The sequence below is a fragment of the Ranitomeya imitator genome, chromosome 8 (assembly GCF_032444005.1).
Source record: "Ranitomeya imitator isolate aRanImi1 chromosome 8, aRanImi1.pri, whole genome shotgun sequence".
NCBI classification, from domain to species: domain Eukaryota; kingdom Metazoa; phylum Chordata; class Amphibia; order Anura; family Dendrobatidae; genus Ranitomeya; species Ranitomeya imitator.
The window spans coordinates 34,724,464-34,796,552 of NC_091289.1; the positions used below are offsets into that span (position 1 = coordinate 34,724,464).

Below are 72,089 nucleotides of genomic sequence, written 5' to 3' on the forward strand. Positions count from 1 at the left end.
AAATGTATAAGTAAACTGATATCATGCTTAAAAAAAAAACCAGTAGATTCAGACAAGAAATTACAATGCTCTCCAGCGATATTAGTATGTTTCTATGCACATCCTGGGGGACATGTGATGACCCTTGTATGTGATCCCTGTAACTGACACAAAATATGGAAATTGATAACTTGCTTGCTGACATGCAGTTACATGCAGAAATGTATAAGTAAACTGATATCCTGCTTAAAAAAACAGTAGATTCAGACAAGAATAGCAGAAATATGTAGGCAAAATGTCATCTTGTTTGTATCAGTTACACACGGAAAGACAGATACACTGACGAGCAAAAGGGTAACAATGTTTTGAACTTTTGACTTTCTGGCTCCATATCTCACCATCCACTACTGCTTCGAGTGTGAGACTAGCATCATTTTATAGACAATCGTCTTGGATATCTCATACATAAATTTGACTTGCAATCATTTAGCATATGATCAGTTATGCAGATTCTTGTCGTGTAATTGCATTGTTACTGTTTTGCTCCTAAAAATCTAAATTTTAATTTTTATTATTTTGTGAATCTACTTTTGGCTTTCAACACTGCCTGAATCCTTCTGGGCATGCTCTCGATCAGATTCAAATATGTCTCCATATAGATTTAGTAGACTCTCTATGACAAAACTAACACAATATAATCTAATTTTATAAAAAATGTGGTGTCCTATACTACATTTTCATATTTAGGTTTGCTACATTGATAGAATATCCTTCTTACCTTTTCAGCCGTATATCCCTGTGCACTTTGATCCTACGTATAGCTGAATATTTAACGGAATACCATTGGGTTATAACATGTTCTTTGGGTCATTTTCTATGTTACGAATCATTTTGCAATTGCCCTTTTTTGATTTGGGTACACATTTGGGTACACTCCTGTCTTTTCTGAGCCAATTTAAGGTTGAGACGTATATGTATGTCAGCAAGGTTCTCCCCAACAAATTATTGTCATAAAGTTATTTTATGCAGGTACTTTGCGGGAGAACCATGAAATAGAATGACCGAGGGATCTTTGATGAACCATAAGTAGAACAACATCAAACAACCTCCGTCTCTCTCAGCAAACACATGAAAGTACAAAGCCAGCTGACATGGGGAAATTGCAGAGATGATATTAATGAAGGGCTCCAGGATCCCTCGCCGATGTGCTCGTCTGTTGCTGTAGGTCACGAAATTATGAAGGTCACAAGATAAAGTGTTCATCTTCATTTAGACTGGAGAAGATAAATACTCGCTCACAATGTGAAGCATGAATTTCACGCACAGGAATGAGCCGCTGGAAATTTTCTTACTCCAAACATTAACACGCTATAGTCTTTTTTTGTGTGTTTGGCTGACAAATGGGTGGTGCTAGAATAAAAACAGAGCAAAGCAGTACATTTTGCAAAGACCTAGTCACAGACGTACTCGAAGCTCCAAGGCTTCAATGCAAAATCTGTCCTACCGGGTGCCATGTGGCAGAGGGGCCATTGGGCACCATCAGGAACCAGGTTAATTGCAACTGTTACCTCTGCACCCCATACAGCTACACCTCTGTACCTCGTAACATATAATGGATGAAAATGTTTAATTTCCATCATTTAAAATAAATCCTCTATGCCGAAACTCAGGTAATTACAGAAAAAACTATAGCGTTTGTATATTTCATTTAATTAATAATGCTCCATTCATATTTGCATTTTGCAATTTCTCTCAAAAGTTTAAGAGTTTTTTTTATTGCAAGAATAAGGTTAAAACTGCTATTTTGTCATTAAAAGATACCATAACTTTGTCATTATTGCTCATCGATATATTGTTCAGAGTCCTATTTATTATCCTGCCTTGTTGTCCCCAAACTGTAGCTGCTGGTTGGTAGCCTTGCCTCTCCTCCATGAAAACTCAGACCTTACAAATCTGCTTTTAACTGCTGCTCAGTAAGATGTCATACTATTTAACATCAGAGTACGGGACTCTCCCTGTCTGAGTCTCTCTGCTACTTCCCATTGTAGACAGAAAAAGAGAAAATCCATAACACAGATGATTCACATTGTTTGTAAAATACAGATTCTTGCTGAGCAGCAGTTGAAAGCAAATCCTAAGGAAGCTTGAATTGAGCTTTTGTTTTTTTTTTGAGAATTAAATAGACATTAAAAAAAGTTTAGTTACTTCAATTTGGGGTTTTTACTGTACTATATATGCCTTTGATCTTATTCACACATAGAAACATGCAATCAGTATCCATTCAAACATAATTGTTTTCAGAAAGAGCCATGGGGAATCAAACAGAAAAAAAATCATAGCATAGTCTATCGAAAGAATGCCTTATAAACAGTGCTGGGCATAAGTGGCATAACAGCATGGCTCTAGTGGAATCAATCAGTCTCTTTATAGTCTCCTTATTTCAAAGTTTTTGGCAAGGCGGGGTCTCATCCCTGAGTGATAGTTCATGTGAGTAACTGAACTGTGGTATTAGTAGAACTAAAAAGAAAGCTCAGCACAATTCCTGCTATAACACATTCAGCTATGAGAGTCCAGAGCATTAAGGCCTCTTTCCCACTTGCGTCGATACGCGGCCGTCGCTAAGCGTCGGCGCGACGTACCGACGTACGTTGTGAAAATTCGGCACAACGTGGGCAGCGGATGCAGTTTTTCAACACATCCACTACCCATTCTAAGTGCCAGGCAGGAGGGGGCGGAGTTCCAGCCGCGCATGCGCGGTAGGAAATGGCGGTATGAGAGAGGCCTAAGAGACCTGCTCTGAAAATTGTGGGGCTGGTGATTTTGCAAGATTTATACCAGCAGCTTGTCAGGAGCTGAGAGGGTGGGAGAAGGAGAGAGGAGGGAGCAGTTAACTTCTGAATAGAATTCTACTGTTTAGAGAGACGTGGCATGGATATTAGGAGTTAACCTCTCCTCTGAAAGTAATTACTTTTGCCAGGGTCTGTGCAAGCACTAATAACCGAGCTCCATAGAAACGAGCTGTACCCTATGAAAGACAAAAGCTCTCACTGCAGTAGAATGACAACTGATAAAAAAAGAAAGTTAATTGTAAACTTGCTTATTTTCATGGTGCCTAGTTAAATAAAGCAATTTAATACCTTGAGAATACCCTTCTAAAACAAAAAAAAAACAGATTGTCTGGGTCCAGGATTGACTTCACGCTGCTGCTCAGATTTCAGTGTTTTGACTACAACAGGGATGTCACGTTGACACCATGCATCACTGCTGCAGCCAATCACTAAGCTCAATGGCTATGCCGATCTGCTGAGATCAGTGATTGGCTACAGAGGTGATGTGCAGTGTCGAGGTGACATCTCCGCAGCATCGAAAGGAGATGAGAAACCCACTTTGTTGTTTTAGGTATCGTAGAGTTTTGGGGTGCACTTTCATGAAAGTGGAAAACCACGTAAATCTACTACCAACTTAGGGCCACATGGTGCCTGAGGAATGTTGTGCTTAGCTCCTAATAATAACAGAAGTTGTGCCTCAAATTTTGGCAGTCGCACCTCACAACGTGCTCCATGCCTCTCTCCACATCTCAGTGTATACGGTACCGGTGCCAATTTCAGCCAACCTCATGCCCATAGCCAGTCTTGGGGGAACATGAAGTACAAGTGTTCCCCTCTACTGAGGCAGTAAAATACTCTATACGTCACCCCAGCTTAGCCATGTAAAAAAAGACAAATGATCTAATAAAGCATATTGATTATGTGCCAGAAAATTCTTCATAAGGGGGGACAGCAGAGGGTTATTACCTATCATCGTCCGGCAGGGCTGAGGGCTCGGTTGGCCATGATCCAGGTCTGCTGTAGACTAGAAATAGGGAATTTATTGTTATCTGCATGTCATTAAAATCTATATTAATTATTTTTACTGTTTTGTGGAACAATTAAATGATCTCTGGCGGCTTCAATTACGCTATAATAATCAGCACATTGTTCAAATTAATTAGCCATTAAAAACAGACTGGAAAAGTGAAATGGTTCAATGAACAGCAGGAAAATCTTACAGTGAAGCAGCGGGCGTCACTGACTTTCTGGCCTTTTTTACACAGCGCAGTTTTTATGCAATTTTTTGGATAAACGTTGCATACCTAAAATTCGAGATAAAACAGCAATTTGTATTTGAAAGATAAGCAGTTTCTAGGCTCCCTCCAGTGATCGTATGTAATTTATGACAAATCCTGATGTTAAAATAAAACGTTGGCCACAATGATCAAAGGTATGTGTAGGGGAAAAGGGCACAGAATTTCAGGAAAAGAACATCTCGCCAACCATTAAGCATGGGGTGGATCAATCATGCTTTGGGGTTGTGTTGCAGCCAATGGCAAGCGGAATATTTCACAGGTAGAGGGAAGAACGGATTCATAAGTCCGTCCGGTCATTAAAGTGTGCGCACCCCAACGCGCGTTTCGGAAAGGAGTTTCCTTCGTCAGGGGGTAGTGACGAAGGAAACCCCCTGACAAAGGAAACTCCTTTCCGAAACGCGCGTCGGGGTGTGCACACTTTAATGACCGGACAGACTTAAAGGTATATTACTTCTTTTTTTGATCACTCACTTAATTTACCCCAGTATTATTAGTGGTTTACTTACCCTTATTATACACAGTTTTATACGGCCCTTTCTCCTTCACTTTCCTCATTTTTTTTGGTGCATTAGTTTTGGCTATGTAGCACACTGCACTTTATTCCTATGTGGATGCAATTGATTATTGTTGTACATTTTTTGAAAAATATTTGCATATTTGCGCAAACTTTTGTCACTTTAGTTGTCTTCCCCTTTTTTCACATATTGGAGTTTTAAGGGAGATAATATACCATCTACAATAATAATAATAATCTTTATTTATATAGCGCCAACATATTCCGCAGCGCTTTACAGTTTAACAGTTTCAAACACAAAAGTCATAAGTAACAACATTAACAATACAATAATTAAAGCAAAATAAGATGACCCTGCTCGTGAGAGCTTACAATCTACAATGAGGTGGGGGAGATACAAAGTACAGGTGTGTATTTACAATGATGTATTTACAATGATTGTCCAGCCATCTTCAGGGAGTGGGGGATAGATGGAGATAGTGAATGGGCTACATACACACACAAACATAACATAACTTTGATTAGTGAACGTGATAGGCCGCTCTGAACAAATGTGTTTTGAGCGAGCGCCTAAAACTATGCAAATTATGGATGGTCCTAATATCTTGAGGTAGAGCATTCCAGAGGATTGGCGCAGCATGGGAGAAGTCTTGGAGTCGGGAGTGGGAGGTACGGATTAGTGCAGAGGTTAGTCGAAAGTCATTTGCAGAGCGCAGCGGTCGGTTAGGCCGATAGACAGAAATGAGGGAGGAGATTTAAGGGGGTGCTGCACTGTGGAGAGCTTTGGGGGTGAGAACAAGTACTTTGAATTGTATCCTGTAATGAATGGGCAGCCAGTGTAACGACTGGCGAAGAGCGGACGCGTCCGAGTAACGATTAGCCAGATAGACGACCCTGGCTGCTGCATTAAGGATGGACTGGAGAGGCGAAAGTCGAGTGAGGGGGAGGCCAATTAATAGAGCGTTACAGTAGTCCAGGCGGGAGTGGATCAGGGCGACAGTGAGGGTTTTAGCTGTCTCCATGGTGAGAAAAGGGCGGATTCTAGAGATGTTCTTTAGGTGTAAGCGGCACGAGCGGGCAAGAGATTGTATATGGGAGGTGAAGGAGAGATCGGAGTCAAACATAACACCCAGACAGCGCGCCTGCTGCCGGGGTGTTATTATGGTGCCACCCACAGAGAGGGAAATGTCAGATTTAGGGAGGTTAGTAGATGGTGGGAGCAGAAGAAGTTCAGTTTTGGAGAGGTTGAGTTTCAGATAGAGAGCGGACATGATGTTGGAGACTGCGGACAGACAGTCAGTGGCGTTCTGTAGTACAGCGGGGGTAAGGTCAGGGGATGACGTATATAGTTGTGTGTCGTCGGCATAAAGATGGTATTGAAAGCCAAATCTGCTGATGGTCTGTCCAATTGGGGCCGTGTAGAGAGAGAACAGAAGGGGGCCAAGGACTGAGCCCTGAGGTACCCCAACAGTGAGAGGAAGAGGAGATGAAGTGGAGCCAGAGAACAGAACACTGAAGGAACGGTCAGAAAGGTAGGAGGAGAACCAGGAGAGAGCAGTGTCCTTAATGCCTAGTGACTGGAGCCTAGAGAGTAGGAGAGGGTGGTCAACAGTGTCAAAAGCTGCAGAAAGGTCGAGAAGAATGAGCAGAGAGTGGTCACCATTACGTTTTGCTGTCAGAAGGTCATTGGTCACTTTGATGAGTGCAGTTTCTGTAGAATGTAGGGGGCGGAAACCGGACTGTGAAGGGTCTAGGAGGGAGTGAGTGGAGAGGTAACGGGTAAGGCGGGAGTATATCAGGCGCTCCAAGAGTTTAGAGATGAAGGGGAGATTGGAGACCGGTCTGTAGTTGTTTGTGCAGGATGGGTCGAGGGTGGGTTTCTTTAGTAATGGAGTAATGATAGAGTGTTTGAAGGAGGAGGGGAAAATGCCAGAGGAGAGGGAGAGATTAAAGATTGTAGTTAGGTGACTTGTGACAACTGGAGAGAGAGACTGGAGGAGATGTGAGGGAATGGGGTCGGTAGTGCATGTAGTCGGACGAGAAGAGGAGAGGAGCTTGGAGACTTCTTCTTCTGTGATGGGATCGAATGTGGAGAGTGAGCCAGGGGCAATGAGGGGAGGGATGGGAGTCACTGAACTTAGTTGTTGGGAGCGGATTTCCTGACGGATATTGTCTATTTTCTCTATAAAGTGGGAGGCCAGGTCATCAGCACAAATATCTGTGATAGGGGCTTGTGCTTTTGGCCTGAGGAGGGAGTGAAAGGTGTCAAAAAGTTTCTTGGGGTTGTTGGATAGTGAGGAGATCAGAGTGGTAAAGTAGGTCTGTTTAGCGAAGTGAAGGGCAAAGTTATAGGTCCTTAACATAAATTTGAAGTGTATGAAGTCATCTGGTGTGCGTGTTTTCCTCCATAAGCGTTCAGTACACCTAGAGCATCGCTGGAGAAATCGGGTTTGCGATGTAAGCCAGGGCTGTTTTATTCTGTGTTTGGAGGTTCTGAGGGTGAGGGGAGCTACTTGGTCAAGGGTGCTTCTAAGAGTGTCATTGAAGTGATGTACAGCCAGATCAGGACAGGAAAAGGAAGAGATTGGGGACAATGATGAGCGTAGGGAGTCTGAAAGTGTAAGAGGGTTAATGGCTTGCAGATTTCTGACTGAATGGTGTGTAGGAGGGTGCTGGGGTGAGCGAGGATGTGTGAGTGTGAAGGAGAGAATGTTGTGGTCAGAGAGGGGAAGCGGTGAGTTATCTAGGTAGGAGATTGAGCAGAGCCAGGCAAAAACCAGGTCCAGGGTGTTACCGTCTTTGTGTGTTTCAGAGGTTGAGAGCTGTGAGAGGCCGAGAGAAGTGGTTAGTGATAGAAGCTGGGATGCAGATGTGGAAGTGGGGCTGTTAATGGGGATGTTGAAGTCTCCCAGGATAAGGGTTGGTAGTTCTGAGGACATGAAGTGCGGCAGCCAGGCAGAGAAATGGTCCAGGAAGCGGGTGGGTGAGCCTGGGGGCCGGTATATGACCACTACTCTGAGGGAGAGGGGACGAAAGAGCCTGATTGTGTGGACCTCAAAAGAAGGGAATGAGAGTGATGGAACTGAGGGGATGACCTGGAAAGTGCATTGTGGGGACAGGAGTATGCCAACTCCACCACCAGGTCTGTTTTTTGGTCTCGGGGAATGGGAGAATTGTAAGCCACCATGGGAAATGGCAGCAGGAGAGACAGTGTCAGAATCCTGAATCCAGGTTTCCGTGAGGGCCAGCAGATTCAGAGAGTTTTTCAGAAAGTAATTGTGCAGGAAAGGAAGCTTGTTACATACAGACCGTGGATTCCAAAGGGCACAATTAAAAGAAGGAGGAGATGAAGGAGTGCAAATAATATTAGTAAGATTATTAAGGTTTCGATGTGAGGTAGGGTAGGGGTTGAGGTTGGTGGATGGTGGACCGGGGTTTGGGGAGATACATCTAATCTGGGCCTGATTAATTATGTGTGATCTGAAACATAGAAAATATTGGATATATTTTTTTTTTACATTTTTCCTTTATATATTTTTTTATTTAAATTCTTTTTTTAGTCTGGCATGATATATTATTGTCTGTTGTGTGCACATTTTTTATTAATTTTCATGTATCACGTCTATTAAATAAAGATATATTTTTTACCATTATCATTCCTGTCTTGAATCTCTTCTATGGTCTTCCATTGTGTTGTGGTTCTCCCCCACAATAAGTGTAGAATAGTAGTACTGATAGCAGCTTGAGCTCACTGAAGGTTCCTCTAGTCTAATGATCAGAGAGGTCGTCTAGGAAAGGATACTACATTATGTGAATTCTGGAATTAGTCCAGATAGGCCCTAGATAGTCCCTGTGATGAACCGCACCTCGCAGCCCTGACTGATGTCACTAATACGTTGGGGGGTCACGCGGTACGGTCTCCCCACTAGAAACCAGCACCAGTAGCATGTGATGTTAAACCCCAAACACCCGTGTGGATTCGTGGATTGAGCTAAAAGAGCTGCCAAAGGTTAAGTTGGATATTAAGTTGGTGCTAGAATAGGTTGAGACCCATGTGGGCTTTCGGACCATTCCCAAGATCTCAAAAATGCAATCAGTATATGGCTGAGATGTATGAAAAATCTGTAACTCCTTATGAAATTAAGACTCCCGTACGTCTAGAGGGGGAACCGTTTGAAGGAGTTAAGCAGCTTGGACGTCCATCACGGATTCATCCTGCCAGGAAGGCCTTGGTAAAAAGCTAAGCTGCTGAGACGTGTGAGTTTTTCTATTTTGGAGCTTTTGGAGCTGGACCGCCTGCTGAGCTAGGTGTCCTGTCTCGGCTTCACACTTTTGAATGAGGCATATAATCTCCTACCGGATATGATACAGTCGATTGGCATGAAATTATATCCCCCATATACTTCACAGTCCCTTATAAAATAAAAAAAATTGACGCATTACTCCTCCATGGCCAACGTAAAAATATGAACTCAAGAAGTGGAAGGGATCTGAATAATTTACCTACTTAGTAATAGTGCGGAAAGCCTAAAGAGAACAAAAGAATGATGTATTGTACATTGCAATATGTGACCGTAACGCAACAAGGTCACGTCTCGGCCATCGTAATTAATGATAGTGGCTGGGACAGTCTAAGAGGATGTATTTGCTATATGCAATTATTATAATGTCCATATAACACCTTAAACCCAAATTATTTGCATAATCGCCTTATAGGTGAATACTTCATTAGGTGTCAAAAAGCGTCATCTCTGAGTAAAGCCGCATAGCTAGATTACCCACCGGAGTATCACAATGCTGTGTTAACAATCACATTTGGGCAGAACCGCACTAGGGCTCCTGTATTAGTGGACCTCAGCATGCCAAATGTAAGTACCTGTGTATGAATCCGGCAGATGAGACATTGTGGCAATCTGCATGTGTGGATGTGTTCTCCTCTAGAAGGATTGCTTGAAAGGAAAAATCTGTCCATATGCGTGGCACCCGATGGAGCACAGAAAGTCCATTCACAAGGCTCTGCCATGTACATACTGCCTACACCACCATGGAAGGGTTGATGACCATAAGTCCTATAACAGACCTGATATCTCAGTCTCGTAAAGGTAAACAGGTGGAATCCAGAGAGACTGTGTTGGCCTTGGGACTGTAATGAAAGACAGTCAACCCAAGGAACTAGGAAGATAAGATGGCGGGTATTTCTATTCCAGACACTTATCCAAACCTGACACTCCTCTCATCGCCTTTATAAGACCATGTATTGTCGAATTCGGATGCCAACTGCCCACAAATAACATGTACGCTGGGAGCCCACTGTTTAGCTACATGTAAATTTTGCATTACCCTGATTCACAAATTTACCTCCACTTCAATGTAATAATACACTGGGTAGTTTGTTAAATGAATGATGAGATTTTTCCTTTGTATTGTACCAAATATTTCTCATTTAAGAAGGTACATGTTAGGGCTAGCGGAACGCACCGAGTAAATATAGATGCTTTTATTGTTATTGGTGCATTCGCAGCCCGGGGTCCACTGTGCAGGAGAACCTGCTGCTAGCAAACGGCGGCACTATATGGCGGTATGGACTAACTCAGTTAATTTTCCGAGTAGCCGTGAAAGCAAAGCACTGCGCCCTGTTAGACTTCACAGAGGCACAGGCTAACTGCCCAAACAGAGAGCAGTCAGTGGTCACGCATGCACACAAAACTCCTCGCTGGAGGTGCCAGCATTCTAGGGGCTTAATTCAGCCAGGTCCCTGAATACACACAAACACACAATCTCCTCGCCGGAGGTGCCAGCATTCTAGGGGCTTAATTCAGCCGGGTCCCTGAACACACTCTTACGTGACCACACTGGCGCAAATCACATAACATAGAACAATAGTAGCGCATGGCCGTGCAGCCATGCGAGCCTTAAATAGTTGCAGAACGTATAGGACCTTCATAGAAGGACCAATGAGAGGCTGTCACAGAGCGTGAGCACCTACAGGACCTTCTTGAAGGACCAATGGCCTTAGCTGCAGTATCTGATCATGTGACCCTCGATCTCCACTGAGAGATCTTACTCTGGGGGCATACTCAGAACGAGAAAAGCAGGACTTAGTCCCAGAAGCATCTGCTCGCCGCTGCCCAGCACTGACTCCAATGGCAGAAGCAGGAAAAGCAGCAGTAACTCTTTGCACAGAGTCAGACTGAGCGAGATGCTGGGACCGACGTCTCCGCTGAGCAGGCTCCACTGCGGCAGGAGAAGAATGGGAGACCGCAGCGGAGATGACCTGAGATTCCCCCTGTGCAGAGGCAGGAACTCGACCCCTAACAGTACACTCCTGCAGAGAGGCCCACCGGGGAATTCACCGGTTTCCCTGTGTGCCCGTCCGAGCCTGAGACCATGAGTCTACTCAATGGTAACAGACTGTCTAGGTTAAGTGTCCATAGCATTCCCTCTCTTCTAGACTTCTTGTCCCAGTAATTTTATCAGGGCTAAGCTGCTACGCACAAGCTGTAACTTCTCTATGCACCGTTCACATGAGTTTTGCTTTTATATATCAAGACTCTTTTCTTGGCCCCTCACTATTTATAGTCTCCTTTCTATTCAGTGCAAGGACAATGATGACCCTATGTCTATTGCATTAAAATGCTGCAATCATGGGGAACAGAAAAAGTCTATTCTCCCATCATCATGCCTGACACATATAGTCTTCAGTACCATCTGTTGCACTTATACATCTATACCATTACGTTAACATGTCCTTATAGGCCTTCTGGGCTGATGGAGAAAAGACCAACTATTGACAGAGCATCCCTCCATTGTGCTTGGTAATATAAGACCGCATGCAGCTGTTCATGTTATGGGGTTTCCACTTAGTTTCTGAGTTGTTCAGGTTCCTTCCACTTCTCCGTAACATCACTCACAGGTGATGGGTGACGATTTGGGAGGGAAGAAATGTCATGAACGGACTTGTAACACCGAAGGCTCCTATTACAGGACCGCGCTGGTGTCAGTGAGCTCTGCACCACCGGCCGTTCTGTCATAAATGCTAGTAAAGGCAGACGGCAGATGAGGGGCACATTTTACACCTGATCGAGTGGCCGGATGTTATACACCAGGTCTGGGGTGGTGGATGTAAGTCTATTATATAATGGGGAAAATACTGTAAGTATTTGGTACGCTGACGATTTTGCAAGCTTTCCCACCTAAAGATTGAAGAGGTCTGTAATATTTATCGTAAGTACACTTCACCTGTAAGAGACAGAATCTGAAACAAAATCCAGAAAATCACAATGTTTGATATTTACATAATTAATTTGCATTTTATTGCATGAAATAAAGTAATTGATAAACCAGAAAAACAGAACTTAATATTTGGTACAGAAACATTTGTTTTCAATTACAGAGGTCAGACGTTTCCTGTAGTTCTTGACCAAGTTTGCACACACTGCAGCAGGGATTTTGGCCCCCTCCTCCATACAGATCTTCTCCAGATCTTTCAAGTTTTGGGGCTGTCGTTGAGCAGCATTGAGTTTCAGCTCCCTCCAAGGATTTTCTATTGGGTTCAGGTCTGGAGTCTGGCTGTGCCACTCCAGGACATTGAACTGCGTCTTACTGAGCCACTCCTTAGTTACCCTGGCTGTGTGTTTCGGGACATTGTCATGCTGGAAGACCCAGCCACGACCCATCTTGAATGCTCTGAGGGAATGAGATTCTTGGCCAAAATCTCGCGATACATGACCCTATCCATCCATCCTCTCCTCAATATGGCACAGTCGTCTTGTCCCCTTTGCAGAAAAGCAACCCCAAAGAATGATGTTTCCCCCACCATGCTTCATGGTTGGGATGGTGTTCTTGGGGTTGCAATCATCCTTCTTCTTCCTCCAAACACAGTGAGTGGAGTTGCTACCAAAAAGTTCCATTTTGGTATAATCGGACCACATGATTTTCTCCCATGCCTCCTCTGGATCATCCAGATGGTCATTGGTAATCTTCAAATGGGCCTGGACATGTGCTGGAGTGAGCAGGAGGACCTTGCGTGCTCTGCAGGATTTAAATCCATGACGGCGCAGTGTGTTACTAAACGGTAATGATTGATCCTGTGGTCCCAGCTCTCTTCAGGTCATTGACTAGGTCCTACCGTGTAGTTCTGGGTTGATTCCTGATCTTTTTCAGAATCATCCTCACCCCACGAGGCGAGATCCTGCATGGAGCCTCAGACTTAGGAAGATTGAAAGTCATCTTGTGTTTCTTCCATTTTCTGATTACTGCGCCAACAGTTGTTGCCTTCTCACCAAACTGCTTGCCTATTGTCCTGTAGCCCATCCCTTAGACAACTCTTTGATCTTGGCCATGGTGGAGAGGTTGGAGTGTGATTGATTGTGTGGACAGGTGTCTTTTATACAGGTAACGAGATCAAACAGGTACAATTAATACAGGTAATGAGTGCAGAGTAGGAGGGCTTCTGACAGAAAAACTAACAGGTCTGTGAGAGCCAGAATTCTTGCTGATTGTTCGGTGATCAAATTCTTAGTTCATGAAATAAAATGCAATTTAATTATGTAAAAATCATACAATGTGATTTTCTGTTTTTTATTTTTAGATTCCGTCTCTCACAGTTGAAGTGTACCTACGATAAAAATTACAGACCTCTCCATTCTTTATAGGAGAGAAAACTTCCAAAATCGGCAGAGTATTAAATACTTATTTTCCCCACTGTATATATACCACTAGAAACTAGTGGAGAGTGGAAAAGATGATTCCTAGAAGCTTCATTACATCCACATTCAATAAATTGGATGGATGAGTACGTTACTTATTGACTCAATTCTCACGTTCATTTCTTTTCCAAACATTCCCTGTTTATGTTAACGCACGTAATCAATCCTCTAGGAACGATGGGACAAATCTTGAAAATGCTTTCGAGTAATTAAAAATGTAATGAGAAAGGGGAATTATGTCAAATAAATCCGGATCTTGGGATTTAAGTGTATGATAATCTGTGTCATATCATTTGTTGATAATATCACCGGAGACTTTACATCTAAAATAATTAAGCCATGATAAGTCATAGCTGGTAAATCACACAGTGGGATAGGGACGTGGCTGTGAATCCTACCAAACTAGCTCATTCTCAAAGACGGAGATAGCTGAAGAAGATACCCAACAACCGATGATGAACTTCAGCAATGGGGTGAACGAGGCTGAAAAGGTCCTCATGCCCAGGATTGGTTACACCATCTTAGCTGTGATAATGGCCATATTTTGTACTGCATCTATAATCCTCAATGTTACAGTCATTATAGTGACAATGAAATATCGGCATCTGCGGCACCCCATCAACTACTCCTTAGTCAACCTTGCAGTAGCCGACCTAGGCGTGACCATCCTGGGAGGTCTACTGACCGTAGAAACCAACGCGGTTGGCTACTTCAATCTCGGAAGAATTGGCTGTGTTATAGAAGGGTTTGCCGTGGCATTTTTTGGTGAGTAATTTCCCCTTAGAATATTATATATATGTATAACGTGTGTTACCCTATGAATCTTCCAAAACAGAAGTGTAAAGTAAAACAACATCTAGATAATAAAATTGCAACGCAAAGCTACAGGAACAAGAAATGCACTAAAAATGTCGGAAACATGTTTTTCACTTAGCGGTTTTTATCTCTTTTTGGTATGTCATGTTTTTCATAAATCTGCTTTGTTTTTTATACTTTCTGGTATATGGCTTTAGCAAAACTACATTGATACAGTCCTATAAAAAAAACTAAAGAAATGAACTGGGATACAAACTGGTGTGCATGTAGCACGTTCACACTGGCCACTGTACAGAAAAAAAGACAAAGACAGAAACATAATGATTGCATACCCTGCAGTAAATAAATAAATAGCATAGTGCATGAAAATAATATAGGGTACTTAGTTAACATGTTTTTTCATAAAAAAAAATGTGAAAGCCATCCCACCTCTTCACGGTGACCGTAATTGGGACAGTCCTAACTCTAATATTAAAAACTTTCCCGTTTGTCAAGTGACATGCATGTACAGTACAGACCAAAAGTTTGGACACACCTTCTCATCTAAAGATTTTTCTGTATTTTCATGACTATGAAAATTGTACATTCACACTGAAGGCATCAAAACTATGAATTAACACATGTGGAATTATATACTTAACAAAAAAGTGTGAAACAACTGAAATTATGTCTTATATTCTAGGTTCTTCAAAGTAGCCACCTTTTGCTTTGATGACTGCTTTGCACACTCTTGGCATTCTCTTGATGAGCTTCAAGAGGTAGTCACCAGGAATGGTTTTCACTTCACAGGTGTGCCCTGTCAGGTTTAATAAGTGGGATTTCTTGCCTTATAAATGGGGTTGGGACCATCAGTTGTGCTGAGCAGAAGTCTGGTGGATACACAGCTGATAGTCCTACTGAATAGACTGTTAGAATTTGTATTATGGCAAGAAAAAAAACAGCTAAGTAAAGAAAAATGAGTGGAAATCATTACTTTAAGAAATGAAGGTCAGTCAGTCCGAAAAATTGGGAAAACTTTGAAAGTGTCCCAAAGTGCAGTTGCAAAAACCATCAAGCACTACAAAGAAACTGGCTCAGATGAGGACCGTCCCAGGAAAGGAAGACCAAGAGTCACCTCTGCTTCTGAGGATAAGTTTATCCGAGTCACCAGCCTCAGAAATCGCAGGTTAACAGCAGCTCAGATTAGAGACCAGGTCAATACCACACGGAGTTCTAGCAGCAGACACATCTCTACAACAACTGTTAAGAGGAGACTTTGTGCAGCAGGCCTTCATGGTAAAATAGCTGCTAGGAAACCACTGCTAAGGACAGGCAACAAGCAGAAGAGACTTGTTTGGGCTAAAGAAGACAAGGAATGGACATTAGACCAGTGGAAATCTGTGCTTTGGTCTGATGAGTCCAAATTTGAGATCTTTGGTTCCAACCACCGTGTCTTTGTGCGACGCAGAAAAGGTGAACGGATGGACTCTACATGCCTGGTTCCCACCGTGAAGCATGGAGGAGGAGGTGTGATGGTGTGGGGGGCTTTACTGGTGACATTGTTGGGGTTTATTGAAAACTGAAGGCATACTGAACCAGCATGGCTACCACAGCATCTTGCAGCAGCATGCTATTCCATCCGGTTTGCGTTTAGTTGGACCATCATTTATTTTTCAACAGGACAATGACCCCAAACACACCTCCAGGCTGTGTAAGGGCTATTTGACCACGAAGAAGAGTGATGGGGTGCTACGCCAGATGACCTGGCCTCCACAGTCACCAGACCTGAACCCAATCGAGATGGTTTGGGGGTGAGCTGGACCGCAGAGTGAAGGCAAAAGGGCCAACAAGTGCTAAGCATCTCTGGCAAGACTGTTGGAAGACCATTCCTGGTGACTACCTCTTGAAGCTCATCAAGAGAATGCCAAGAGTGTGCAAAGCAGTCATCGAAGCAAAAGGTGGCTACTTTGAAGAACCTAGAATATAAGACATAATTTCAGTTGTTTCACACTTTTTTGTTAAGCATATAATTCCACATGTGTTAATTCATAGTTTTGATGCCTTCAGTGTGAATGTACAATTTTCATAGTCATGAAAATACAGAAAAATCTTTAAATGAGAAGGTGTGTCCAAACTTTTGGTCTGTACTGTAGGTAAGGGCTGAAAAGGACTGGGTCCAATTAGTGGACACACAGCCATGGGAGACCACATCAATATAATGTCCAGTTCAAGAAAGTTGATAGAGTCTGTGGAGACACAGCATTGTGTCTTAATTATCCAGACGACTATATTTTTAACAAGTCAAAAAGAATAGACTGTTATCTATATGTTGACTTTTCAATTGAAACATTTATAATCCTATGTGGATTACATGTATTTCCTCAGCGGAAACACGCTAAAATAACCTATGCATTTTTTACCTGCAAATTTTCTGCTTCTAATATAATTTTATGGGTAAAATCTGAACATAAAACCCAACGCAACGTATCCGCAAGGGAAATTGAAATGTTGCGGTTTTCTAACACGCACCATTAAAAAGTAAAAAAAAAAGCACAGCGGCTATAAGATTGCTATAAATCCCATCCACATCATTGGAAATGTAAAACGCTGCGTTTTTTGCTCAGCAAAAATACGCAGCGTTAAAAACTCACCAAAAACTCATCATAGGAGCTGAATAAAAATAACTCACACGACTGAATAAAAAAAAAAAAATCGTCAAGAGTTTCATTCATATAAGTGGGACGATTTTTTTTCGCACTTGTCATCCGTTTTTTACAGCAGTTATTAATCATGTACAGGACTATTTTGTTTCCAATGTTACAGAATTGCAATGTATCTGTAAAAACCAGGAGCTATATTGTGGCATTTTTTTCCTTGCACCCATAGACTTGAATGGATGAGACTCATCCGACTTACGGTACAAACCGCGATTTATTTCAAAGATTCGGTCAGTGAAAAATATCATCTGCATCGCCCCATTGAATAACATTGATCCATTTTTTTTCATGGCGATCATTCGGACCGAAAATACGGTCACATGAACGAGCCCTAAAGGGAAGTATCTGCAATTGATTTCCTAACATCTGTTCTTCTAAAATCACCAAATCACCCCTGTCCATAAGAGAAACACCACAGCGATGAAGACTTTGGACGGAAATAAAAAGTGTCTCCACCTTGCAGAATGAGATAACTGAGAATCTGTCAGTGAGCTTGTTCCGACTGGGAGTTTGTAACTCTTTTATCTGTCTTTTATACGAGATCCTCTCAGCCAATTTATGACCAGAAAGTTGAGCTCAGCATTGATGTGCTCATAAATCTAAAAAAAAAAAAGTTCAGTTAAAGTTCACTGATGGATACTCAGTTGCCTCATTCCGCAGCCATCACAGCAAAGCAAACAAGCCTTTAAAAGCCAAACTATGCAACATTTTAAATGATGCCCAATTGGAAAATTGATTTTTAGCCCAAAAACAAAGGCATTAAAGTAAAAAAACTATGACCAACAGCGTCTTTACCATTAAAAAATATCACTCAATCTGCCTTTCCATTGTTTTCTGACTGCCATATAACATTAAAATAAGTATAAAATGGGTTGATTATGTTGATAGATCAGACATGGCCTTTGCCATAAAATGGTCTCGAGAGCAAGGGTAGGCAATTGATTTTCATGAGGGGCCACATGAGAGACTGTGACTGCTGTGGAGGGCCAAACCAATAAGCTGAAATTAATTCCTATTAATATCAATATTAACATATTACGGTAATTATAATCATTTTTTATATTAATTGTATCATTTAATATTAAGTAGAAGTAAATATGCTGACATCCACTATATACCATGAATCCACACACATCCCCCTCTATACACAGTATGAGCCCCCCACACGTCAGTAAGTTTTTTGCTATTTAATCTGAGCGTAAGCATGATGTAGAGGCAGAGAGCGTTATTCCAGGAATGTGTCACTTGCTCAGCAACTTGCTGTAGTTTCAATACAATCAGTGTTTCATCAGCTGGAGATTATCATTAGAGGACTAGGTGTCGCCAACTAATCTGTGTAACCCCACCCCCAACACTGATTGGCAGCTTGGTGACAGTGTACACAGGAAGCGGCCAATCAGGGGTGTGGGCGGGGTTACACAGAGCTGAGCAGTCTACCTCTACAGCAGAGAAAACAGGGATTCTATCAAACCTACAGCAAGAAGCCCAGTAAGTGACATATCGCTGAAATCAGGCTCTCGGCCCCTACATAATGCTGCTCTCAGATTACATGCTGATGGATTCCCTATAGTAGAATATACTATCCAATCTAATGACAGCCCTGGGTATTGATTTTAATTGAGAATCCTGAGAACTGATGGGTGCTTACTATATAAATGACCATCTAGGGTGGAACGCAGGCTTCATTTGTGATTCTAAGAGTAACTTTTCTTCTTGTGGAGAGTGACATTCCTGGCTTGCCAGTGTAAGGAGACTTATAAGCCATGTATGGCTTACAAGCCTCCTTATACTACCATGCTAGACATGTCCTTAAGGAAAAATGTTACCCCTTATATCCCAGTTAGAAGCCCCTGATACAGGCAAATCAGATCTCACGCTTTGCACTTAGGAGGAGTAACACCCCGAAACACGTGTCTGCCAATTGAGATTCTGGTTTGGCTTTTATCCTAAGTGATGTGGCAAGGCTCATTCATATCCAGATGGCTTCTTCACAGCAGAGAAAGGGTGATGGAGCCGCCATTCCTCCCCTCCGTTACGGCTTGTCCCCCTCCCATAGAAAGTAATGTAAGACATTGGCATATAATGTCACTTTCTACCAATCTCGTCCCTTGGGCTAATCACGTTGGGGTATATTTCATCTTATTTGAAGGCATCTTACAAATATTTAGAATTTTATATTCCGTGACTTTGAATATTCTCCATTTCTCTCATTTAATAACCCTATTAATTCACATTAGAACATCGTTCCGAGGCTTCCTTTATGGTAAACACAGATAGTGTTATTAAATCCGGCGCAATGTTCGCCATCAGTCCAGAGATAATATGAAGTAACCTTTCCAGACATTTGTTCTTTAATACTGCCGGCAAGGAAAGTTAATTTGATTTTTTTGCAGCTTAGCGTGACACATATCTTTCATTTTACAAGCCATAAATTCATTTTATAAAGCCATTTACCTTTTCTTCTGGAAAGCCTACCGGAATTTTGAGCAGTCCGACTCGTGGGTTTAGACGCAGGAGCTAGGACTGATCTTCCAGGCTACACGCTATAAATATGCTCCGGAGACTGTTAGACATAAACTGAAGGTATAAAACTGGAATGGTTACAAGAAGACCAGCTACTTCAGCTTCTTGGCCGTCTCCATAAATCACACATTCTACTGAACTTCCTGAACTTGCTGATGTGCAGAGCGATAAATCCAGGCACCCGCTGGATTAAATACCATCTAGATAGACATTAAAGAACAGCCATCTACAACATACATCCGTTGCAACTTAATAGATGGATAGCTCTTATAAAAATAAGCACTTTTGCAATTTACTGCCTATTAAAATTTGCAGCCGTTCTTGAGATATTAACACTTTTGTTTGTAGCTTGTTGCCAAGGAGACCGACCACCGCTGCTGTCATCCGGCTTGTAAGCGCCGCCATTGAAGCTGACTAGAATAAGGATCTTCAGCAATCCCAGTTAGTTTCAAAACAATGCTTACAAGCTCAACAGAAAAGAGTTTGTAAGCACTGCACGCATTCTACTGTCTAGCAGCAGTGGTCGGTTTCCAAGGCAACGAGCTATAAATAAAAGTGTTAATATCTCAAGAATGGCTGAAAATTTTGATAAGTAGTAAATTGCAAAATGGCTTGTCTTTCTAAGCACTATCCGATAACACCCGTATATGAATCCTTTAGATCAGGGATCTTAAACTGTTTGCAATGTTCAATGAAAAGTTTCAAAAGTTTTGCAATATCGCTAAAAACAAAACTTTTCCTTAGGCCTCTTTCACACGTCCAGATAATTCCGGTACCGGAGAAATCGGTACCGGAGTTATCCGTGTCCGTGTGCTCACGTGGCACATCAGTGTGGCACACGTGCGGCAGCCGTGTGCCGCCTGTGTGCCGACTGAGGACCACACGGACTGTGCAGGAGACAGTGCTACAGTTAAGCGCTGTCCCCTGCGTGTGGTGCTGAAGCCGGCATTCATTCCTTCTCCCCAGCACCATTCGCTGGAGAGAAGGAATGAAAAATCAAGTTGTTTTTTTTTTGTGTGTTAAAAATAAAGTTTGTGGGTCCCCTCCCGCCTCCCATCCCCTGTGCGCACACCCGCTTGCCGAGAAATACTCAACCAGCTCCTGCGATGTATGCTCAGCGCCGGCAGCAGGTCCTGTGTGAGCGGTCACGTGGTACCGCTCATTACAGTGATGAATATGCGCATATTCATGCAGTCTGATTTTTTTCATGGCCCTATAGACTTGATATTTTCAATGGACTATTTGGTCTGAGGAAAAAATTGGAGCACATAAAATATCATAGGTTCCTGGGCAGGGAAGGAAGGAAAAAGAGTATACAGACAGGACATATTCTGATTTCTGTGAGGCAAAACATATTTTAAAAAAAGGTAGGGAAATGTTTTACCTCACAGAAAGCAGATGTATATGGCTCCGTGTTCTGAGTATGATCTGATGTTTTATCGGATCACATTCAGACAGAAAATATAGTTGTATCCACAAGCCCTTATCGGCATGTATCACCCGTGACCAGTCCATTCTTCTCGGACCGTGAATTCAGCTCTGGCCACTTTTACATGTGAAGAATGTACCGGCTGTCATTCCTTATCATTACCTGTTGTTGTTTTTTTTTTTTGCAGGAATCACTGCCCTTTGCACAATTGCTGTCATAGCTGTGGATCGTGTCTTTGTAGTATGTAAACCTATGGGGACCCTGACCTTCACCCCGAGACAGGCCGTGGCGGGCATAGCTGTGGCCTGGACTTGGTCCTTCGTATGGAATACTCCACCTCTCTTTGGCTGGGGCAGCTATCAGCTGGAAGGAGTCGAAACGTCCTGCGCCCCTGACTGGTACAGCACCGACCCGGTCAATATGTCCTACATCGTCAGCTTTTTCTGCTTTTGCTTTGCAATCCCGTTCCTTATAATCATGGCCTCTTACGGATACCTCATGTGGACTCTGCGGCAGGTAATCACTCCCATCATTTCACCAAGTTCCTCTGCATTCCATCTCATCTTTTACCTCCTGAAAACAGCAGCGTTTATGGTCATTTTTGGCCAATTTTCAACCTTACCATGACATTGAATTTCGAGCCGAATAGTTAGTCTGAGTGCGCCGTGCAAGCACCTTGCTAGTCTCCACCAACTCTGTGTCAGACCCGGCGCTACTCATCAACACATTGCTAAGTATCCAAAAAATCGCGATCAATGAGGTTTTTTTTCAGAACCCTGAATGCTCGCCCGCTTTTCCTTAAAAAAAAATTTCAGAAATGTTCCATATTCTGTCATACAATTTTCTAAAACACTCTTGGGCCTGACCCATCAATTGCAAAATTTTACTTAAGTCACTTTCCTTCTTCTTTTTTCTTTTGGTATTGGTTTCTGTTTTTTTTTTGTGTGCCAAATTTTTCAAAATCACGAATCTTGCGCAAAGTCAAAAATGGTCTTTATTTTTGCCTTTAAGCGGGTTTTGTACATTTTTAAAGCAAGAAGTCAAGTATTCTGAAAAAAAAACAATGCAAGACAGGAGCAAAAAATTCCGACTATTTAAAAAAATTAAATTTATGCCTATGCAGAGTGCACACAGAAAGCTGCCAATCAGTGGTGTGGGCGGAGCTATACAGGGCTCAGCATTCCGAGCTCTGCCAGATCTGCTCAGAGAAACCAGGGACTTATCAAAATGACAGCAAGCAGACCAGCGAGTGAAACATCGCTGGAATCAGGGTCTCAGTCCCTACATCATGCTGCTTTCAGATTACATAAAACCCGGTGACAGATTCCATTTAAGTAAAAAAAAAAGGTCCTTAATTCTAGACAATCCCTAATGCAAAATCTATACAAAGGTCCTCACTTACAATTTATATCACTGGTCGTAGAGGGTCTGTAGGGGAACATTGGGCACCAGGCTATAACCTCAGCTCCCCCTTTAGTTACACCACTTCACTAGTTCAGCTTTGTTATTAGGAAACTATTTTTGCAGTTATCTGTCTATGGAGGAGTTAAAAGAGTTGGATAATTTTAGCTAAAGAAGGAAAATAAAATTAACATAATGGGTGAACTGTGACAGAGAAAAAAAACCTGACAGAATATGGGTAAAAAGTTGAAAAGAAATGAAAGCCTGGCGGCCTCGACCAATCAGACGTGGGATTTCTACGTCCTTTATGACATCATCGTCGCTGTGCCCGTTGCTGATTGGTCGAGGCCTGGCGGCCTCGACCAATCAGACGCGGTATGTCTACGTCCTTTATGACATCATCGTCGCTGTGCCCGTCGCTGATTGGTCGAGGCCTGGCGGCCTCGACCAATCAGAGACGCGGGATTTCTACGTCGATGCTGTGCCGGTCTCTGATTGGTCGAGGCCTGGCCTGACGGCCTCGACCAATCAGAGAGCCGGGATTTCCAGGACAGACAGACAGACAGACAGACGGAAAAACCCTTAGACAATTATATATATAGATATCTGTGTGTCATCTCCTCCTGTATATAGTATACTAGATTGTGGCCCGATTCTAACGCATCGGGTATTCTAGAATATGCATGTCCCCGTAGTATATGGACAATGATGATTCCTGAATTCGCGGCAGATTGTGCCCGTCGCTGATTGGTCGAGGCAACCTTTATGACATCACCGTCGCCATGGCAACCATTATGACATCTACGTCGATACTGTGCCCGTCGCTGAATCAGAAACGTGGGATTTCTACGTCCTTTATGACATCATCGTCGCTGTGCCCGTTGCTGATTGGTCGAGGCCTGGCGGCCTCGACCAATCAGACGCGGTATGTCTACGTCCTTTATGACATCATCGTCGCTGTGCCCGTCGCTGATTGGTCGAGGCCTGGCGGCCTCGACCAATCAGAGACGCGGGATTTCTACGTCGATGCTGTGCCGGTCTCTGATTGGTCGAGGCCTGGCCTGACGGCCTCGACCAATCAGAGAGCCGGGATTTCCAGGACAGACAGACAGACAGACAGACAGACGGAAAAACCCTTAGACAATTATATATATAGATATGTTAACATGCACATATATACATACATACAGTATATGGTTGCCATCACTCAAAATTATTCAATCTCCAACCCTATTGCAAATTATACACATTTTTTACTTTTTGCCAAAATAAAAAAAAACAAATATAACAAGAGATTTCTACATTTTCCACACAAAATGCCACTTTAGCGGACTACTGCAGTCTCCTACTAATTCATCCTTTTATGACAAGTGACTTTAATACTTAGTAGATCACCTCTGGCTGTTGTAACCTGCTGCAAACATGATGCACAGCCAAGCAACAGCTTCTAGCAGCATTTCTTGGGAATCTTAACCAATTCCTTATAGGCAAAGGCCTCCAGTTCACTAATATTCTTGGATTTTCCACTACCGCCACCTTCTTCAAATTCCACCTAAAATTTTCAATGGTGTCGAAGCCAAGCAACTGTGACTGCAATTCCAGAATCTTTCGAGACTTCTTCTGGAAACAAGAATTGGTTGACTATGAGGTATGCTTGGGTTCACTATACTGGGGGAAACTCCAATGGTGCCCAAGCTTCAGTTCAAAGATGGCATGATGTTTTCTCCTAGGGTTTCATGAGACTTGATTGAATTCCTCTTGCTATCCACCCACTGCATTTCGCCAGTGATAGCAGAACATCACTGAATCCCCACCATACTTCACTGTAGTAATCACCGAGCCTCTGCAATGCTTCCCTGTAGTCATCACCAGACCAGGCCACTGCACTGCTTCCCTGTAGTCATCACCAGACCAGGCCACTGCACTGCTTCCCTGAAGTCATCACCCAGCCACTGCATTGCTTCATTGAGAAATTACCATATTTTTCTGTAGGCATCATTGAGACAACACCATGCTTCACAGTAAGCATCACCAAACCACCACCATATTACACTAAAGGAAGGACGTAGATCTGGGTATTTATTATGATGGAATATAGGCTGAACTGGATGGACAAATGTCTTTTTTCGGCCTTACTAACTATGTTACTATGTTACTATGTATCACCAAGCCACCACCATGCCTGACTGTAGGCATCATGAAACTACCACTATGCTTCTCTGTAGGCATCATTGAGCCAACACCGAACCACCAACATCCTTCGCTGTAAACATCACCAAGCAACTGCCATGCTTCACTGTAACGCACATGATGCAATTAGTGAAACCATCAACTTTTAGCATCAGGTGTGTTTGAGACAAATGTGTGCTCTTATGAGGAATTCTTTTCAGGGGGTTGAATAAAGCCACATTCACACATTGTTGTGTTATGGTTTGTGATTCACACACTGGCCACAGGTCTCTCTACTCAAACACAACAGCCTCATAGGTATATTTGAGGCTGTCAAGTTTGGGTCAGGTGATCCTTGGCCTGTCCGTCCATCGCAGTGCATACTCTGAAATAATTCTGAGACTGCAGGAATCAATAAAACGGATATTTTACGAGAGACCACTTCTTATATTAGTTGTGTCGAGCTATCTAAAATAAAAACCCAAGAAAAAAAAACACAAAATGACCATATATCCTACAGCACATACATAAGTAAATAGTAATGGTGCATGTACATAATATAGGATACTTCATTGGCTGTAAGCCATAATCATCAACATTAACAGAAATAAACACTTGAACTAGATCACTCTCTATATAATATAGGAGTTTCACTTTTTGTATTGAAGAACTGAAATAAATTAACTTTTTGATGATCTTCTAATTTTGTGAGAAGCACTTGTAATATAGTAGGCGATAACAGGCCCCGATTTCTCCCTTCTCCCACTGCACCCTCACCCAGTAACCCTGATTCCATGAGTGCTGCCATATTTCATCCGGCTCCATCTCGCTGCAGCTGTGAAACACATTAAAGTTTCGTAAAGTTGTGTTTTATGTCTATAATTACTACTACGGGTGCAATACAAACAACATTACGATGAAGGAGCGAATGATGCTCATTATTTTCAGCAACACGTTACCTTAATAAATGACTTTAAATTGCCAATGCACCATTTTAATTACCATCCCTATGTTTTTATATTGCAATGATTTTGAATCTCGTAGCCGAACATTTATCCAGTTTTTTCCCCTATAAAAGATACATTAATCCACGTCTCCTTCAGAAATGTAAATGAACGGTGGCTGATTTAATACAAGGCGGCGTTATGGAAGCACTTAGCTGGCGCCAGGGGTACGCCATCAGGGTTACACTTGTTAAAATGGCTTCTATTTAAATGTTCCCCGAGGTAAAACATAACTCTGAACCTAAAATTCTTCTAATCTAATCTAATCATCCAGTTTTACTGGAGGAAAGTCTATGTGAACTAATGACAACTGCGAGGAAGTAATTACTCTAAGACCATTAATTGCTGCTGCAACTAAAATATGTAAATGTTATATGGTGTGGAAAGTAATACATCTAATACACAGTTTAATTTCCTTTAGCTATTTTTTAAGCATATTACCGATAATGTTGTATATTTTAAATATTGAGGCTTCTGTCATCATATTTTAATGTTTTTTTTTTTAACTTTTTCTGCCAAAGTATGATTTTTGGAGGGTTCCTCAATGACATTTGGAACAGACTCCAGTCTGGATTTTATTCTACTGTAGCCCCCTCAACCAAAGTGATTTCAGAATCTCTTTAGCTTTTCTAGTATTATAATAAAAATGCTAAAGTTGTCTATACATATTAAATTATGATTTGACATTCAAGAACCACTATTAGATCAGAAAAACACAGTACATATAGTAAACCCCCCTTAAACACCTCTTTAAGGAGAACCTATCACTAGGAAAAAAGTGGCTAATTTTTGCTTTTATTTTATTCCAGCTGATCGCCTGAGTATTCTGGTTTTAATTTTTTTTTAATCCGCTATAAGGTTCCAAAGATATGGGACTTTTTATTCAGTACTAATGTTTATGATCTTTACAAAAGGGGCGTGGCTGGCGGGATTCTCCGGGGGCGTGTCTTTAGGCTACACTGGTGAGCACCAATCCCTTGGTAAAGTCCATAAAAATTTGCACTAAATAGAAAGGCCCATATCTCTGGAACCGTATGGCGGATTTAAAAAAAATAAAAAATGGAATACTCAGGGGATCCGCGGGAATAAAATAAGAGCAAAAACTGGCCACATTTGACTTTATGAAATATCCACTTTAAGAAGATCAGACCAGATGTGTTACCTAATTTATTTTTCGCATTTGAATTTTTTCCTCTCCATCTTCAAACTGCAATAACTTTTATGTTTTTTCAACAACATAGCCATATGAGGGCTTTTTTTTGCTAAACGAGTTGTAGTTTTGAATGACAACATTCTGCTTAACCATATAATGTACTGAAAAACTGGAAAAAAAAAACAAGTGTTGTGAAATGTTGAAAAAATACTATTCCATGTGATCTCATAGCAGCTTAATGAAAACCTGGTATACTGGGTGCTGCAGTCGTGATACAATCCTTGCTTTCTCTGCTGCAGATCTAGCAGTGCTCAGAATGCTGAGCCCTGTATAACTTCGTCCATATCACTGATTGGCTGCTTTCTGTGTACACTGTATATTGACAGAGAGCAGCTATTCTGTCGTGGGGGTGTAGTTGGACTGGGAGGCACAAGGCAGCTTGTCCTGTAATGATAATCTCCTTCTGATAAAACACTGATTGTGTTGAAACAGCTAAACACGGCCCAGTGAGTGAAACATCACTGGAATTAGGGTCTCTGCCCCTATATTATGATGCTCTTAGCTTACATAGTAAAAACCTGCTGACAGATCCCTTATAATAAGTACAACTATAAAAGATGCCATCAGCGCCCCTGCAACTAATTCCTCCAGGATCATCGCTGCAGTATATATGGGATTTACAATGTATTTTGTTACCAGTAAAAAAAAATATATATTCTGTGTTTCCCTTTAGGTGGCCAAACTGGGAGTAGCAGAAGGAGGAACTACCAGCAAAGCCGAGGTCCAAGTTTCCCGCATGGTCCTAGTGATGATCATGGCATTTCTCATCTGCTGGCTCCCATATGCCGCTTTTGCTATGATGGTTGTGGCAAACCCTGGCATGTATATTGACCCAGTAATAGCCACCGTGCCCATGTACCTGACCAAAACCAGCACCGTATATAACCCAATTATATACATATTTATGAATAAGCAGGTAAGGACCCTCGTCAGGATCAGTAGGTCCATTTATTGCCAACTTTTCGATCTGGGCAGCATCTGACAGATCTCAATTAACCAGGATCTTATCGGAGAATTCTGTGTTGTACCTCTATTGCTCCTCCTGGAAACATAGAAAAAATGTGTTCATTGGGTGTTACAATTCATCATATAAGAGAGCCGGGTCCCTACACTATCTAACACTGTGCAATCAGCACTAAGTGAAGCCGTAGGGCCTTATTTTTTACAAGTTATGCAAATGTTAATTAAAAACTTTAAAGAAATCGTCTGTGACATTAACATTGATGGCCTATTCTTTGGATAGGTCATCGATGCCTGATCAGCTGTTCATGGTGCACCGGCGGCCTAAACGTCTTAGTTACGGAGCCCGGCACAGCTCCATTAATGGAGTAGTGACCACAGCTGGGTATTCCACATCCGCTCCCTATTGATTCGAATCGGTGGCGGATGTGCGGTATCCGACCGCGGCCACTATTCCTGCGACAGAGCTGTGCAGCTCCGCAACCGAGCAGTTCCGGCCGCCGGATCACCGGGAACAGCTGATCAGCGGGAGTACCGGGTGTCATACCCCCACCGATCAGACATTGATGATCCATCCTAAGGACTGGCCATCAATGTTACGGTCACGGACAACCCCTTTAAGGGAAACTAATATGGATGGCTGTAGTTCTCACTATCCAGATTAACTATTTCACGTCCACTTGTCTCTGCAGTTCCAGGAATGTGTGATCCCTTTTCTGTGCTGTGGTAGGAACCCATGGGCCATGGAGCCATCTGTGTCTGCAGATCAGACGACATCCAATAACGCAAGCAGCGCCAATCCAAGAAAAGGCCAAGTGTCTCCGGCTTGATATGGGGGTTGGTGGCAGAAATCAATGTGCAATACCCAACGTGGCACCAACCTATTACGTTTTCTGTATACCCAGCTGAAAAGTCCCACGTAGGGCAGAGGAGCGGAGTACCAGTAGTAATGATGCCAAACAGATTCCAGGAATTATTTGTGAATATTTCCATCATTTTTTTTAATGAAGATTAGTCCGAATATTAATGGTGAATCCTAAATGTCCATAATGGAACGTGCATTGGTGACGTGACAGCTGCCGAGATCACCATACAAACCCAAAGCCTGTTATGTCTCTACATGTATGGAAATGATAAATGATGGAAAATAAATCAGAATGCGAACGTCATATTTTGTTTCTCTATGTGATTATTGAGATGTTTGCATGGGACATTAACGGAATAACGAGCTCTGCACCACTTTCTGAAACTTTTCACTCCTCTTCCAACTTTTGTGTCAACCAGGAAGGGAATGGCCAATGTAGGGCGGTGAAATACTTATATAGCGGGATGCATGGTGGAGCCTAAGTACGCGAACACTGCCACCTAGTGACCAGAGATTATAAGGACGGGAGCGAAAAAGAAAGCAAACAGGAACTAGAAAGTGTCTGTGTGTGTTGCTGGATAGGAAGGAGAAGCAGGAGGCACAAGGTCATGTGACAAACTGTGTCGCGGATAGAAACTATACAAAGCCCAGACGAGCTGTACCAGCCGAATTGGTTTTCTGCTAAATCTTAGTGATGTGAGAGAAGCAGGGCAGGATTCTTTGAGCAGACCAAGAAGCCTGAGTTATCAAGCGGAGAACTACTCAGGTGATGCAGTAGGACGGGGTCATCCAGTGAGCGGTTAAAGGAATATGGGCAATTCATATGAACAATCCAGTGAACGGATAAAAGGCTACGGATAATCCAGTGAACGGTTAAAGGGATGCAGACAATACAGTGAGCAATTAAAGGGATGCAGATAATACAGTGAGCGGTTAAAGGGATGCAGACAATCCACTGAGCTGTTACAGGGATATGGACAGTGGCTGAAAATTCGTAAAACCTGGTGAGCTGAAAACTGGAGACCTAGGCGACAATATAGAAAGGACCCAGGCTGTGCCCAAGGAGATGGAGGCAGCCGGAATGGCATGTTGGTGAAGCGACTCGTCAGTATACTACGGCAATGCATTTGCGGCCTAACAGAGAAATAAAGTGTGTCCTCCCACATAATTTTCATATTAATAACAGGCATCCAGATGAAGCAGACATAGATTACGGCGTGGGATAAATGGATTATGGTCGGACAGGGGAGCAATATGATGCTTTTTTATTTTTAATTTTACACTAATAAATAGGTAAAAGAGGGAGGGTGGGCGTGTTTACTACACATAAAGGAGTCTGTGTCTTTCTTTCAATTAAAGGACTTTATTCTTGCTGTGTCTTTTTTAACAATTTAACTATGAGGTTAGTAATGGGGGGCATCTTATAGACGTCTCTCCATTACTAACCCCTCTGCTTGGTGACAGCTGACAATACAAAACTGACATCAACCCCAATACTATTACCCCACTTGCCACTGCCACAGGGCAAGTGGGAAGAGCTGAGGCTAAGCTCCAAATTTGGATTATCGTATGGATGCGCCATTTCTGGGGCGGCTGATGTTGGTGGCCAGGGGGGGCAATATCCCTGGCCCCTTCCTAGGCTATTAATATGACCCCGCAGCTGTCTGTTTAGCCTTTGCTGGTTAGAATTTATAGGGGGACCCTATGTCATTTTTTTTTCTGGGATTCCCCCATAAACTTACCAGTAAAGGCTAAGCAAACACCAGTGAGCTGTTATTAACAGCCTGGGACTCTTTTGGGATATTGTGCCTTTTCCCAGATTATTAACATTAGCCCCAAGTGGTCGGCTTTCCCTCTGCTGGTTATCAAAATTACCAGGGAGGCCACACCATTTTTTTAAATTGAATTCCTAATTTTTACAAACAATGTACACAGCGGGTGCTGAATACAACTCCCATCATTGTCGCACTGATCTCAGGGAGACCAGGAGACAATGATGAGAGCTGCCTTCAGCATCCAGCACCTGATAACACTGCAAATTGTAAACTCTTTAAATGTAGCAATCATAACTGAAGTAAATTTTGCCAAATTTTGTAAACATATCATGTTTTTTAATTAACAGTACAAATGTTCATCTCAGCATCAAATATATCTATACAGGAGCAGTCAGATGGCCGTATAAAGAGGACGACGATCGCATTGCAGTGCCCAGACTGGCCGGCGGCTTTGCCGACCCAAGCGTGACACCATGTATTTTTATGTAGCTGTCATGCTTGGGTGAGGAGAGCCGCCGGCCAGTCCGAGCATAGAGATTCGATCCTCGTATGTCTTACACAGCTGTCTGACTGCGCCGTACAAATACTTATAAGTATCTAATGCTAGAATATAGTTTGAAAGAGCGTCTGTTACAATATATGTAGAATTTTAGAAAGAAAAATGGCAAAAAAAAATTCAAGTTATTAAAAATTCAATAAAATTGAGCAAAATGGATAATGACATATGGCATGGGGAAAAGGAGCTAAAACACAGCACCAAGACTTCGGGTTCTATATTTATTCTTCCCTTAACCCTACTGTTGTCTTCGGTCTGGGGAGACCGATTTTGAACTTTGGTATTTTTTGGGGTGTTCAACATGCGGTTCTGAAACTTGTGGTTGATTGACTTAAATGAGGATGGGTCGGTCGGCCACGGGTTTCAGAGCTGCATCTTGAATATTTTAAAGAATATTGAAGTTCAAGGTCGGTCCTTTTTGACCGAAGACAACAGCAGGGTTAAGCTCTGCTGAGCAAAGCCAATGGCTCCCCCTACTGGCACTAACACCACACTGCCGGTTATACTTACATTATCAATATTTATTACCGTAATTTATTTTATTTTCCCATTGCTTCTATATCGCCAACATATTCCACAGTGCTGCACAAAGACTGTCATTTACATAAGCTATTGTACCCAAAAGGGGCTCACAATCTGCCTTTCCTTGTTTTAGAAAAAACGGACGTGCTGACGATAATTTCAGAGAAAGAAAAATTGAAATTTTTCAGTAAATTTTTGGATTGAGGGGTGGTAAACCGGAGAATCCAGAGGAAATTCACAGAAACATGGGAAGAACAAATAAATTCATGTAGATGTTGTCCTAATTCGAAACTCGGACTGCAGGAAAGCAATGATAAATGTAATACAGTAAAACATTCTGAGCCATGATCGCACTCGAAAAATGGCCTCCAAGGAGGACTACCCAGGACCTTCACCGTTGAAAACAATAAAGGGGTTGTAGGATTCAAGAGAATTTACACAGGCACAGAGGCTCACCAATACAAAAAACTATGGTACTGCAGTTCAGTCCCAGCTTAAATGGGACATATCAGCACTTTTTTATTAGTCGATCACCATGGGTTCCAGCTACCAGACCCCCAAGAACCAAACTTTAGGAGAGATGCAGAACTATAGAGGATCGCCCTATTAGTAGGACAATTCCCCAGTAGACAGTCAAAATCTAAATAGCTGCTGCGGCCCACCGGAGAATTCTACGGTCCTCCAAAGGTCCAGTCCAAACGAGAGGGCAGAAGAACAGCATAGTGTTCTTACACTTATATTGTATCTGCCCTTCACAATTATTAATATTCTGAAAAAGAGGAAAATAATCCACTTATTTTGCTGAAGGAAACAAGCCTTTATCTTTCATAGAAATGCTCACATCCAAAATTAATTGCATTACTTTCACGATTAAAAGCTAGGAAAAGATTATAGTAATCACGGCAGTCTAAGCCCAGATGACCTAGATTTCAAAATAGATCAATGTGATAACAGATCAATGTAAATCAGTGTACACACAGTGCTCTGCATAAATGAGTACACACTCTTTGAAAACTTAAGATTTTAATCAATTTCTCACTGAACACAAGAACAATTTCCAACATTTTGACAAGACTGAGTTTCAAAGAGCATTTTATTAACCCGGAGTATGAAAGTAAGGTTAATAATATAACTTTCATTATAAAATCTTCAGGTTTACTCACGTTAGTTGACGTAAAAATGAGTACACCCAAAATCAAAAACTACTACTTCTCATATTTTGTATGACCTCCATGACTTTTAAAGGCTGTACCAAGTCTTCTAGGTCTGGAATGAACAAGTTGGCGACATATTGCAGCATCCGTCTTTCCCCATTCTTCAAGAACGACTTATTCAAGGACCTGGATGGTGGATGGAAAATGATTTCAATGGATCCCAGAATGGAACCAATAAAAACCATTTCGCACTGGCGTCTTTAGATGCTCTGACACGATCCAATCAAGATTTGGAGGGTGTTTTTAAACACCCTGATACTATCTAGTCAAGTTGGGGGTGTTTTTAAACACCCTGATACTATCTAGTCAAGTTGGGGGTGTCTTTACACACTCTGACAGTATCTAATAGAGTTGGGGGGTGTCTTTACACGCTCTGACAGTATCCAATAGAGTTGGGGGGTGTCTTTACACGCTCTGACAGTATCTAAGAGAGTTGGGGGGTGTCTTTACACACTCTGACAGTATCTAATAGAGTTGGGGGGTGTCTTTACACACTCTGACAGTATCTAATAGAGTTGGGGGGTGTCTTTACACGCTCTGACAGTATCTAATAGAGTTGGGGGGTGTCTTTACACGCTCTGACAGTATCTAATAGAGTTGGGGGGTGTCTTTACACACTCTGACAGTATCTAATAGAGTTGGGGGGTGTCTTTACACGCTCTGACAGTATCTAATAGAGTTTGGGGGTGTCTTTACACACTCTGACAGTATCTAATAGAGTTGGGGGGTGTCTTTACACGCTCTGACAGTATCTAATAGAGTTGGGGGGTGTCTTTACACACTCTGACAGTATCTAATAGAGTTGGGGGGTGTCTTTACACGCTCTGACAGTATCTAATAGAGTTGGGGGGTGTCTTTACACGCTCTGACAGTATCTAATAGAGTTGGGGGGTGTCTTTACACGCTCTGACAGTATCTAAGAGAGTTGGGGGGTGTCTTTACACGCTCTGACGGTGTCTAATAGAGTTGGGGGGTGTCTTTACACACTCTGACAGTATCTAAGAGAGTTGGGGGGTGTCTTTACACACTCTGACAGTATCTAATAGAGTTGGGGGGTGTCTTTACACGCTCTGACGGTGTCTAATAGAGTTGGGGGGTGTCTTTACACACTCTGACAGTATCTAATAGAGTTGGGGGGTGTCTTTACACGCTCTGACAGTATCTAAGAGAGTTGGGGGGTGTCTTTACACGCTCTGACGGTGTCTAATAGAGTTGGGGGGTGTCTTTACACACTCTGACAGTATCTAAGAGAGTTGGGGGGTGTCTTTACACACTCTGACAGTATCTAATAGAGTTGGGGGGTGTCTTTACACGCTCTGACAGTATCTAATAGAGTTGGGGGGTGTCTTTACACGCTCTGACGGTGTCTAATAGAGTTGGGGGGTGTCTTTACACACTCTGACAGTATCTAATAGAGTTGGGGGGTGTCTTTACACGCTCTGACAGTATCTAATAGAGTTGGGGGGTGTCTTTACACACTCTGACAGTATCTAATAGAGTTGGGGGGTGTCTTTACACGCTCTGACAGTATCTAAGAGAGTTGGGGGGTGTCTTTACACGCTCTGACGGTGTCTAATAGAGTTGGGGGGTGTCTTTACACACTCTGACAGTATCTAATAGAGTTGGGGGTGTCTTTACACGCTCTGACAGTATCTAATAGAGTTGGGGGGTGTCTTTACACACTCTGACAGTATCTAATAGAGTTGGGGGGTGTCTTTACACGCTCTGACAGTATCTAATAGAGTTGGGGGGTGTCTTTACACGCTCTGACAGTATCTAATAGAGTTGGGGGTGTCTTTACACACTCTGACAGTATCTAATAGAGTTGGGGGGTGTCTTTACACGCTCTGACAGTATCTAATAGAGTTGGGGGGTGTCTTTACACACTCTGACAGTATCTAATAGAGTTGGGGGGTGTCTTTACACACTCTGACAGTATCTAATAGAGTTGGGGGGTGTCTTTACACGCTCTGACAGTATCAAATAGAGTTGGGGGGTGTCTTTACACGCTCTGACAGTATCTAATAGAGTTGGGGGGTGTCTTTACACACTCTGACAGTATCTAAGAGAGTTGGGGGGTGTCTTTACACACACTGACAGTATCTAAGAGAGTTGGGGGGTGTCTTTACACACTGACAGTATCTAATAGAGTTGGGGGGTGTCTTTACACACACTGACAGTATCTAAGAGAGTTGGGGGGTGTCTTTACACACTCTGACAGTATCTAATAGAGTTGGGGGGTGTCTTTACACGCTCTGACAGTATCTAATAGAGTTGGGGGGTGTCTTTACACACTCTGACAGTATCTAAGAGAGTTGGGGGGTGTCTTTACACACTCTGACAGTATCTAATAGAGTTGGGGGGTGTCTTTACACACTCTGACAGTATCTAATAGAGTTGGGGGGTGTCTTTACACGCTCTGACAGTATCTAATAGAGTTGGGGGGTGTCTTTACACGCTCTGACAGTATCTAATAGAGTTGGGGGGTGTCTTTACACACTCTGACAGTATCTAATAGAGTTGGGGGGTGTCTTTACACACTCTGACAGTATCTAATAGAGTTGGGGGGTGTCTTTACACGCTCTGACAGTATCTAATAGAGTTGGGGGGTGTCTTTACACACTCTGACAGTATCTAATAGAGTTGGGGGGTGTCTTTACACGCTCTGACAGTATCTAAGAGAGTTGGGGGGTGTCTTTACACACTGACAGTATCTAATAGAGTTGGGGGGTGTCTTTACACGCTCTGACAGTATCCAATAGAGTTGGGGGGTGTCTTTACACACTCTGACAGTATCTAAGAGAGTTGGGGGGTGTCTTTACACACTCTGACAGTATCTAATAGAGTTGGGGGGTGTCTTTACACACTCTGACAGTATCTAAGAGAGTTGGGGGGTGTCTTTACACACTCTGAGAGTATCCAATAGAGTTGGGGGGTGTCTTTACACACTCTGACAGTATCTAAGAGAGTTGGGGGGTGTCTTTACACACTCTGACAGTATCTAATAGAGTTGGGGGGTGTCTTTACACACTCTGACAGTATCTAAGAGAGTTGGGGGGTGTCTTTACACACTGACAGTATCTAATAGAGTTGGGGGGTGTCTTTACACGCTCTGACAGTATCTAATAGAGTTGGGGGGTGTCTTTACACACTCTGACAGTATCTAAGAGAGTTGGGGGGTGTCTTTACACACTCTGACAGTATCTAATAGAGTTGGGGGGTGTCTTTACACGCTCTGACAGTATCTAATAGAGTTGGGGGGTGTCTTTACACACTCTGACAGTATCTAATAGAGTTGGGGGTGTCTTTACACGCTCTGACAGTATCTAATAGAGTTGGGGGGTGTCTTTACACGCTCTGACAGTATCTAATAGAGTTGGGGGGTGTCTTTACACGCTCTGACAGTATCTAATAGAGTTGGGGGGTGTCTTTACACGCTCTGACAGTATCTAATAGAGTTGGGGGGTGTCTTTACACACTCTGACAGTACCTAATAGAGTTGGGGGGTGTCTTTACACGCTCTGACAGTATCTAATAGAGTTGGGGGGTGTCTTTACACGCTCTGACAGTATCTAATAGAGTTGGGGGGTGTCTTTACACGCTCTGACAGTATCTAATAGAGTTGGGGGGTGTCTTTACACGCTCTGACAGTATCTAATAGAGTTGGGGGGTGTCTTTACACACTCTGACAGTATCTAATAGAGTTGGGGGTGTCTTTACACACTCTGACAGTATCTAATAGAGTTGGGGGTGTCTTTACACACTCTGACAGTATCTAAGAGAGTTGGGGGGTGTCTTTACACACTCTGACAGTATCTAAGAGAGTTGGGGGGTGTCTTTACACACTCTGACAGTATCTAATAGAGTTGGGGGGTGTCTTTACACACTGACAGTATCTAAGAGAGTTGGGGGGTGTCTTTACACGCTCTGACAGTATCTAATAGAGTTGGGGGGTGTCTTTACACACTGACAGTATCTAATAGAGTTGGGGGTGTCTTTACACGCTCTGACAGTATCTAATAGAGTTGGGGGGTGTCTTTACACACTCTGACAGTATCTAAGAGAGTTGGGGGGTGTCTTTACACACTCTGACAGTATCTAATAGAGTTGGGGGGTGTCTTTACACGCTCTGACAGTATCTAATAGAGTTGGGGGGTGTCTTTACACACTCTGACAGTATCTAATAGAGTTGGGGGTGTCTTTACACGCTCTGACAGTATCTAATAGAGTTGGGGGGTGTCTTTACACGCTCTGACAGTATCTAATAGAGTTGGGGGGTGTCTTTACACACTCTGACAGTATCTAATAGAGTTGGGGGGTGTCTTTACACGCTCTGACAGTATCTAATAGAGTTGGGGGGTGTCTTTACACACTCTGACAGTATCTAAGAGAGTTGGGGGGTGTCTTTACACACACTGACAGTATCTAAGAGAGTTGGGGGGTGTCTTTACACACTGACAGTATCTAATAGAGTTGGGGGGTGTCTTTACACACACTGACAGTATCTAAGAGAGTTGGGGGGTGTCTTTACACACTCTGACAGTATCTAATAGAGTTGGGAGGTGTCTTTACACGCTCTGACAGTATCTAATAGAGTTGGGGGGTGTCTTTACACACTCTGACAGTATCTAAGAGAGTTGGGGGGTGTCTTTACACACTCTGACAGTATCTAATAGAGTTGGGGGGTGTCTTTACACGCTCTGACAGTATCTAATACAGTTGGGGGGTGTCTTTACACACTCTGACAGTATCTAATAGAGTTGGGGGGTGTCTTTACACGCTCTGACAGTATCTAATAGAGTTGGGGGGTGTCTTTACACGCTCTGACAGTATCTAATAGAGTTGGGGGTGTCTTTACACACTCTGACAGTATCTAATAGAGTTGGGGGGTGTCTTTACACACTCTGACAGTATCTAATAGAGTTGGGGGGTGTCTTTACACGCTCTGACAGTATCTAATAGAGTTGGGGGGTGTCTTTACACACTCTGACAGTATCTAATAGAGTTGGGGGGTGTCTTTACACGCTCTGACAGTATCTAATAGAGTTGGGGGGTGTCTTTACACGCTCTGACAGTATCTAATAGAGTTGGGGGGTGTCTTTACACACTGACAGTATCTAATAGAGTTGGGGGGTGTCTTTACACGCTCTGACAGTATCCAATAGAGTTGGGGGGTGTCTTTACACACTCTGACAGTATCTAAGAGAGTTGGGGGGTGTCTTTACACACTCTGACAGTATCTAATAGAGTTGGGGGGTGTCTTTACACACTCTGACAGTATCTAAGAGAGTTGGGGGGTGTCTTTACACACTCTGACAGTATCCAATAGAGTTGGGGGGTGTCTTTACACACTCTGACAGTATCTAAGAGAGTTGGGGGGTGTCTTTACACACTCTGACAGTATCTAATAGAGTTGGGGGGTGTCTTTACACACTCTGACAGTATCTAAGAGAGTTGGGGGGTGTCTTTACACACTGACAGTATCTAATAGAGTTGGGGGGTGTCTTTACACGCTCTGACAGTATCTAATAGAGTTGGGGGGTGTCTTTACACACTCTGACAGTATCTAAGAGAGTTGGGGGGTGTCTTTACACACTCTGACAGTATCTAATAGAGTTGGGGGGTGTCTTTACACGCTCTGACAGTATCTAATAGAGTTGGGGGGTGTCTTTACACACTCTGACAGTATCTAATAGAGTTGGGGGTGTCTTTACACGCTCTGACAGTATCTAATAGAGTTGGGGGGTGTCTTTACACGCTCTGACAGTATCTAATAGAGTTGGGGGGTGTCTTTACACGCTCTGACAGTATCTAATAGAGTTGGGGGGTGTCTTTACACGCTCTGACAGTATCTAATAGAGTTGGGGGGTGTCTTTACACACTCTGACAGTACCTAATAGAGTTGGGGGGTGTCTTTACACGCTCTGACAGTATCTAATAGAGTTGGGGGGTGTCTTTACACGCTCTGACAGTATCTAATAGAGTTGGGGGGTGTCTTTACACGCTCTGACAGTATCTAATAGAGTTGGGGGGTGTCTTTACACGCTCTGACAGTATCTAATAGAGTTGGGGGGTGTCTTTACACACTCTGACAGTATCTAATAGAGTTGGGGGTGTCTTTACACACTCTGACAGTATCTAATAGAGTTGGGGGTGTCTTTACACACTCTGACAGTATCTAAGAGAGTTGGGGGGTGTCTTTACACGCTCTGACAGTATCTAATAGAGTTGGGGGGTGTCTTTACACGCTCTGACAGTATCTAATAGAGTTGGGGGGTGTCTTTACACGCTCTGACAGTATCTAATAGAGTTGGGGGGTGTCTTTACACACTCTGACAGTATCTAATAGAGTTGGGGGGTGTCTTTACACACTGACAGTATCTAATAGAGTTGGGGGGTGTCTTTACACACTCTGACAGTATCTAATAGAGTTGGGGGTGTCTTTACACACTCTGACAGTATCTAATAGAGTTGGGGGTGTCTTTACACACTCTGACAGTATCTAAGAGAGTTGGGGGGTGTCTTTACACACTCTGACAGTATCTAATAGAGTTGGGGGGTGTCTTTACACGCTCTGACAGTATCTAATAGAGTTGGGGGGTGTCTTTACACACTGACAGTATCTAAGAGAGTTGGGGGGTGTCTTTACACACTCTGACAGTATCTAATAGAGTTGGGGGTGTCTTTACACACTCTGACAGTATCTAATAGAGTTGGGGGTGTCTTTACACACTCTGACAGTATCTAAGAGAGTTGGGGGGTGTCTTTACACACTCTGACAGTATCTAATAGAGTTGGGGGGTGTCTTTACACGCTCTGACAGTATCTAATAGAGTTGGGGGGTGTCTTTACACACTGACAGTATCTAAGAGAGTTGGGGGGTGTCTTTACACGCTCTGACAGTATCTAATAGAGTTGGGGGGTGTCTTTACACACTGACAGTATCTAAGAGAGTTGGGGGGTGTCTTTACACACTGACAGTATCTAAGAGAGTTGGGGGGTGTCTTTACACACTCTGACAGTATCTAATAGAGTTGGGGGGTGTCTTTACACCCTCTGACAGTATCTAATAGAGTTGGGGGTGTCTTTACACACTCTGACAGTATCTAAGAGAGTTGGGGGGTGTCTTTACACACTCTGACAGTATCTAAGAGAGTTGGGGGGTGTCTTTACACACTCTGACAGTATCTAATAGAGTTGGGGGGTGTCTTTACACACTGACAGTATCTAAGAGAGTTGGGGGGTGTCTTTACACGCTCTGACAGTATCTAATAGAGTTGGGGGGTGTCTTTACACACTGACAGTATCTAATAGAGTTGGGGGGTGTCTTTACACGCTCTGACAGTATCTAATAGAGTTGGGGGGTGTCTTTACACACTCTGACAGTATCTAAGAGAGTTGGGGGGTGTCTTTACACACTCTGACAGTATCTAATAGAGTTGGGGGGTGTCTTTACACGCTCTGACAGTATCTAATAGAGTTGGGGGTGTCTTTACACACTCTGACAGTATCTAATAGAGTTGGGGGTGTCTTTACACGCTCTGACAGTATCTAATAGAGTTGGGGGGTGTCTTTACACACTCTGACAGTATCTAATAGAGTTGGGGGGTGTCTTTACACGCTCTGACAGTATCTAATAGAGTTGGGGGGTGTCTTTACACGCTCTGACAGTATCTAATAGAGTTGGGGGGTGTCTTTACACGCTCTGACAGTATCTAATAGAGTTGGGGGGTGTCTTTACACACTGACAGTATCTAATAGAGTTGGGGGGTGTCTTTACACACTCTGACAGTATCTAATAGAGTTGGGGGGTGTCTTTACACGCTCTGACAGTATCTAATAGAGTTGGGGGGTGTCTTTACACACTCTGACAGTATCTAAGAGAGTTGGGGGGTGTCTTTACACACTCTGACAGTATCTAATAGAGTTGGGGGGTGTCTTTACACACTCTGACAGTATCTAATAGAGTTGGGGGGTGTCTTTACACGCTCTGACAGTATCTAATAGAGTTGGGGGGTGTCTTTACACGCTCTGACAGTATCTAATAGAGTTGGGGGGTGTCTTTACACACTCTGACAGTATCTAAGAGAGTTGGGGGGTGTCTTTACACACTCTGACAGTATCTAAGAGAGTTGGGGGGTGTCTTTACACACTCTGACAGTATCTAAGAGAGTTGGGGGGTGTCTTTACACACTGACAGTATCTAAGAGAGTTGGGGGGTGTCTTTACACGCTCTGACAGTATCTAATAGAGTTGGGGGGTGTCTTTACACACTCTGACAGTATCTAAGAGAGTTGGGGGGTGTCTTTACACACTCTGACAGTATCTAAGAGAGTTGGGGGGTGTCTTTACACACTCTGACAGTATCTAATAGAGTTGGGGGGTGTCTTTACACACTCTGACAGTATCTAATAGAGTTGGGGGGTGTCTTTACACGCTCTGACAGTATCTAATAGAGTTGGGGGGTGTCTTTACACGCTCTGACAGTATCTAATAGAGTTGGGGGGTGTCTTTACACACTCTGACAGTATCTAAGAGAGTTGGGGGTGTCTTTACACACTCTGACAGTATCTAATAGAGTTGGGGGTGTCTTTACACACTCTGACAGTATCTAAGAGAGTTGGGGGGTGTCTTTACACACTCTGACAGTATCTAAGAGAGTTGGGGGGTGTCTTTACACACTCTGACAGTATCTAAGAGAGTTGGGGGGTGTCTTTACACACTCTGACAGTATCTAATAGAGTTGGGGGGTGTCTTTACACACTCTGACAGTATCTAATAGAGTTGGGGGGTGTCTTTACACGCTCTGACAGTATCTAATAGAGTTGGGGGGTGTCTTTACACGCTCTGACAGTATCTAATAGAGTTGGGGGGTGTCTTTACACACTCTGACAGTATCTAAGAGAGTTGGGGGTGTCTTTACACACTCTGACAGTATCTAATAGAGTTGGGGGTGTCTTTACACACTCTGACAGTATCTAATAGAGTTGGGGGGTGTCTTTACACGCTCTGACAGTATCTAATAGAGTTGGGGGGTGTCTTTACACACTCTGACAGTATCTAATAGAGTTGGGGGGTGTCTTTACACGCTCTGACAGTATCTAATAGAGTTGGGGGGTGTCTTTACACTCTCTGACAGTATCTAATAGAGTTGGGGGGTGTCTTTACACGCTCTGACAGTATCTAATAGAGTTGGGGGGTGTCTTTACACACTCTGACAGTATCTAATAGAGTTGGGGGGTGTCTTTACACGCTCTGACAGTATCTAATAGAGTTTGGGGGTGTCTTTACACACTCTGACAGTATCTAATAGAGTTGGGGGGTGTCTTTACACGCTCTGACAGTATCTAATAGAGTTGGGGGGTGTCTTTACACACTCTGACAGTATCTAATAGAGTTGGGGGGTGTCTTTACACGCTCTGACAGTATCTAATAGAGTTGGGGGGTGTCTTTACACGCTCTGACAGTATCCAATAGAGTTGGGGGGTGTCTTTACACGCTCTGACAGTATCTAATAGAGTTGGGGGGTGTCTTTACACACTCTGACAGTATCTAATAGAGTTGGGGGGTGTCTTTACACGCTCTGACAGTATCTAATAGAGTTGGGGGGTGTCTTTACACGCTCTGACAGTATCTAATAGAGTTGGGGGGTGTCTTTACACGCTCTGACAGTATCTAATAGAGTTGGGGGGTGTCTTTACACGCTCTGACAGTATCTTATAGAGTTGGGGGGTGTCTTTACACCCTCTGACAGTATCTAATAGAGTTGGGGGTGTCTTTACACACTCTGACAGTATCTAAGAGAGTTGGGGGGTGTCTTTACACACTCTGACAGTATCTAAGAGAGTTGGGGGGTGTCTTTACACACTCTGACAGTATCTAATAGAGTTGGGGGGTGTCTTTACACACTGACAGTATCTAAGAGAGTTGGGGGGTGTCTTTACACGCTCTGACAGTATCTAATAGAGTTGGGGGGTGTCTTTACACACTGACAGTATCTAATAGAGTTGGGGGGTGTCTTTACACGCTCTGACAGTATCTAATAGAGTTGGGGGGTGTCTTTACACACTCTGACAGTATCTAAGAGAGTTGGGGGGTGTCTTTACACACTCTGACAGTATCTAATAGAGTTGGGGGGTGTCTTTACACGCTCTGACAGTATCTAATAGAGTTGGGGGGTGTCTTTACACACTCTGACAGTATCTAATAGAGTTGGGGGTGTCTTTACACGCTCTGACAGTATCTAATAGAGTTGGGGGGTGTCTTTACACGCTCTGACAGTATCTAATAGAGTTGGGGGGTGTCTTTACACGCTCTGACAGTATCTAATAGAGTTGGGGGGTGTCTTTACACGCTCTGACAGTATCTAATAGAGTTGGGGGGTGTCTTTACACGCTCTGACAGTATCTAAGAGAGTTGGGGGGTGTCTTTACACACTGACAGTATCTAATAGAGTTGGGGGGTGTCTTTACACGCTCTGACAGTATCCAATAGAGTTGGGGGGTGTCTTTACACACTCTGACAGTATCTAAGAGAGTTGGGGGGTGTCTTTACACACTCTGACAGTATCTAATAGAGTTGGGGGGTGTCTTTACACACTCTGACAGTATCTAATAGAGTTGGGGGTGTCTTTACACGCTCTGACAGTATCTAATAGAGTTGGGGGGTGTCTTTACACGCTCTGACAGTATCTAATAGAGTTGGGGGGTGTCTTTACACGCTCTGACAGTATCTAATAGAGTTGGGGGGTGTCTTTACACGCTCTGACAGTATCTAATAGAGTTGGGGGGTGTCTTTACACGCTCTGACAGTACCTAATAGAGTTGGGGGGTGTCTTTACACGCTCTGACAGTATCTAATAGAGTTGGGGGGTGTCTTTACACGCTCTGACAGTATCTAATAGAGTTGGGGGGTGTCTTTACACGCTCTGACAGTATCTAATAGAGTTGGGGGGTGTCTTTACACGCTCTGACAGTATCTAATAGAGTTGGGGGGTGTCTTTACACACTCTGACAGTATCTAATAGAGTTGGGGGTGTCTTTACACACTCTGACAGTATCTAATAGAGTTGGGGGTGTCTTTACACACTCTGACAGTATCTAAGAGAGTTGGGGGGTGTCTTTACACGCTCTGACAGTATCTAATAGAGTTGGGGGGTGTCTTTACACGCTCTGACAGTATCTAATAGAGTTGGGGGGTGTCTTTACACGCTCTGACAGTATCTAATAGAGTTGGGGGGTGTCTTTACACACTCTGACAGTATCTAATAGAGTTGGGGGGTGTCTTTACACACTGACAGTATCTAATAGAGTTGGGGGGTGTCTTTACACACTCTGACAGTATCTAATAGAGTTGGGGGTGTCTTTACACACTCTGACAGTATCTAATAGAGTTGGGGGTGTCTTTACACACTCTGACAGTATCTAAGAGAGTTGGGGGGTGTCTTTACACACTCTGACAGTATCTAATAGAGTTGGGGGGTGTCTTTACACGCTCTGACAGTATCTAATAGAGTTGGGGGGTGTCTTTACACACTGACAGTATCTAAGAGAGTTGGGGGGTGTCTTTACACACTCTGACAGTATCTAATAGAGTTGGGGGTGTCTTTACACACTCTGACAGTATCTAATAGAGTTGGGGGTGTCTTTACACACTCTGACAGTATCTAAGAGAGTTGGGGGGTGTCTTTACACACTCTGACAGTATCTAATAGAGTTGGGGGGTGTCTTTACACGCTCTGACAGTATCTAATAGAGTTGGGGGGTGTCTTTACACACTGACAGTATCTAAGAGAGTTGGGGGGTGTCTTTACACGCTCTGACAGTATCTAATAGAGTTGGGGGGTGTCTTTACACACTCTGACAGTATCTAATAGAGTTGGGGGTGTCTTTACACACTGACAGTATCTAAGAGAGTTGGGGGGTGTGTTTACACGCTCTGACAGTATCTAATAGAGTTGGGGGGTGTCTTTACACACTGACAGTATCTAAGAGAGTTGGGGGGTGTCTTTACACGCTCTGACAGTATCTAATAGAGTTGGGGGGTGTCTTTACACACTCTGACAGTATCTAATAGAGTTGGGGGTGTCTTTACACGCTCTGACAGTATCTAATAGAGTTGGGGGGTGTCTTTACACGCTCTGACAGTATCTAATAGAGTTGGGGGGTGTCTTTACACGCTCTTACAGTATCTAATAGAGTTGGGGGGTGTCTTTACACGCTCTGACAGTATCTAATAGAGTTGGGGGGTGTCTTTACACACTCTGACAGTACCTAATAGAGTTGGGGGGTGTCTTTACACGCTCTGACAGTATCTAATAGAGTTGGGGGGTGTCTTTACACGCTCTGACAGTATCTAATAGAGTTGGGGGGTGTCTTTACACGCTCTGACAGTATCTAATAGAGTTGGGGGGTGTCTTTACACGCTCTGACAGTATCTAATAGAGTTGGGGGGTGTCTTTACACACTCTGACAGTATCTAATAGAGTTGGGGGTGTCTTTACACACTCTGACAGTATCTAATAGAGTTGGGGGTGTCTTTACACACTCTGACAGTATCTAAGAGAGTTGGGGGGTGTCTTTACACGCTCTGACAGTATCTAATAGAGTTGGGGGGTGTCTTTACACGCTCTGACAGTATCTAATAGAGTTGGGGGGTGTCTTTACACGCTCTGACAGTATCTAATAGAGTTGGGGGGTGTCTTTACACACTCTGACAGTATCTAATAGAGTTGGGGGGTGTCTTTACACACTGACAGTATCTAATAGAGTTGGGGGGTGTCTTTACACACTCTGACAGTATCTAATAGAGTTGGGGGTGTCTTTACACACTCTGACAGTATCTAATAGAGTTGGGGGTGTCTTTACACACTCTGACAGTATCTAAGAGAGTTGGGGGGTGTCTTTACACACTCTGACAGTATCTAATAGAGTTGGGGGGTGTCTTTACACGCTCTGACAGTATCTAATAGAGTTGGGGGGTGTCTTTACACACTGACAGTATCTAAGAGAGTTGGGGGGTGTCTTTACACACTCTGACAGTATCTAATAGAGTTGGGGGTGTCTTTACACACTCTGACAGTATCTAATAGAGTTGGGGGTGTCTTTACACACTCTGACAGTATCTAAGAGAGTTGGGGGGTGTCTTTACACACTCTGACAGTATCTAATAGAGTTGGGGGGTGTCTTTACACGCTCTGACAGTATCTAATAGAGTTGGGGGGTGTCTTTACACACTGACAGTATCTAAGAGAGTTGGGGGGTGTCTTTACACGCTCTGACAGTATCTAATAGAGTTGGGGGGTGTCTTTACACACTGACAGTATCTAAGAGAGTTGGGGGGTGTCTTTACACACTGACAGTATCTAAGAGAGTTGGGGGGTGTCTTTACACACTCTGACAGTATCTAATAGAGTTGGGGGGTGTCTTTACACCCTCTGACAGTATCTAATAGAGTTGGGGGTGTCTTTACACACTCTGACAGTATCTAAGAGAGTTGGGGGGTGTCTTTACACACTCTGACAGTATCTAAGAGAGTTGGGGGGTGTCTTTACACACTCTGACAGTATCTAATAGAGTTGGGGGGTGTCTTTACACACTGACAGTATCTAAGAGAGTTGGGGGGTGTCTTTACACGCTCTGACAGTATCTAATAGAGTTGGGGGGTGTCTTTACACACTGACAGTATCTAATAGAGTTGGGGGGTGTCTTTACACGCTCTGACAGTATCTAATAGAGTTGGGGGGTGTCTTTACACACTCTGACAGTATCTAAGAGAGTTGGGGGGTGTCTTTACACACTCTGACAGTATCTAATAGAGTTGGGGGGTGTCTTTACACGCTCTGACAGTATCTAATAGAGTTGGGGGTGTCTTTACACACTCTGACAGTATCTAATAGAGTTGGGGGTGTCTTTACACGCTCTGACAGTATCTAATAGAGTTGGGGGGTGTCTTTACACACTCTGACAGTATCTAATAGAGTTGGGGGGTGTCTTTACACGCTCTGACAGTATCTAATAGAGTTGGGGGGTGTCTTTACACGCTCTGACAGTATCTAATAGAGTTGGGGGTGTCTTTACACACTCTGACAGTATCTAATAGAGTTGGGGGGTGTCTTTACACGCTCTGACAGTATCTAATAGAGTTGGGGGGTGTCTTTACACGCTCTGACAGTATCTAATAGAGTTGGGGGGTGTCTTTACACACTCTGACAGTATCTAATAGAGTTGGGGGTGTCTTTACACGCTCTGACAGTATCTAATAGAGTTGGGGGGTGTCTTTACACGCTCTGACAGTATCTAATAGAGTTGGGGGGTGTCTTTACACACTGACAGTATCTAATAGAGTTGGGGGGTGTCTTTACACACTCTGACAGTATCTAATAGAGTTGGGGGGTGTCTTTACACGCTCTGACAGTATCTAATAGAGTTGGGGGGTGTCTTTACACACTCTGACAGTATCTAAGAGAGTTGGGGGGTGTCTTTACACACTCTGACAGTATCTAATAGAGTTGGGGGGTGTCTTTACACACTCTGACAGTATCTAATAGAGTTGGGGGGTGTCTTTACACGCTCTGACAGTATCTAATAGAGTTGGGGGGTGTCTTTACACGCTCTGACAGTATCTAATAGAGTTGGGGGGTGTCTTTACACACTCTGACAGTATCTAAGAGAGTTGGGGGGTGTCTTTACACACTCTGACAGTATCTAAGAGAGTTGGGGGGTGTCTTTACACACTCTGACAGTATCTAAGAGAGTTGGGGGGTGTCTTTACACACTGACAGTATCTAAGAGAGTTGGGGGGTGTCTTTACACGCTCTGACAGTATCTAATAGAGTTGGGGGGTGTCTTTACACACTCTGACAGTATCTAAGAGAGTTGGGGGGTGTCTTTACACACTCTGACAGTATCTAAGAGAGTTGGGGGGTGTCTTTACACACTCTGACAGTATCTAATAGAGTTGGGGGGTGTCTTTACACACTCTGACAGTATCTAATAGAGTTGGGGGGTGTCTTTACACGCTCTGACAGTATCTAATAGAGTTGGGGGGTGTCTTTACACGCTCTGACAGTATCTAATAGAGTTGGGGGGTGTCTTTACACACTCTGACAGTATCTAAGAGAGTTGGGGGTGTCTTTACACACTCTGACAGTATCTAATAGAGTTGGGGGTGTCTTTACACACTCTGACAGTATCTAAGAGAGTTGGGGGGTGTCTTTACACACTCTGACAGTATCTAAGAGAGTTGGGGGGTGTCTTTACACACTCTGACAGTATCTAAGAGAGTTGGGGGGTGTCTTTACACACTCTGACAGTATCTAATAGAGTTGGGGGGTGTCTTTACACACTCTGACAGTATCTAATAGAGTTGGGGGGTGTCTTTACACGCTCTGACAGTATCTAATAGAGTTGGGGGGTGTCTTTACACGCTCTGACAGTATCTAATAGAGTTGGGGGGTGTCTTTACACACTCTGACAGTATCTAAGAGAGTTGGGGGTGTCTTTACACACTCTGACAGTATCTAATAGAGTTGGGGGTGTCTTTACACACTCTGACAGTATCTAATAGAGTTGGGGGGTGTCTTTACACGCTCTGACAGTATCTAATAGAGTTGGGGGGTGTCTTTACACACTCTGACAGTATCTAATAGAGTTGGGGGGTGTCTTTACACGCTCTGACAGTATCTAATAGAGTTGGGGGGTGTCTTTACACGCTCTGACAGTATCTAATAGAGTTGGGGGGTGTCTTTACACGCTCTGACAGTATCTAATAGAGTTGGGGGGTGTCTTTACACACTCTGACAGTATCTAATAGAGTTGGGGGGTGTCTTTACACGCTCTGACAGTATCTAATAGAGTTTGGGGGTGTCTTTACACACTCTGACAGTATCTAATAGAGTTGGGGGGTGTCTTTACACGCTCTGACAGTATCTAATAGAGTTGGGGGGTGTCTTTACACACTCTGACAGTATCTAATAGAGTTGGGGGGTGTCTTTACACGCTCTGACAGTATCTAATAGAGTTGGGGGGTGTCTTTACACGCTCTGACAGTATCCAATAGAGTTGGGGGGTGTCTTTACACGCTCTGACAGTATCTAATAGAGTTGGGGGGTGTCTTTACACACTCTGACAGTATCTAATAGAGTTGGGGGGTGTCTTTACACGCTCTGACAGTATCTAATAGAGTTGGGGGGTGTCTTTACACGCTCTGACAGTATCTAATAGAGTTGGGGGGTGTCTTTACACGCTCTGACAGTATCTAATAGAGTTGGGGGGTGTCTTTACACGCTCTGACAGTATCTAATAGAGTTGGGGGGTGTCTTTACACCCTCTGACAGTATCTAATAGAGTTGGGGGTGTCTTTACACACTCTGACAGTATCTAAGAGAGTTGGGGGGTGTCTTTACACACTCTGACAGTATCTAAGAGAGTTGGGGGGTGTCTTTACACACTCTGACAGTATCTAATAGAGTTGGGGGGTGTCTTTACACACTGACAGTATCTAAGAGAGTTGGGGGGTGTCTTTACACGCTCTGACAGTATCTAATAGAGTTGGGGGGTGTCTTTACACACTGACAGTATCTAATAGAGTTGGGGGGTGTCTTTACACGCTCTGACAGTATCTAATAGAGTTGGGGGGTGTCTTTACACACTCTGACAGTATCTAAGAGAGTTGGGGGGTGTCTTTACACACTCTGACAGTATCTAATAGAGTTGGGGGGTGTCTTTACACGCTCTGACAGTATCTAATAGAGTTGGGGGGTGTCTTTACACACTCTGACAGTATCTAATAGAGTTGGGGGTGTCTTTACACGCTCTGACAGTATCTAATAGAGTTGGGGGGTGTCTTTACACGCTCTGACAGTATCTAATAGAGTTGGGGGGTGTCTTTACACGCTCTGACAGTATCTAATAGAGTTGGGGGGTGTCTTTACACGCTCTGACAGTATCTAATAGAGTTGGGGGGTGTCTTTACACACTCTGACAGTATCTAATAGAGTTGGGGGGTGTCTTTACACACTCTGACAGTATCTAATAGAGTTGGGGGGTGTCTTTACACACTGACAGTATCTAATAGAGTTGGGGGGTGTCTTTACACACTCTGACAGTATCTAATAGAGTTGGGGGTGTCTTTACACGCTCTGACAGTATCTAATAGAGTTGGGGGGTGTCTTTACACACTCTGACAGTATCTAAGAGAGTTGGGGGGTGTCTTTACACACTCTGACAGTATCTAATAGAGTTGGGGGGTGTCTTTACACACTCTGACAGTATCTAATAGAGTTGGGGGGTGTCTTTACACGCTCTGACAGTATCTAATAGAGTTGGGGGGTGTCTTTACACGCTCTGACAGTATCTAATAGAGTTGGGGGGTGTCTTTACACACTCTGACAGTATCTAAGAGAGTTGGGGGGTGTCTTTACACACTCTGACAGTATCTAAGAGAGTTGGGGGGTGTCTTTACACACTCTGACAGTATCTAAGAGAGTTGGGGGGTGTCTTTACACACTGACAGTATCTAAGAGAGTTGGGGGGTGTCTTTACACGCTCTGACAGTATCTAATAGAGTTGGGGGGTGTCTTTACACACTCTGACAGTATCTAAGAGAGTTGGGGGGTGTCTTTACACACTCTGACAGTATCTAAGAGAGTTGGGGGGTGTCTTTACACACTCTGACAGTATCTAATAGAGTTGGGGGGTGTCTTTACACACTCTGACAGTATCTAATAGAGTTGGGGGGTGTCTTTACACGCTCTGACAGTATCTAATAGAGTTGGGGGGTGTCTTTACACGCTCTGACAGTATCTAATAGAGTTGGGGGGTGTCTTTACACACTCTGACAGTATCTAAGAGAGTTGGGGGGTGTCTTTACACACTCTGACAGTATCTAATAGAGTTGGGGGGTGTCTTTACACACTCTGACAGTATCTAATAGAGTTGGGGGGTGTCTTTACACGCTCTGACAGTATCTAATAGAGTTGGGGGGTGTCTTTACACGCTCTGACAGTATCTAATAGAGTTGGGGGGTGTCTTTACACGCTCTGACAGTATCTAATAGAGTTGGGGGGTGTCTTTACACGCTTTGACAGTATCTAATAGAGTTTGGGGGTGTCTTTACACACTCTGACAGTATCTAATAGAGTTGGGGGGTGTCTTTACACGCTCTGACAGTATCTAATAGAGTTGGGGGGTGTCTTTACACACTCTGACAGTATCTAATAGAGTTGGGGGGTGTCTTTACACGCTCTGACAGTATCTAATAGAGTTGGGGGGTGTCTTTACACGCTCTGACAGTATCCAATAGAGTTGGGGGGTGTCTTTACACACTCTGACAGTATCTAATAGAGTTGGGGGGTGTCTTTACACGCTCTGACAGTATCTAATAGAGTTGGGGGGTGTCTTTACACACTCTGACAGTATCTAATAGAGTTGGGGGTGTCTTTACACACTCTGACAGTATCTAATAGAGTTGGGGGGTGTCTTTACACACTCTGACAGTATCTAAGAGAGTTGGGGGGTGTCTTTACACACTGACAGTATCTAATAGAGTTGGGGGGTGTCTTTACACGCTCTGACAGTATCTAATAGAGTTGGGGGGTGTCTTTACACACTCTGACAGTATCTAAGAGAGTTGGGGGGTGTCTTTACACACTCTGACAGTATCTAAGAGAGTTGGGGGGTGTCTTTACACACTGACAGTATCTAATAGAGTTGGGGGGTGTCTTTACACGCTCTGACAGTATCTAATAGAGTTGGGGGGTGTCTTTACACACTCTGATAGTATCTAATAGAGTTGGCGGGTGTCTTTACACGCTCTGACAGTATCTAATAGAGTTGGGGGGTGTCTTTACACGCTCTGACAGTATCTAATAGAGTTGGGGGTGTCTTTACACGCTCTGACAGTATCTAATAGAGTTGGGGGTGTCTTTACACGCTCTGACAGTATCTAATAGAGTTGGGGGGTGTCTTTACACGCTCTGACAATATCTAATAGAGTTGGGGGGTGTCTTTACATGCTCTGACACGATCCAATCAAGAGTTGGGGGTTGTTGTTAAACACTCTCGATACTATCCAATCAAGTTGGGGGAATTCTCTTACACACCCTGACACTATCCAATCAAAATGATGGTGTCTCTTTACACAGTCTGACACGATCCAATCAAGTTGCAGGTGTGCCTTTATACACTCTTGACACTGTCCAATGAAGTTGGGGGAATCTTTACACCCTGACACTATCCATCAAGGTTTGTGGTCTCTGCACACCCTGACACTGTCCAATAAGTTGGAGTATTGATACCTCTCATCATCTTGGAAATGTGCCCCATCGCTCAGGCAGCACTATCATGGCACTCATATAGCACTATCAGGGCACTCATACAGCACTATCAGGGCACTCATACAGCACTATCAGGGCACTCATACAGCACTATCAGGGCACTCATACAGCACTATCAGTGCACTCATACAGCACTATCAGTGCACCCAGACAGCACTATCAGGGCACTCACACAGCACTATCAGGGCACTCGGACAGCACTATCAGGGCACTCGGACAGCACTATCAGGGCACTCATACAGCACTATCAGGGCCCTCATACAGCACTATCAGGGCACTCATACAGCACTATCAGTGCACTCAGACAGCAATATCAGGGCACTCAGACAGCACTATCAGGGCACTCATACAGCACTATCAGGGCACTCATACAGCACTATCAGTGCACTCATATAGCACTATCAGGGCACTCAGACAGCACTATCAGTGCACTCATATAGCACTATCAGGGCCCTCATACAGCACTATCAGGGCACTCATACAGCACTATCAGTGCACTCAGACAGCACTATCAGTGCACTCAGACAGCAATATCAGGGCACTCAGACAGCACTATCAGGGCACTCATACAGCACTATCAGGGCACTCATACAGCACTATCAGTGCACTCAGACAGCACTATCAGGGCACTCAGACAGGACTATCAGGGTACTCAGAGAGCACTATCAGGGCACTCATACAGTACTATCAGGGCACTCATACAGCACTATCAGGGCACTCATACAGCACTATCAGGGCCCTCATACAGCACTATCAGGGCACTCAGACAGCACTATCAGGGTACTCAGACAGCACTATCAGTGCACTCATATAGCACTATCAGGGCCCTCATACAGCACTATCAGGGCACTCAGACAGCACTATCAGGGCACTCATACAGCACTATCAGTGCACTCATATAGCACTATCAGGGCACTCAGACAGCACTATCAGTGCACTCATATAGCACTATCAGGGCCCTCATACAGCACTATCAGGGCACTCATACAGCACTATCAGTGCACTCAGACAGCACTATCAGGGCACTCAGACAGCACTATCAGGGTACTCAGACAGCACTATCAGGGCACTCATAGAGCACTATCAGGGCACTCATACAGCACTATCAGGGCACTCAGACAGCACTATCAGGGTACTCAGACAGCACTATCAGTGCACTCATATAGCACTATCAGGGCCCTCATACAGCACTATCAGGGCACTCAGACAGCACTATCAGGGTACTCAGACAACACTATCAGGGCACTCATACAGCACTATCAGGGCCCTCATACAGCACTATCAGGGCACTTAGACAGCACTATCAGGGTACTCAGACAACACTATCAGGGCACTCATACAGCACTATCAGGGCACTCATACAGCATTATCAGGGCACTCAGACAGCACTATCAGGGCACTCATACAGCACTATCAGGGCACTCATACAGCACTATCAGGGCACTCAGACAGCACTATCAGGGCACTCATACAGCACTATCAGTGTACTCATACAGTACTATCAGGGTACTCAGACAGCACTATCAGTGCACTCATATAGCACTATCAGGGCACTCAGACAGCACTATCAGGGCACTCAGACAGCACTATCAGGGCACTCATACAGCACTATCAGGGCACTCATACAGCACTATTAGGGCACTCAGACAGCACTATCAGTGCACCCAGACAGCACTATCAGGGCACTCATACAGCACTATCAGGGCACTCGGACAGCACTATCAGGGCACTCGGACAGCACTATCAGGGCACTCATACAGTACTATCAGGGCACTTAGACAGCACTATCAGTGCACTCATACAGAACTATCAGGGTACTCAGACAGCACTATCAGGGCACTCATACAGCACTATCAGGGTACTCATACAACACTATCAGGGTACTCATACAGTACTATCAGGGCACTCAGACAGCACTATCAGGGTACTCATACAGCACTATCAGGGTACTCAGACAGCACTATCAGGGCACTCATACAGCACTATCAGGGCACTCATACAGTACTATCAGGGCACTCATACAGTACTATCAGGACACTCAGACAGCACTATCAGGGCACTCAGACAGCACTATCAAGGTACTCATACAGCACTATCAGGGTACTCATACAGTACTATCAGGGCACTCAGACAGCACTATCAGGGTACTCATACAGCACTATCAGGGCACTCATACAGCACTATCAGGGCACTCATACAGCACTATCAGGGCACTCATACAGCACTATCAGGGCACTCATACAGTCCTATCAGGACACTCAGACAGCACTATCAGGGCACTCAGACAGCACTATCAAGGTACTCATACAGCACTATCAGGGTACTCATACAGTACTATCAGGGCACTCAGACAGCACTATCAGGGTACTCATACAGCACTATCAGGGCACTCATACAGTACTATCAGGGCACTCAGACATCACTATCAGGGTACTCATACAGCACTATCAGGGCACTCAGACAGTACTATCAGGGCACTCAGACAGCACTATCAGGGTACTCATACAGCACTATCAGGGCACTCATACAGCACTATCAGGGCCCTCAGACAGCACTATCAGGGCCCTCAGACAGCACTATCAGGGCACTCAGACAGCACTATCAGGGCATCCAATCTAATATATAAAGCTGAATGTGTGTGTGCGTGTGTGTGTGTGTGTACAGTCATGGCCAAAAATTTTGAGAATGAGACAAATATTAATTTTTCCAAAGTCTACTGCTTCATTTTTTCTAATGGCAATTTACATATACTCCTGAATGTAAGAGTGATCAGCTTAACAGCAATTACTGTACTTGCAAAGTCAATATTTGCCCAGAAAATGAACTTTAACCCTCAAAACACATTTCAACATCATTGCAGTCCTGCCTTAAAAGGAGCAGCTAACATCGTTTTAGTGATTAATCCATTAACACAGGTGTGGGTGTTGATGAGGACAGGGCTGGCCATCAATCAGTCATGATTAAGTAAGAATGACATCACTGGACACTTTAAAAGAAGGCTGGTGCTTGGTATCATTGTTTCTCTTCAGTTAACCATGGTTATCTCTAAAGAAATACGTGCAGCCATCATTGCACTGCACAAAAATGGCCTAACAGGGAAGAGTATCGCAGCTACAAAGATTGCACCTCAGCCAACAATCTATCGGATCATCAAGAACTTCAAGGAGAGAGCTTCCATTGTTGTCAAAAAGGCTCCAGGGCGCCCAAGAAAGACCAGCAAGCGCCAGGACCATATATTAAAACTGTTTCAGCTGCGGGATCGGACTACCAGCAGTGCCGAGCTTGCTCAGGAATGGCAGCAGGCTGGTGTGAGTGCTTCTGCACGCACTGTGAGGCGGAGACTCTTTGAGCAAGGCCTGGTTTCAAGGAGGGCAGCAAAGAAGCCACTTCTCTCCAGAAAAAACATCGGGGACTGACTGATATTCTGCAAAAGGTGCAGGGAGTGGACTGCTGAGGACTGGGGCAAAGTCATTTTCTCTGATGAATCCCCTTTTCGATTGTTTGGGACATCTGGAAAACAGCTTATTGGGAGAAGAAGAGGTGAGCGCTACCACCAGTCTTGTCTCATGCCAACTGTGAAGCATCCTGAAACCATTCATGTGTGGGGTTGCTTCTCAGCCAAGGGAATCGGCTCACTCACAGTCTTGCCTAAAAACACAGCCATGAATAAAGAATGGTACCAGAATGTCCTCCAAGAGCAACTTCTCCCAACCGTCCAAGAGCAGTTTGGCGCCCAACAATGCCTTTTCCAGCATGATGGAGCACCTTGCCATAAAGCAAAGGTGATAACTAAATGGCTCATGGAACAAAACATAGAGATTTTGGGTCCATGGCCTGGAAACTCCCCAGATCTTAATCCCATTGAGAACTTGTATTCAATCATCAAGAGACGGGTGGACAAACAAAAACCAACAAATTCTGGCAAAATGCAAGCATTGATTATGCAAGAATGGACTGCTATCAGCCAGGATTTGGTCCAGAAGTTGATTGAGAGCATGCCAGGGAGAATTGCAGAGGTCTTGAAGAAGAAGGGTCAACACTGCAAATATTGACTTGCTGCATTAACTCATTCAAACTGTCAATATAACCTATTGGTACTCATAATATGATTGCAATTATATTTTTGTATGTGATATAAACATCAGACAAACACTAATAAAAAACAGAGGGCAGCAGATCATGTGGAAATATAATTTTGGTGTCATTCTCAAAAATTTTGGCCATGACTGTATGTGAGTGTGTGTATGGATGTGTGTTTGTCCGGGATTGGCAACTGCACCGTCGCAGCTACAGCCAAAAAATTTTGCACAGTCACACGTCTGGACCCCAAGAGCGTCATAGGCTATGTTGTGAGGCGAAATTTTAACCCCGCGTGTTCCAATTCACTAAACAATTTTGCACCTATCTACATAATGGGGAAAAAGTGAAAGGAAACGTGTTGGAGGCAAATTGACAGCTGCCAGATGTGAACAAGGGGGACTTAGAGTGAGAGTGATGGCGCCAAAGAGTATATACCGTACAGTTGCTAAGGTGGGGCCCCGACATGAGATACTCACCACACACGGGGATATGAACACACACACAAAATGCGCCACACACTGCCACGTGCTTGAACACATATACCACCCTCAGCACACATTTCACCACACATACACCAACCTCGCCACATAAAAGTCGAAACACAAAAGTTGCCACTCAAAACTTGCTACGCACAAAATTCGCCACATGCAAAACTAGGCTCACGCAATACTCGCCACACGTGCAAAACTCACCTCATGGAAAACTCACCACACGCAAAACCTGCACACAAAATTGCCATATGCAGAAAAGTTGCAACACATGCAAAAGTTGCCTCACACAAAACTTGCACATACTCAAAAGGCACCACACATAAAACTCGCCACGCGCAAAACTCGCCATGCGCAAAACTTGCTGCACACAACTTGCTACACTAACCTATCACATGCAACTCGACACACAAAAAGTTGCTACACGCATGTCGCCACACAAAACTCATCTCACAAAAGTCGCTACATGCATGTCGCCACACACAACTCAACACACACAACTTGACACATGAAACTCGCCCTAAAACACACACAAGTCTGGTAATATCCTTCAAAAATAAAAATCTGATTAATAAGCAAACTACAACAAATGTACCATATAGGAAATACAGCAGCTGTCAGTCACATGGCCTGTCTATTATGTGTATGTGTGAGCTAATATATACTGCCAGGGGGAGGGCTTCCTGTTGGCTGGGGATTTATCAGGCTGCCAATTTATCTTACAAATACTGAAGTAAAAATACTGAGCAAATAACGTGTGAACGCTGTCTTATACAGGAGGAGATGACATACAGATATATACTATATACAGGGGAGATGTCATACAGGTATATATTATATACAGGAGATGACATACAGATATATACTATATACAGGGGAGATGACACAGGTATATACTATATACAGGAGGAGATGACACAGGTATATACTATATACAGGAGGAGATGACATACAGGTATATACTATATACAGGAGATGACACACTGGTATATACTATATACAGGGGAGATGACATACAGGTACATACTATATACAGGGGAGATGACACGGGTATATACTATATACAGGGAAGATGACACAGGTATATACTATATACAGGGGAGATGACACACAGGTATATACTATATGCATGAGGAGATGACACAGGTATATACTATATGCAGGAGGAGATGACACAGGTATATACTATATACAGGAGGAGATGACACACAAGTATATACTATATACAGGAGATGACATACAGGTATATACTATACACAGGAGATGACACACTGGTATATACTATATACAGGGGAGATGACATACATGTACATACTATATACAGGGGAGATGACACACAGGTATATACTATATACAGGGAAGATGACACAGGTATATACTATATACAGGGGAGATGACACAGGTACATACTATATACAGGAGATGACACACAGGTATATACTATATGCAGGAGATGACATACAGGTATATACTATATAAAAGAGATGACACAGGTATATACAGGAGGAGATGACACAGCAGGTACATACTATCTACAGGAGAGATGACACAGGTATATACTATATACAGATGACATACAGGTATATACTATATATAGATGAAATGCAGGTATATACTATATACAGAAGAGATGACATACAGGTATATACTATATATAGGAGTTGACACAGGTATATACAATATACAGGAGGAGTTGACACAGGTATATACAATATACAGGAGGAGTTGACACAGGTATATACTATGTACAGGAGGAGATGACACACAGGTATATACTATATACAGGAAATGACACAGGTATATACTATATACAGGAGATGACACAGGTATATACTATATACAGGAGATGACACACTGGTATATACTATATACAGGGGAGATGACATACAGGTACATACTATATACAGGGGAGATGACACAGGTATATACTATATACAGGGGAGATGACACAGGTATATACTATATACAGGGGAGATGACATACAGGTATATACTATATACAGGAGATGACATACAGGTGTATACTATATATAAGGGAGATGACAAACATGTATATACTGAGGGGAAAATGAGAGGTGTGAGGTGAAAATGAGAGGTGTGAGGTGAAAATGAAAAGGTGTGAGTGCAAAATTACACACAATGGGAAACCACTGGGTAAATCTGACAGGGAGAAGGACTTGGGGATCCTAGTTAATGATAAACTTACCTGGAGCAGCCAGTGCCAGGCAGCAGCTGCCAAAGCAAACAGGATCATGGGGTGCATTAAAAGAGGTCTGGATACACATGATGAGAGCATTATACTGCCTCTGTACAAATCCCTAGTTAGACCGCACATGGAGTACTGTGTCCAGTTTTGGGCACCGGTGCTCAGGAAGGATATAATGGAACTAGAGAGAGTACAAAGGAGGGCAACAAAAATAATAAAGGGGATGGGAGAACTACAATACCCAGATAGATTAGCGAAATTAGGATTATTTAGTCTAGAAAAAAGACGACTGAGGGGCGATCTAATAACCATGTATAAGTATATAAGGGGACAATACAAATATCTAGCTGAGGATCTGTTTATACCAAGGAAGGTGACGGGCACAAGGGGGAATTCTTTGCGTCTGGAGGAGAGAAGGTTTTTCCACCAACATAGAAGAGGATTCTTTACTGTTAGGGCAGTGAGAATCTGGAATTGCTTGCCTGAGGAGGTGGTGATGGCGAACTCAGTCGAGGGGTTCAAGAGAGGCCTGGATGTCTTCCTGGAGCGCAATAATATTCTATCATACAGTTATTAGGTTCTGTAGAAGGACGTAGATCTGGGGATTTATTATGATGGAATATAGGCTGAACTGGATGGACAAATGTCTTTTTTCGGCCTTACTATGTTACTATGTTACTATGTAAAATGAGAGGAATGAGGGAAAATAGTGGAATGATCGGAAAATGACAGATGTGAGGTCGAAATGACAAGTGTTAGGGGGTAATGAGAGGAGTGAGGGGGGAAAATAAGGGGAGCGAGGGGGAAAATGAGAGGCGTGATGGGAAAATGAGAGACGTGAGGTGCTATAACTAACCACAGATATTTACTATGCCCAGGCAACGCCGGGCTCTTCAGCTAGTTTATTAATAAAATTGTAGAAGGAATACCTGAGGAACGGCACATCTGTTAATTTATGAAATTACATGTATTTACCATAGAACAGGCATGTCTGGAGTATATCAAAAATTCTTTATTGCAAAAAAACAAACCCTCCTTGCCCTTTATATGGTCAGCTCGTGGAGGCTCGTAGAGAGGTTTGTGCTTGGATGGATGAATGTCCACTGTAATGGTGAAGCTTTAAAAAAGCCTGAGATTGCATTTGCTTTTCTTCTGCAGCTTATTGGCTTGTAAACAAGATCACAGGGCTCAGAACAAGCAGCCGCCACCAAACTGCTGCCTCTGCTTTCTGCACTTCTGAAGGCAGCACTCGGTGCAGAGTATTGGACCTCCTTATCTAATTACAGGCTCGCCGAAATTCTCCTTGAATAAACACGTTTAAAGGACGTCGGGAAAGCGCACAAAGTATTTCATTTCACACTTCTTCATAGAATGCTAGAACAGTGTGTGTCCCCAGAAGATAGTGCAATCCTCCATGTGCTAATCTGGAGGAAATACATTCGGCCTGCAGAAAGCCCTGGGAAAGGGGGGGACCGGGACCGCTGTGATGTGCGCGGCTGGTTATAGGATTCCTAGTTTTATGTTAGTGCAGCAAAGCGCTTTCAGCTAAACTCCATTATCTGCAAATTATAAAATGCAAACAAAGCAGTAATAATAATTGAGTCCCCCACCGGATCGGCAGTAATAATCCAGGATGGACTGAATGCGGCTTTCCTTTTTTCCGGGATGTCATGCCATGATTGTTAGTTGTCCTGTCGCTATGGATGGGGGCCTCTGGCTTTACTAGTGACCCTAGCGATGTTTAATCGGAAAAATACATCATTTAGGTTAGATTTTAGTGATGAGCGAGTGTGCGCGGATAAGGCGTTATCTGATCATGCTCGGGTGCTAACAGAGTGACTTCGGCGCGCTAGAAAAATGTGTTTGACTCCCAAAAAATTTAAGGTTTCCAAAAAATAATCTTTTATTAATTAAATATATGTACAGTAAGCTGCACACACTACACTAATTGTATTTGTCACAGACATCTATATATCTACGTATTCTATATGTATTTACCGTATGTAACCCATCTATTCTATCCTGTCGGCTCCTGCAGTGATTTTACAGAATACGGCAGAATAATTTTTGTCTTTTCATCTAATAAATACACACCACACACACTATATATATATATATATATATATATATATATATATATATATATATATATTTTCACTGACATCTATATGTCTATGTATTCTATGGGTGTATATCTATTCTAACCAGTCACTCTGATTTAACTGCACGTGACTGATGAATTGCCGGCTTTTATTCTATTAGATAGTCGGCAGAGCAGGGGAGAATGACGAGAGCCGGGGAGCAGCACTAACTGAACCGCTGCTTCCCGTGCGCCAATGTGTATCACACTGACACAAGGATGCCATCCAGGTGACATCAGTGTGAGGAACGTTTTGTGGCCCGTGCTGCTGTTAAAAAACGGAGATGTCAGCGCATTTTGCCCACAGACACATGGTCCGTGGAAACACACTGACATGTCCACAGACCAATTCACTTGAATAGTTCTACGTGTGCAAGTGTCTCCGGTACGTGAGAAAACGGTCACCACACGTACCGGACAGTGACGTCAGAAAGAGGACTTAGTCAAAAAGCCAATTTTGACCTTAATGACTGGGCCAAATTTTTAAAATCTGACCAGTGTCACTTTATAAACAAAGGCACCACGCACCAATGATATAAAAGATTACTTTATTAATAGAAAAAAAAAAAGACCACAACATGGTCATTAAAAAGCCAAAGCAGGCAAAAATGAGACATAACAGACACAGAACAATGATGAACAAAACCTGGTAGTAACTGAAAAACAATATGTATACGCACTTGGTGTGACAATATAACTTACATTACATAACAGGCATAGTATATATAGCGATGAGGCAAAAAAATGGCATGGATATAGTTACTCATAGGCAGTGCTATAGTCACTGCTCAAATATAAAGATATAATGATATTGGAGTATAAATAGCTCCAAATATATTACCACACATAGTTATAGGCAGGACTAACATACATTGTAATATTAATAAATGAAGCTAAATAAGCTATGTACTTCCAATATGCATGATGTCCAAAAACCGCCAGAGCCTACATATAGCCGCTACAATATCTACATAGACATGTGTTAACCCGAGTAATGAAGACCCCTGGACGAAGCATTTCATTGCGAAACGCGCGTCGGGTGTGGTGGACTCCTGGTTCCTCTTCATTACTCGGGTAGCTATGTAGATATTGTAGTGGCTATATGTAGGCTCTGGCGGTTTTTGGACATTATGCATATTGGAAGTACATGGCTTATTTAGCTTCATTTGTGCGTATACATATTGTTTTGCAGTTACTACCAGGTTTTGTTCATCATTGTTCTGTGTCTGTTATGTCTCATTTTTGCCTGCTTTGGCTTTTTAATGACCATGTTGTGGTCCTTATTTTCTATTAATAAAGTAATCTTTTATATCATTGGTGTGTGGTGCCTTTGTTTATAGGTGTTTATTCAATATTTGGCTAACCACGTAAGGATACATTATAGGTGTTGCAGTGTCACTTTATGTGGTAATAACTCTGGAACTCTTCGACGGATCCCACCGATTCTGAGATTTTTTTTCATGACATATTGTACTTCATGTAAATAAGGCAGCACACTGCAGCGCTAAAACATGCAAACATGAAACACGAAAATTGAACTGCATTACTGCACTAGAAATATGAAAAAAAGAGCGTTTAGCGCATTAAAATGGCCAATTTTATGTGTACCTGGTAGCCCCTTTACGGCATCTTTCTTATACCAGGTCCAATACCCCTCCACAGAGAGAGAGAATTTTAGTCTAGTAAGAGGTTTCACATGCACCCATTCTGATGTAGACGTTTATTCTCAGCGAGGTAAGGCAAGTGTAGGACCTGGTATAAGAGAGATGCCGTAAAGTGGCTACCAGGTACAATAAAATTGGCCATTTTTATACGCTAAACGCTCTCATTTTTCATATTTCTAGTGCAGTAATGCAGTTCAATTTTCGTGTTTCATGTTTGTATGTTCTAGCGCTGCAGTGTGCTGCCTTATTTACTTGACTGTATGCGAGTTGGCGACTCTCTGGGTTCAGCACCTGTTCACACTTAGTCTATGTTTGGATGTGCCGGTCAGCTTTTTGAAATATATTGTACTTCATAACATCCAAAAATTCACAGGAACTCCAGCAATGTGGAAGGAAAAAAAAAATGAACATTAATTTTTTTCACAAAAATTTTACTTTAGCCCCAAACTTGTTATTTTCACAAAGGTCACAGGAGAAAATGGACCCCGAAATTTGTTGTGCCATTTTGCTAGAGGAAAAAAAAAAAAAAAAGTCTCCGCCAAGATGTTGTCAGTGGCGCCTGCACAATAGCATCCATTGGATCGCTGATAGATGCTGCTGAGCAGGTGCAGATGACGCCATTTTGAGAAACGATTTTTTTTTTCTGAAGAAATTTATAGTAATTTAATGAAATAATTAAATGGATATTATAGATCTGATCATGCTGCAGAGCAGGCGCTGCCTGTCTGCTGAATGTGAATTTTTTTTCCAAACCATATTCTATTCAGTATGTAATATAGGGGGCAGGTCAGTGATCTGTCATAAGCCATACAGATGAATATGTAAGCAGAGCGCCACATAAAGCCCCGCCCACAGGCCGCACAGTGCCCCGCCCAAGGCCGCACAGTGCCCCGCCCACAGGCTGCACACTGCCCCGCCCACAGGCCGCCCACTGCCCCACCCACACTGCCCCACCCACACCGCTCTGGAGCGCAAGCATATCATTAACTGAAAACTACAAATAAAGATTAAACAACAACCACAAGACGGATTTCATCAACCAAGGTATCATTTTAATCAGAATAGCGGTGCCGACCTGACACTGTCTGTAGGTTACTGTGCACAATCCTGCTGACAGGTTCCCTTTAACCACTTTTTTCTCCTACTACTGAACTCATCATTTGCTGTGAAAAATTGTTAAAAATCCATCCTACTCGAGACAAGGTGGACTGCCAGTTCACTGAGGAATCAGATCACAGCTGCGTACTGAAGTCTGTGGAAAGGGGGAGGACAGAAACAAACAGATCATACTCATTCGTAAAGTGTCACTTCATCACAGCTACACTGCTCAGTACTGCCGTATAATATCCTTCATTCAGCTGCTGCTTCTGACAATAGAGACAGGAAAGCAGGAACCCCTCATTTCTGTATGTAAGAGGCAATATATCAGCTAGTCTCCCTCCACTAGCTCAGAGACAGCTGAAAATTTGAGATGAATCCTGCATTTTGTACTAATTTTGCCAGCGCTAAGCGATATACTGATGAAAAATTAGTTAGTCCTCGTCTGCACACTCATTTTTATGAGAAGTAAAAAGAAAAATGGTGAAAAGAATTTGATAAAGAAGTTTTCACTGTATCACAAATATTTATTTACACCTCTAAAAATATATGAAAGACACAAGTACATTATGTCATCAAAAAAGGACAAAGATCTATTTGGTCTACTTGATTGCAGAAGAATATACGGCCTGTTCTATTACATGATCAATGTCTCGTTGGAAGTAAAGAGAGGCATGCGTACAATTTCGATATGAAGGCCCCAGATTCAACAAAGCTATTACGGTATTTTAGAATTACTTTTGAAAAGTTTCACATTTTTTTACGCAACGCGAAGTTGCGCAAAAATTTTGCGACTTTTGGCATTTTCACATCAGTTTCTCAAAACAGAGCTGAGGTGGGACGGGGACTGTTATGCCCTTGTTCGTCTAATTTGTGACAAGCAGGAGCATTCCATATGCCAGAAATCTTACTCCAGTCTCTCACTGGAGTAGGATTTATGGAGAAGCACCTGCAGGAACAAGCCACTCGTCAGGCGCGCCTGATTCATTAAAATCTCTACTAGAATATTGCCGAATTAGGGAAAAAAAAAATGGCGACTATAGTTCGACGGAGATATCAAAACTAAATACAATGCTTAAAAGGCCAACATAAAAAAAAATGTTATATACCAAAGAAAATAAATTATATGACACGCAATAAAGGCATTGTGCTGCTGACGGATTCCAGAGTCATCTTCAGAAAAGACTTTACAGATGATGGGGGGAGGTCACAGTTTTCATCACCCAGTCTGTCTATACTTCACCCATGTTCTAATATCCAGATAAGACGCGTCGTACTACAAAAATTACATGTTCACTTATACAAATGCTTCATCAGTCATACTGGATCCTGGATAAGGATTGCCCGGTACAACATCATACATCTGCATGACTGCAGAGCATCGCACACGTAGAGAGAACAGTCAACGGTCTGATGTGCTCTTTCCTTGTCTCCTTTTACCGCTTCATGTTCTTCTCTATTTGCCTGCCTCCAGGAGTCAGGCGTTTACCTGAAAAAGAAAAGAAAAACTTCTATTAGAGGGAATCCGTCAGCAGGTTTTTTGCAATCTGAGAATACCTATATACAAAAGTGCAAGGCTCAAAAGCAATAAATAAAATATATGCTTTATTGGATAACAAAATAATTAAAAGTATAAAAATAGACATACAAAATAAAGCTGGGTAAGTGATAATAAAACTCCCTTGGTTGAATACTACAACTCAATATAGAGTTATATTATGTGCAATCACAGTATTGAGGACGGACGCTCAAAAGGTACAAGCCAAAAACAGCCAATGATGTACAAGGCCCCTGAAGAAGCTTGATGCCAAACGCGCATTCGGTGTGTTTTCCTTGATAAAGTGTACTGCACGCCACTCTGCTTTATTATCATTATGTGAACCCATGTGATATCTGTCTCTCCCTGCTTATCTGTATGCACCTTACAGCATCTTATAAGGGGGTTGTCTGGTCCAAATCAGTAAGTCTGCAGTCACTGTGCGAGACTACAGACCAGTAGCGTAGCTATCGGGAAGGGGGGGGGGCAGAGGGGGCGGGCGCCCCGGGTCCTGCGCTGTGAGGGGGCCCACCCGGAGCTACGCTACTGCAGCACGCTGATGCAGTTACATTCTTCGGCAGAGCAGGGAGAATCGATCTCACTGCTCTGCCGCTATGGGGCCCTTGAGCAGGCGGGGGAGCCCGATGCCAGCAGTGGGCCCCCCGCCCGCCATCGCATGGTGAGCTGTATCGGCCTCTAGCCAATATAGCTCACTGCATTGATGAGGGAAGGAGCGCTGCACTCCTTCCCTCATCATCCCCTGTCAGCGTCTGACTCAGAGTCTGACGTCACAGACGCCGACACCGACAGTGTGCGCAGTGACGTCACCGCCCGGCGCCCGCTGTCAGGACATGAGCGGGAACACCGATCGCTGGAACAAGGAGGAAAAGAGGTGAGTATTTATTTATTGTGGGTTTTTTTTATGGGTGCTGCCTTATACACTACAGGATCTGCCTATGGGGGGGGCTGCCTAATACACTACAGGATCTGCCTATGGGGGGGGGGCTGCCTAATACACTACAGTATGAGGGGGCTGCCTTATACACTACAGGGTCTGCCTATGGGGGGGGGGCTGCCTTATACACTACAGGGTCTGCCTATGGGGGGGGCTGCCTAATACACTACAGGATCTGCCTATGGGGGGGGGCTGCCTAATACACTACAGTATGAGGGGGCTGCCTTATACACTACAGGGTCTGCCTATGGGGGGGGGGCTGCCTTATACACTACAGGGTCTGCCTATGGGGGGGGCTGCCTAATACACTACAGGATCTGCCTATGGGGGGGGCTGCCTAATACACTACAGGATCTGCCTATGGGGGGGGGGCTGCCTAATACACTACAGTATGAGGGGGCTGCCTTATACACTACAGGGTCTGCCTATGGGGGGGGGCTGCCTTATACACTACAGGGTCTGCCTATGGGGGGGCTGCCTAATACACTACAGGATCTGCCTATGGGGGGGGCTGCCTAATACACTACAGGATCTGACTATGGGGGATGCCTAATACACTACAGGGTCTGCCTATGAGGGGGCTGCCTTATACACTACAGGATCTGCCTATGGGGGGGCTGCCTTATACACTACAGGGTCTGCCTATGGGGGGGCTGCCTTATACACTACAGGATCTGCCTATGGGGGATGCCTAATACACTACAGGGTCTGCCTATGGGGGGGCTGCCTTATACACTACAGGATCTGCCTATGGGGGGGGGCTGCCTAATACACTACAGGGTCTGCCTATGGGGGGCTGCCTTATACACTACAGGATCTGCCTATGGGGGGATGCCTAATACACTACAGGGTCTGCCTATGAGGGGGCTGCCTTATACACTACAGGATCTGCCTATGGGGGGCTGCCTTATACACTACAGGATCTGCCTATGGGGGGATGCCTAATACACTACAGGGTCTGCCTATGAGGGGGCTGCCTTATACACTACAGGATCTGCCTATGGGGGGCTGCCTAATACACTACAGGATCTGCCTATGGGGGGGGCTACCTAATACACTACAGTATGAGGGGGCTGCCTTATACACTACAGGGTCTGCCTATGGGGGGGGCTGCCTTATACACTACAGGGTCTGCCTATGGGGGGGCTGCCTAATACACTACAGGATCTGCCTATGGGGGGGGGGCTGCCTAATACACTACAGGATCTGCCTATGGGGGATGCCTAATACACTACAGGGTCTGTCTATGGGGGGGCTGCCTTATACACTACAGGATCTGCCTATGGGGGATGCCTAATACACTACAGGGTCTGCCTATGAGGGGGCTGCCTTATACACTACAGGATCTGCCTATGGGGGGGCTGCCTTATACACTACAGGATCTGCCTATGGGGGGGGCTGCCTAATACACTACAGGGTCTGCCTATGGGGGGGCTGCCTAATACACTACAGGATCTGCCTATGGGGGGGCTGCCTTATACACTACAGGATCTGCCTATGTGGGGATGCCTAATACACTACAGCGTCTGCCTATGGGGGGGGCTGCCTAATACACTACAGGGTCTGCCTTATACACTACAGGATCTGCCTATGGGGGGGCTGTATAATACACTACAGGGTCTGCCTATGGGGGGGCTGCCTTATACACTACAGGATCTGCCTATGGGGGGATGCCTAATACACTACAGGGTCTGCCTATGAGGGGGCTGCCTTATACACTACAGGATCTGCCTATGGGGGGCTGCCTTATACACTACAGGATCTGCCTATGCAGGGGCTGCCTAATACACTACAGGGTCTGCCTATGGGGGGGGGCTGCCTTATACACTACAGGATCTGCCTATGGGGGGCTGCCTAATACACTACAGGATCTGCCTATGGGGGGGGCTACCTAATACACTACAGTATGAGGGGGCTGCCTTATACACTACAGGGTCTGCCTATGGGGGGGCTGCCTTATACACTACAGGGTCTGCCTATGGGGGGGGCTGCTTTATACACTACAGGGTCTGCCTATGGGGGGGTCCTAATACACTACAGGATCTGCCTATGGGGGGGGCTGCCTAATACACTACAGGATCTGCCTATGGGGGATGCCTAATACACTACAGGGTCTGCCTATGGGGGGGCTGCCTTATACACTACAGGGTCTGTCTATGGTGGGGCTGCCTTATACACTACAGGATCTGCCTATGGGGGATGCCTAATACACTACAGGGTCTGCCTATGAGGGGGCTGCCTTATACACTACAGGATCTGCCTATGGGGGGGCTGCCTTATACACTACAGGATCTGCCTATGGGGGGGGCTGCCTAATACACTACAGGGTCTGCCTATGGGGGGGCTGCCTAATACACTACAGGATCTGCCTATGGGGGGGCTGCCTTATACACTACAGGATCTGCCTATGTGGGGATGCCTAATACACTACAGCGTCTGCCTATGGGGGGGGCTGCCTTATACACTACAGGGTCTGCCTTATACACTACAGGATCTGCCTATGGGGGGATGCCTAATACACTACAGGGTCTGCCTATGGGGGGATGCCTAATACACTACAGGGTCTGCCTATGAGGGGGCTGCCTTATACACTACAGGATCTGCCTATGGGGGGGCTGCCTTATACACTACAGGATCTGCCTATGGGGGGATGCCTAATACACTACAGGGTCTGCCTATGAGGGGGCTGCCTTATACACTACAGGATCTGCCTATGGGGGGGCTGCCTAATACACTACAGGATCTGCCTATGGGGGGGATGCCTTATACACTACAGGATCTGCCTATGGGGGGGGATGCCTTATACACTACAGGATCTGCCTATGAGGGGGGCTGCCTAATACACTACAGGATCTGCCTATGGGGGGGTGCTGCCTAATACACTACAGGGTCTGCCTATGGGGGGGGCTGCCTAATACACTACAGGGTCTGCCTATGGGGGGGGCTGCCTAATACACTACAGGGTCTGCCTATGGGGGGGCTGTCTTATACACTACAGGATCTGCCTATGGGGGGATGCCTAATACACTACAGCGTCTGCCTATGGGGGGGGCTGCCTAATACACTACAGGGTCTGCCTATGGGGGGGCTGCCTTATACACTACAGGATCTGCCTATGGGGGGGCTGCCTTATACACTACAGGATCTGCCTATGGGGGGGCTGCCTTATACACTACAGGATCTGCCTATGGGGGGGCTGCCTAATACACTACAGGATCTGCCTATGGGGGGGGGATGCCTTATACACTACAGGATCTGCCTATGGGGGGGCTGCCTAATACACTACAGGATCTGCCTATGGGGGGGCTGCCTAATACACTACAGGATCTGCCTATGGGGGGGATGCCTAATACACTACAGGGTCTGCCTATGGAGGGTGCTGCCTTATACACTACAGGATCTGCCTATGGGGGGGGGCTGCCTAATACACTACAGGATCTGCCTATGGGGGGATGCCTTATACACTACAGGATCTGCCTATGGGGGGGGGCTGCCTAATACACAACAGGATCTGCCTATGGAGGGGTGCTGCCTAATACACTACAGGATCTGCCTATGGGGGGGGCTGCCTAATACACTACAGGGTCTGCATATGGGGGGCTGCCTAATGCACTACAGAATCTGCCTATGGGGGGCTGCCTAATACACTACAGGGTCTGCCTATGGGGGGCTGCCTTATACACTACACGATCTGCCTATGGGGGGGCTGCCTAATACACTACAGGATCTGCCTATGGGGGGGCTGCCTAAAACACTACAGGATCTGCCTATGGGGGGATGCCTTATACACTACAGGATCTGCCTATGGGGGGGCTGATTAATACACTACAGGATCTGCCTATGGGGGGATGCCTTATACACTACAGGATCTGCCTATGGGGGGGCTGCCTAATACACTACAGGGTCTGCCTATGGGGGGGCTGTCTTATACACTACAGGATCTGCCTATGGGGGGATGCCTAATACACTACAGGGTCTGCCTATGAGGGGGCTGCCTTATACACTACAGGATCTGCCTATGTGGGGATGCCTAATACACTACAGCGTCTGCCTATGGGGGGGGGGGCTGCCTAATACACTACAGGGTCTGCCTATGGGGGGGCTGCCTTATACACTACAGGATCTGCCTATGGGGGGATGCCTAATACACTACAGGGTCTGCCTATGGGGGGATGCCTAATACACTACAGGGTCTGCCTATGAGGGGGCTGCCTTATACACTACAGGATCTGCCTATGGGGGGGGCTGCCTTATACACTACAGGATCTGCCTATGGGGGGGATGCCTTATACACTACAGGGTCTGCCTATGGGGGGGGGCTGCCTAATACACTACAGGATCTGCCTATGGGGGGGGATGCCTTATACACTACAGGATCTGCCTATGGGGGGGCTGCCTAATACACTACAGGATCTGCCTATGGGGGGTGCTGCCTAATACACTACAGGATCTGCCTATGGGGGGGGCTGCCTAATACACTACAGGATCTGCCTATGGGGGGGGGATGCCTAATACACTACAGGATCTGCCTATGGGGGGGGGCTGCCTAATACACTACAGGATCTGCCTATGGGGGGGATGCCTTATACACTACAGGGTCTGCCTATGGGGGGGGTGCTGCCTTATACACTACAGGATCTGCCTATGGGGGGGCTGCCTAATACACTACAGGATCTGCCTATGGGGGGGGGATGCCTTATACACTACAGGATCTGCCTATGGGGGGGGGGGCTGCCTAATACACTACAGGATCTGCCTATGGGGGGGCTGCCTAATACACTACAGGGTCTGCTTATGGGGGGGCTGCCTAATACACTACAGGATCTGCCTATGGGGGGGCTGCCTAATACACTACAGGGTCTGCCTATGGGGGGCTGCCTAATACACTACAGGGTCTGCCTATGGGGGGGGCTGCCTAATGCACTACAGAGTCTGCCTATGGGGGTGCTGCCTTATACACTACAGGATCTGCCTATGGGGGGATGCCTTATACACTACAGGATCTGCCTATGGGGGGGGGGATGCCTTATACACTACAGGATCTGCCTATGGGGGGGCTGCCTAATACACTACAGGGTCTGCCTATGGGGGGGGGATGCCTTATACACTACAGGATCTGCCTATGGGGGGGCTGCCTAATACACTACAGGGTCTGCCTATGGGGGGCTGCCTAATACACTACAGGGTCTGCCTATGGGGGGGGCTGCCTAATGCACTACAGAGTCTGCCTATGGGGGTGCTGCCTTATACACTACAGGATCTGCCTATGGGGGGGATGCCTTATACACTCCAGGATCTGCCTATGGGGGGATGATGCCTTATACACTACAGGATCTGCCTATGGGGGGGGGGGGTACTGCCCTATACTACAGAGTCTGCCTATAGGGGTACTGTCTTGTACTATATTGAGGACTATCTGGCACATTATACTATATGGAGGTTATCTATGGGTCCATCATACAGTGTGGGGATTACAGTGAAGGGGCCATCATACAGTGTTGGAGCCATCAAACAGTTTGGAGTCTACTAAGGAGTCAGTATACTGTGTGGATGGTACTATACAGTGAGGGGGCATCATACTGTGTATAGAGGAGCTGTACGGGGGGGAGACTTGTGACATTATTAAATGTAAAGTGGGCACTTATTGTTATAGGGGAACTCGGGTTACTGTGACTATCAAAGGGGCATACAGGGCAATATTACTTTCTAGGGGACAAAATATGGGCACTGTTTTCTAGGGCACTTGCACCCGTCATTACTATATTATAGAGGGGTGCTTTAGAATTTACACAGCAGGTGCAGTAGTGGGGACATACGTCAGCACTGGCTCAGTATTGGGGTATCAGGTGCAGTAATAAGGACACATAGGGCAGCAGCGGCTCAGCATTGGGGTATCAGGTGCAGTAATAAGGACACATACGGCAGCAGCGGCTCAGTATTGGGGTATCAGGTGCAGTAATAGGGACACATACGGCAGCAGCGGCTCAGTATCGGGGTAACAGGTGCAGTAATAGGGAGACATGGCAGCAGCGGCTCAGTATTGGGGTATCAGGTGCAGTAATAGGGTCACATATGGCAACAGCGGCTCAGTATTGGGGTATCAGGTGCAGTAATAG

The 72,089-nt window shown here is 44.3% G+C and overlaps 2 protein-coding genes across 2 annotated transcripts in view; one reads left to right on the plus strand and one right to left on the minus strand.

Moving 5' to 3' along the window:
* The first annotated feature begins 13,774 nt into the window (after positions 1-13,774).
* On the plus strand, positions 13,775-28,597 carry LOC138647110 (parapinopsin-like). The gene is made up of 4 exons (XM_069735922.1): positions 13,775-14,092; positions 20,979-21,307; positions 27,252-27,494; positions 28,231-28,597. Exons 1-4 carry the CDS (start codon positions 13,780-13,782, stop codon positions 28,366-28,368), a joined length of 1,023 nt encoding a protein of 340 aa, XP_069592023.1. The 5' UTR covers positions 13,775-13,779; the 3' UTR covers positions 28,369-28,597.
* Positions 28,598-63,987: 35,390 nt separating this feature from the next.
* The window catches only part of SELENOK (selenoprotein K), a 16,627-nt gene continuing 8,525 nt past the window's right edge, over positions 63,988-72,089 (minus strand). The window contains exon 5 of the mRNA XM_069736707.1: positions 63,988-64,970. Within this exon, the coding sequence (XP_069592808.1) occupies positions 64,967-64,970 (4 nt within the window). The 3' untranslated portion in view covers positions 63,988-64,966. The remainder of the gene's footprint in view (positions 64,971-72,089) is intronic.

Excerpts from the sequence above, each read along its gene's own strand:
- LOC138647110 (XM_069735922.1), top strand. The coding sequence starts at position 13,780 with ATGATGAACTTCAGCAATGGGGTGAACGAGGCTGAAAAGGTCCTCATG. Across the intron at positions 21,308-27,251 it reads TCATGTGGACTCTGCGGCAG|GTGGCCAAACTGGGAGTAGC; the intron begins GTAATCACTCCC and ends GTTTCCCTTTAG. Across the intron at positions 27,495-28,230 it reads ACATATTTATGAATAAGCAG|TTCCAGGAATGTGTGATCCC; the intron begins GTAAGGACCCTC and ends TTGTCTCTGCAG.